The sequence below is a fragment of the Cydia strobilella genome, chromosome 1 (genome assembly GCF_947568885.1).
Source record: "Cydia strobilella chromosome 1, ilCydStro3.1, whole genome shotgun sequence".
In the NCBI taxonomy this organism is placed as follows: Eukaryota; Metazoa; Arthropoda; class Insecta; order Lepidoptera; family Tortricidae; genus Cydia; species Cydia strobilella.
Window position 1 is genome coordinate 6,962,152 of NC_086041.1, and position 60,948 is coordinate 7,023,099.

The 60,948-nt window shown below is 36.0% G+C and overlaps 1 protein-coding gene across 1 annotated transcript; it reads left to right on the forward strand.

Annotated features, from left to right (window-relative positions):
• The first annotated feature begins 16,515 nt into the window (after positions 1-16,515).
• Positions 16,516-60,675, forward strand: LOC134755844 (atrial natriuretic peptide receptor 2-like). Its single transcript, XM_063692475.1, has 9 exons — positions 16,516-16,662; positions 50,417-50,556; positions 51,624-51,768; positions 54,047-54,196; positions 56,613-56,670; positions 57,962-58,096; positions 58,838-59,012; positions 59,230-59,420; positions 59,524-60,675. The coding sequence occupies exons 2-9, from the start codon at positions 50,421-50,423 to the stop codon at positions 60,061-60,063; spliced, it is 1,530 nt and encodes a 509-aa protein (XP_063548545.1). The 5' UTR covers positions 16,516-16,662; positions 50,417-50,420; the 3' UTR covers positions 60,064-60,675.
• The last annotated feature ends 273 nt before the right edge of the window (positions 60,676-60,948 follow it).

Consider the following 60,948-nt stretch of genomic DNA (forward strand, 5'->3'; position numbering starts at 1 on the left):
TTTGAAAGTCTCCTTATATTAAGACGAAAGTGAAAGACCCGTGCGAAATCGCCTTTTCATACAAACGTAGTTCTCATTTTCCTCTCTGGATATTAACATTACGAGTATTGGATAGTAGATTGTTAACCAAGGGATGAAAGGCACTCATTTCTGCCGAGGTGTCTTGGCGCTCGAACGCAGTGAGAGCGCCAATAGTCCGAGGCAGAAATGATGCCTTTCACCCGAGTTAAACACTCTACTTTTCATTTCGAATACGAGGAAAGTAAAATGCATGTGTTTTTTCAAAAACATGACGAATAATACATTTTTATAGTATTTATTGAGGGTACTTTCAATTAAAAATTCAGGCAAAAGTATCGTTATTTATGGAATGGAGAGTCAAGTATCACAATGGAAATTGTATAACAAATCCATTTAAACTCAAATTTCAATTGCTTATCGTAAAAAAATTAAAAATATCGTACTTCGAACGTAAAATGCTCTAGTGCAGAGACGTATCATTTTCTGCGCACCTTTTAGAACAACAATGACCCTCTTTCAGAGCATGAGAAATGAAAAATATTTTGACACATTTTGTTGTATATCAACCACTGCTATGCCCCTACGTTAGACTTTTTCCGAATTTTAAACTTTTGTAAGTTAATAGGAGCATTTAAAAATGTAGTATGAAATCTATTTTTCGCTTCTAATTTCTACAATAATCAAAAAATCTAAAAAAAGTTTTACGTAGGGGCATAGTTATGGTTAATATAAGTACATCAAATTATATAAAAATCTTTTTCATAAGTAATGTCAATATCCAGAGAGGAAAATGGGGACTACGTTTGTATGAAGAAGCGGCCGTCCTCTTTCCTCTTAAGTCGTGTCTACGCCGTTAAGTAAAAACATTATAGGGCTTTATAACCAACTTCGACAGTATCTCGAAAACTTTGAGTGCTTTGCCGGGCGCTTAAAGGAAATTTGAACGCATTGCATATTCAAGTGCAGGAAAATTTTATCAATGCTGAATTTAAATTTAAAATACCTGTATAAATAAAATAGACATAGAGAAGCCTAGTCTAAATACTTGAATACTTATATTTTATTAATTGTTATAGCTTTTTGGTAAATATAACACAGAGTTGGTATACAACGTCTAGAGTAAAATTTCAAGGTTTCGAACAACAGGCCGTTATCGTCCGGCGGACTGATAGTTAGTGGGCCCCTTTAGTAGCAAAAAATTATGTAGTAGAGAATACTTAATGACAAATTATGTATCTACTACTAAAAGCAGACGCTTTTAGTAGTAGCAGACGCGCGCGACTTTCTGCGTGGGATGATGATGATTGATTAAAACTATCTCAATACTAAATTTCATCTAAATCGGTTCAGCAGAGTTACTTTCGGATTTATAATCTTAATAATAATAGGGATAGAGTTTTCACCATAAACATAGAATATATATAGGTATAAACAATATCAGTTTTTTGTATTCGCAGACAATATAAATAGTGCTCGTAATGTTACTGAGATCAACGAACACGTATTATCTCGTTTCAAAGGCGCGTATATTTTCACCCAAGCTCAAACTACAAAGAATGTTTCGCATTATTTTACTTTTCCCTTTTTTAGACGAAACTGATACCAAGAGGTAGGAATATACTGGTATTACTCGTATATTATTATCTATGTAGGTACATATTAAGGTACACTGAATATTTTGATAGAATATTTACAGTACACATGGTGCTACTTTCTCGCACTAGTGCGTAAAAGAGCACTTTTCGTGCATATGCAGAAAGATCAAAGGGCCATATGTACTGTAAAACGTTGTACGATACACGTGCGAATAGGTAATTCGCAACTCGTGTCGATTTAAAACACTCGCTGCGGTCGTGTTATAATTTATCGCCACTCGTTTCGAATTTCCTCTTTTCCGCACTTGTATCGTAAATAACTATTATATTATATGGTTTTATTTTTTTAGTGTTATAGTTTTACTAAAAACGTTATTAATTATGAGGGATCAGATGAACGAACATTTGTGGGCTAGTATTCTGTTAAATTAAAAGCTATTTAATTACATCCGCCTTACAAACCTGGCCTAGAGGGTAGTGACCCTGCCTATGAAGCCGATAACCCCGGGTTGAAATCCTGGTAACAGCATTTATTCGTGTGATGAGCATGGATATTTGTTCCTGAGTCATGGATGTTTTCTATGTATTTAAGTAAATACCTTAATACTTAAATACATAGAAAACATCGTGTTCGTTTTTGACTAACACTGTTTTGTATTATTAAATCCTTAGTAAGTATATATCTGTTAATATAATATCTACGGTGGAATTAATGACTAAAGGCTTATTGTTCGATCCTGCGGTTAATTATTGGAGCGAATTCCGGACCCCAAAACACACGACGCGGCCCGCATACTTCCAGGACCTAAGGTACTTTATCCATAAGCGATATACAGTTAATATGTTATCAGTAACTTTTGTATAAGTATTATGAATACATTAAATTTTTCCTAGTTGAACAGTGAGCATCAATAGTAGCGGATATAACAACGCGCCAAAAGTATTTGCCACCCTGGAATACTTTTCGAAGTAGTGATATATCTACTTATATCTCGACAGCTCGCTTTCAAAAGTATTACATCTGCAGTCGAATTGTTCTACATATAGACATTTTATAAGTACGAGTAGTTAAGCGGTTAGGAAATGGTTAGGTAGATACTTTTGACGCGTAGTACTATATTTTTCTGGCGGATAAAACTTTGTACAGCTTTTATCGTACTCTAACAGGCGTTGAATCGACACCGTCTGAATCAGTTCAACCAAATCGGAGTTAGTACTCAACCAATAATGAAGAAACAAATTAGAATAACTGGAATTCGAATAACCATAGATTAATGACATGGTTGCGGTTATCGAGTCATGTCGGGAGCACGAGCGTGGCCGTCACGCCAGGATCCTTCACTCTTTAATGGACGACCCGCTTAAGGCGCCCAATCTTTTACCCAGTTTGGAGAAGTTGAATCAATGTCATGATCGGTGGTCGGTAGAAAGGGTAGAGATGGGTCTTCCCTATTTGAGACGATTTTATTCGTTGTCCGGTTCTACAGTTTTGTAATTAAAAGAGCAGGGCGAATTTTTGGCAAATCTAAATATTTATAAAGCAATAGATTAGAACTTTTCAAACCGGATTGACTATTGTTTGCGCTCTCATCTTGTATAATATTCCAGACTTATTGTTAGCCATAAAATATAGATATGAATAAGGATGAAATAAAACTATGAAAACGGATTATATACTGTCACTGTCACCCGGCGACTGTAACCCGTTGACCACGAACGCTGTAAAGGGTTCGAAACGTCGGGATGTATTATAAATTCAATATACGCGATATAATCCGTTTTTATAGTTTTATTTCACGAGCAACTATTGCGGTAACCGAAGACAATATTATGAATAAGGATGCTATAGTTGCAGAGGAACATTTAAACGAGTTGCTATTCCTAAATAATTCCTAAATTCCAACTGGTTAAAAATTCTGGATTTGACCCGCAACGAAATAGGCAGGTCTTAAATATACGAGAATGGATTGATTATAAAGTTTATTCGGTTCCTGAGTTTTTATTGCATACGAAGTAACTCAAGGATTAAAAACAAAACATGAAATCAGAACAGCAGCAGCTACGGTAGGTAGCTGGAGATTAAGAGGATATGGCTTAAGTGTTGTAGGGTGCGTTGGGTATGCTGAAGCATTGCGGGCGACTTTTCATCTTTTTTTTTGTTTTTTTTTTTCGGAGTGGGCAATGCATTTACGCACCGTCCTCCCGGCCGAGGGAAGGCCATTGATGGGGGGGTGTGTGGGACTCGCCGCTCCTGTCCCCTCTCATCTATCGAGAGGGAAGGGAGAACTTGGCCCTACCCACTAAACCCACTCCGGCGTTTCACCCTCTTTGCCGTTTGCGAGAGCGCCATGCCCCTCATGAAAAACCCTGCATGAAAAACCCGTTTTATCTTATCCCAACGCACCCTATGCATGTGTGTTATTAATTGCATGAGACGTGTAAAGTCTAAAGACTAAATCGTTGTTCTACAATCAATAACTCTTTGCATAGAAGATATTTGCGATTACCGAATTACTTAATACTAATTTCAGGGCGCGTAGCCGACGTGCCAATCGTTAACGCTCCGTAGCGTATCCTAGTCATCTCTCTCTATCGTTCTTCTACACTAGTGTGACAGTGACATGTTGCGTTTCGTTCGCTACGGAGTTGCACGTGGGTCACGCACCCTGAAGTTAACTCTACGCATCTTAATCAACTACAAGTACGGTATTTGACTGTATTTGAAATAAGTAATTTTACACCATTTATGAAATAAGGCACCAAAAGATTAATAGAGAAACGTAGACAGCAGTTATTTTTAGACAAAATTTCTATTTTAAAACCTATAAAGAGTAGGTAATTTGATTGTAACGTCACACTATGCTAGTGTTTCATATAAATTCCATGGTATATAAATCGTTTTACCAGGTCCAAAAAAGAAACTGATTTGGCTAATAGTCAAATACCCTGTTATTACAGATTTGTACGCGCCGGACACCTACTTACAAACAAAACGATATAATTATAGGAAAGTTGTATTCATTCGTGTCAGCGTTCGTCATTGTTACTGTAACTAGGTACTTCACTCAAAACATTGTACATTGTAGTTAATAGTATACATACAAACATACAGGGTACATACATTGGGTTACCAAAAGGATAAAACGAAATTAATTAAGCAGTAAACGTCTGTTCGCATCGTGATTTCCCAACAATTCCCAACTCGTAAGCTGACCCTTCGTCGGCCATTCGTTTCAGAACATGTCAGACATTCAAAGCATGTCGGCTCAACAAATTAGCCTCTAGATAAAGTCTGAAGCACCTGAAACTTTTCAAACGTTTATATTCTCGTATTTTGAGTTTTTAAGGTTCCGTACCCAAAGGGTAAAAACGGCACCCTATTATTAAGGCGCCACTGTCTTTCTCTCCGTCACCAGGCTTATCTCATGAACCGTGATAGACAGTTGAAATTTTCAAAGATGATTTATTTCTGTTGCCGCTATAACAACAAATACTGAAAAATAAATTTGTACGGAACCCTCGGTGGGCGAGTCCGACTCGCACTTGTCCGGTTTTTCACAGGGCGTGTCTGATACAAGTAGGTACCTACATATACGAGTTCAAATAGCATTGGCGAACATAGGGATTGTTTGCGACTTTGCTGATTTTGTGCCAACATTATATGTATCACTAAATGTCATATACAGTTTGCTTGCCTATCAATTAATGGGTACTTTGTTATAGTAATACTTAGGTTGATTTAGGGTAGGTACTTTTTTAAATTTAAATTTATCACCGACGTGTTCACAGTATACATAAATATTAAACGCTAAAATAGTTATTTACGATACAAGTGCGGAAAAGAGGAAATTCGAAACGAGTGGCGATAAACTAAAACACGACCGCAGGGAGTGTTTAAAACCGACACGAGTTGCGAAATACCTATTCGCACGTGTATCGTACAACGTTTTACAGTACATATGGCCCTTTAAACTTTCGACATATGCACGAAAAGTGCTCTTTTACGCACTAGTGCGAGAAAGTAGCATCATATGTACTGTAATTTTTTTTTATTGTAGCCACAAAGTTGCTGAGTTACTTACAGTTATGCGAACTCCTCATTTAAGGTACGAGTACATAAAGGCGGGCTGAATAGACTAAGAAATCTAATACATTTTATGATTTAGAAATAACCGCCGCTAAAACATTGTTATAACTGTATTAAATATAGAAAACAACATAACTTATTGAATAAAGTTCAAAAGTAAACATCAAAATATTCATAGACTCTAATAAATGGTGCCATTTTTATTTGAAACCGAGCAACGTAAATGCCTCAGTTTTCAATTCTTGGAATGTTAATAATTCGATAATATTATCATAGAGTAACTTATACTAGAGCGGTACTGTCATAGTAAATTTTGTAACCCCAGTAAATTCACTGCCATCTGTCGACACACTTTACAACTAAAAATGAAGATTTATAAAAATACGATAGAATGTATTTAAATATAGATAAATGATTTTTTTTATTTGCATTAATTATTTTTATGATTTTGACCCATGTTCTTTCACTGATATGCGTTAAAATTGTTAAATAACAAACGAAACCGTCAACGCCATCTATTCGACTGTAGGCCAAAACTAGTAGCGCCCTCTGAACGAGAATCAAATTTTCTTGATTTTCGAGGCACGTTTTTTCCTTAGACTGTATCTATCTATTACGGAGTTATATCTATCTTTGATATTATACACCCACAATTTTATTCTGTGTGAAAATATTTCTTGTTTAGCTAACAAAGGCCGCCTACGTTGGGTTTAAGCTTTGCAAAGCAAAAGTCAAATTGAATTATTTATATCAGGTTTCATTTTTAGGGTTCCGTACCCAAAGGGTAAAAACGGGACCCTATTACTAAGACTCCGCTGTCCGTCTGTCTGTCTGTCACCAGGCTGTATCTCATGAACCGTGATAACAACAAATACTAAAACAGAATAATATAAATATTTAAATGGGGCTCCCATACAACAAACGTGATTTTTTTGCTGTTTTTTTTTCCGTCATGGTACGGAACCCTTCGTGCGCGAGTCCGACTCGCACTTGGCCGGTTTTTATTTAATTGCCTGTTTACATTGCAAATTCCCACGATACATATCCTGAACTGAGGACGAATTTAAGAATAATAATAAGTTTGTGGGGGCGAGTCATCGTCTGCCGAGATTAAAATTGCTTACCGTTTTATTAAACAGACTTACCACTTTTTACTTTTGATTCTGGCTGTACCTCAGGCGTAAAGGGACCCACTGATTACCAGTTCGCCGGATGATATCAGTCTGTCAGTTAGAACAAAAAGTTGACAGTTCCGAACAACTGACAGACCGATATCGTCCGGCGAACTGGTAATCAGTGGGCCCTTTTGGGTTAGGTTCTAAAAGTGGGACACTAAAAGGTAAACTAAAAGGTGTAATTTTACGTTTACTACAACTACAATAATTTGGGAATCCAAATATGAATATATGCAATAGTACTTCATACATATAACACCATGTATTGTAGATTTTTTTTAAATAGATTTTATGTATTTCATGTGATAAAGGAAAATATCACAATCACAATCAGGCAATACTGCGAGAACACTATCAACATTAGACTCTTTATCTTGAGTTCGATGACTTTAATGCTATAAAGTTTTATGTCTACTCCTTATCCTAGTAGATGGAAGTAATTTCATATTAGTCTGGTTTTTCTCTGCTACTTGGGATCTTCGTGAATCGTTTTATTAGTTTTATTTTTCACCTATTCTGTATAAATTTTCCGCAATACTCGTATTTTTAACCGACTTCAATTTCATAGAAGGAGGAGGTTCTGTATTCGGTTGTGGCTATGTTTTTTTTTTTTTTTTTTTTTTTATGTATGTTCACCGATTATTCCGAGACCCGTGGTCCGATTTGCGAAATTCTTTTTTTGTTCGAAAGGAGCTACTTCCAAGTTGGTCCCATATTAATCTGGTTCTGATCTGATGATGGGATCCCTGAGGAATTGAGGGAACTCCTCAATTTTTAAAGGCACATGTATGGTGATTTGGGTGGTTTCATAAGCAACTTGAGCATTTTCTCTCGAAAACGACTAATTTGATAAAGTGGACCTGATGATGATGATTGTTTTGAAGATAGTGATGATGATTTTTTTAATGTAGGATGTTCAGCGATTACTCCGAGACCCGTGGTCCGACTTGAACAATTCTTTTTTTGTTTGAAAGGAACTACCTCCAAGGTGGTCCCACATTAATCTGGTGCTGTTCTGATGATGGGATCCATGAGGAATTGAGGGAACTCCTCAATTTTTAAAGGCACATGTATGGTGATTTGGTCGTTTTCTTAAGCAACTTGAGCATTTTTTCTCGAAAACCACCAATTTGATTAAGTGGAGCTGATGATGATGATTGTTGTGATGATAATGATTTCAGCGATTACTCCGGCACCCATGATCCGATTTGAGTTATTCTTTTTCTGTTTGAAAGAAGTTACCTCTCCAAGGTGTTTTCGTAATATTTTTGGTTTTGATCTGATGATGGAATCCGTGAGGAATTGAGGGAACTCCTCAATTTTTAAAGGCACGTGTATGGTAATTTCGGTGTTTTCTAAAGTAACTCAAGCATTTCCTCCCCAAACCACCAATTTGATGTAGTGCAACTGTAGCCTAACCACGAGTTTGACACTAATTCATAACTTACTTTGTACACTAATATGCCAGTACGAGCGAGATGCATAAACAGTAAGTTACGCACACGATAGCGAATATATCAATGTCAAACTCGTGGTAAGGCTACTGATAACTTCCCTCGTATGTGTATTATGATTTTTGATGGTAGGTAGGTAGTGTTGGAAACAACCAAAGAGACTGAGAGGTAAAGATAGAGGGTGTTAGTGTTTGGGGGGTTTGAGGTTGGGGGTTGAGGGGAGGTGAGTTGATGGGTCGGGGACTGAGGGGTTGGGAGTTAAGGGATTGGGGGTTAGGGTTAGGAGTTAAGGGGTCTGGGGTTAGGGGTCGGGGAATGGCGGTTGAAGGATTGGTGGTTTAGGGTCGAGGGGTTCAGTGATCAGGGGTTGATGTGCTTTGAGGTTGAGTGATCGGGGGGTTTGAGGGATTGGGTCAGTGGCGGGGCGGAGAATGGATTTAGTGTCAGGAATGATTTCCCAGACGGACTCGAGGAAAATTCTGATTATTTAATAAAGTTTACGAATTTACTATTTATTAATTAATTTATTTATTTTTAATTTTTTTAATTTTTATTTTTTTGTTTATTTTGTTCAACATGATTATGTTTTTCATTCATGCGTCACGCTCTTAACTATGTCTTAAAACTAAAAATGGAAAAATAAAAGCTTTTATAAAAAAAATATAAACCGACTTCAAAAAGGATGAAATAAAATATTATCCTTTTTAGGGTTCCGTGTTTAAGTATATGCGTTACCAACTGATATGTTTGAAGTCGGTGCCAAGCCAAGTACTCCAAGTAGTAACAATACCAGTCAAAAATAATCAGCTTTATGTCTATAAATCCCATTACAACTGTACAAATATTATAAACGTGAAAGCAATTATGTCTGCCTCTTTGTTACCTTTTCATGGCTAAACAACTGAACCGCTTTAGCTGAAAATTTGCATGAAGGTTCCTTGAATTGTTTTATATTTTGAAATGTAGTTCTCTGGATAAGCGACAGAAAATAACTCAGTCCCAATCCCACACTTGCGTGCTATGACTGTTCAAGAATTAGTATGATGTGCTCTTTAAAAAAATACGACGAAAAAACGTATTAGATTTACACTAACGTGCCGACAAGCATGGTACGAACTGCGCCAAGAAGGTTCAACCGTGTGTTCTGTTCTGAGGTATACAGAAAGTTCGTTTATTGTCGTCGTGTACGCTGCGTCTTACATAGGCGAACACTCGCGAACGCGAAGCGAAGCGACGCGGCACGGCGCGGCCGGCCCAAGGCGTTCGCGTTCGCAACAAGATCGCCCACGTAGGACAATTCTATATCTATGTATCTTTATCGAATTGCACTGCAAAATTACTATGAATATATGGTTTAAAATTTGGCTTGGCACCGACTTCAAACATATCAGTTGGTAACGCATATACTTAAACACGGAACCCTAAAAAGGATAATATTTTATTTCATCCTTTTTGAAGTCGGTTTATCTTTTTTTTATAAAAGCTTTTATAAGTAGGTATTAGCCTAAGGTTTTTGTATCCTAAAATAGATGTCATATACTAAAAAAAATGACCAAGCCCTCCAGTGGCTAAGGCCGGATTCTTTTCCTTGTATAACTAACAGTAATATTAGGATTTCTTCATTGTTAAAATACTTAGGTATAGATACAATATCAATATATATGTATAATGATTTTATGATGTATCTCTGAGTGAAACCTGAAACACTTCGTTTCGAAGGAGTGGTACCTCCTAAAAGGAGACAAGTATTGCTATACTTACATACAAGGAGGTATCCCCTACAAATATTGTCCGATCTAGCTAGATGTCAATTAAATTAAATATTTAATAAAACAATTTAATTATTTAATAAAATATTTAATAGAACCACGAACCACTGACCACACAACATGTAGCATGCAGACTTTTAGTAGCATGTCTGAGAATACCAAGATGGAACCAAAAACGAAAATACCAACCGTTAAAGCCCCGCATTAAATGGTACAACATGCATAAGGCAGAAGGTGGCTCATTTATTGACCAGGTTGACGCCTACTTGAGAGACACACTTGAAGATTCAAAGGACAGTAACACTCTCTGGAACGAATTCCATACGTTTTGCTTAAACTCCGCCAAAACAACTTTAGGCGTCACCAAAGGAGTACTGAGAACTAATAAGGACCCCTCTTGGTGGGATGAGAACGTTAAATCACATCTTAAAGAAAAGAAAGCGTGTTTCAAAAAATGGCAAGAAACTAAATTGGATTCCGACCGCTTGGAATATGTGTTAATGAAAAAGAAAGCCAAAAAATGTGTCGCTGTTACAAGAGTAATGTCCAATGACCACTTTTACAAACAATTAGAGAACGCCAAAACAGACTCAGAAATATTTAAATTAGCAAAATTTCGTAATAATCAAACAAAAGACATCAAACGTAATAAATACATTAGGGACTCATCCAACAGATTGCTAACAACAGACGAAGAAATAAATAAAAGATGGCGAGAATACTACCGAACACTTTTAAATGAGGAGTTTCCACAGGAACCGCTAACACCAATACCGTGCGCTCAAGGACCAATCGAAGCAATCCTACCCCAGGAAGTTAAAGCTGCTGTAGGAAAGATGAAAAATAGGAAAGCAGCCGGACCCGACGAAATTCCTGCAGACCTATGGAAACGTTTGGGCAATACGGGAGTGGCATGGCTTACAAAATTGTTTAACGAAATCCTTATATCCACAAAAATCCCAAGCATGTGGAGATCCAGCAATCTTATACCATTCTATAAGAATAAAGGAGACGTGGCGGACTGCGGAAACTATAGGGCCATAAAACTTACCTCTCACACCCTTAAAACCTGGGAAGGTGTACTCGCCAATAGGTTAACAAAAGCAACAACTATCACTCCAAACCAGTGCGGATTCACTAGCGGTGTGGGTACCACGGATGCTATTCATTCGGTAAAGATACTCATGGATAAGTACAAGTCTCGGAAACAAGATCTACATAAATATGGTTTTCATCGACCTCGAGAAGGCTTTTGATCGGGTACCGCGGGAACTTATCTGGCATGCTGTTAGAGCGCAGCTCGTGCCAGAGTACTACATTGAGCTCCTTAAAGATTTGTACAACAATATAAACACCAAAGTGATCAGCCCAGCGGGATCAAGTGAGTCTTTTGAGGTCGGCGTAGGCGTCCATCAAGGTTCAACCATCAGCCCTTTACTATTCAACCTAGTAATGAACTACATCACCGAAGACATACAAAAACCAGCACCATGGTCACTACTTTATGCTGATGATGTAGTTCTAATAGCTGAATCGTTGGCAGAAGTACAATCAGACCTGACAGCTTGGCAGAAGTCCTTAGAACAGAGAGGATTAAGGGTCAGTAGACAAAAGACTGAATACATGTTCTGTGATTTCTCTAAAACCAATGAAAGCCGAATCTCATGCCCATCTATCGATAACAAACCTCTTAAGAGAGTGGACCAATTTAAATATCTCGGATCCATTGTAGCACCAAGAGCTTGTGTAGAGAAAGACATACAGAATAGGATCCAGACGGCCTGGCTAAAATGGAGATCAATCTCGGGTGTACTGTGCGATTCTCGTATGCCAATAAAAATCAAGGGTAACGTCTACAAAAGGGCAGTAAGACCAGCCTTGTTGTATGGTTCGGAGTGTTGGCCGATGAGGAAGACTGACGAACAAAAAATCCACACTACGCAAATGAATATGCTGCGTTGGTCCGGAGGAGTATCAAGAATGGATAAAATAAGGAACCAGTATATCCTGGGTACTTTTAAGGTTGCAAAGGTTCAAGAAAAACTAAGAGAGAACCGCATGCGCTGGTACGGACATGTAATGAGGCGGGATGATAGCCACATGACTAAAAGAGTTCTCAAAATAGAAGAAGGAAAAAGAGGGCGAGGACGACCACCAATCACCTGGATGCAAACCCTAAAAAACGATATGAAGGAAAGCAGTACAACAGAGGAGACAACCCACGATCGTGCGATGTGGCGCAGGATTACTAGGAGGGCTGACCCCAAATAAACTGGGATAATAGCCAGGACAAAGAAGAAGAAGATTTAATAAAACAATTTGCTTTGTCCCTTAGTCCTTTAGGTTTTTGGTTAAAATATATCTAATAATTTGAACAATTTAAAGTTTTGCTCCAGAAATTCCTTTTCGAATGAGGTCATCCACAGATCTAAATGGTTGGTCGTAAAACTCTTTAATGCGGTATATCCTAGCCGTTTTCCGGGCTTCTCCCGTTTTCAATCAACTCTATACGCATTGCAAAAAAGCTATATGAGTTATATTGTAGATACGTTTCAATTGGCATTGAAAGCCAATGTAATCGTAAAAAGACTGTATATGTTGCAGGGTTCTCTTTTTCTAAAAGTAAAAATATTGAAAGTGAAAAGCTTTTATTTCGAAAAGATGGATGTGGTAACGTTAAAGAATTATCCTTATTTTTATTATTATTGAGCTTGGCAAACGGATTCCTACAATTTTAATACAAGTATTCAGTAACATAAGCTGAGGCTAAGGAGTACCTATAGTCTCTTACACGTGTTGCCCGTGATGACATATCAGATAACATGATTAGTTATGAAAATAATATACATCGAAATTGGTACCTAAACTACGGTTTCATTAATACAAGGGCAATGAATACTGTGATTAACCGAATAAGTCCGACGCCGCATCAAAAATAAAAACACACAATAAAAATACATAAACAAAATAAAATGGAGTTGGAAACGTGATTCGTCGACTAAATAGGATTAGTTTTACGTAAGTACTTTATTTACATTGTAGATAGATATATCGTATACTTAACAATTGTAAAATGGATTGGCAAAGATCAGTATCTCTTTCTACTGATAATAAACCAATTGTGCAAGACCCTATTCTTGCCCCAGCCCATGGCACCAATTTAATTTTAGTAGTGTTGAAATCATTCAGATGTAACACAAAAATATGGCCTTGGACCTATGATTATATAGAAGTCTTTTTACATGAAAAATATATTAATATATTCGGCTCTGGTTTATAAACCTGTTAAGTTTTGTCGTTAAAACAAATTTAAGTACTATATAATATACATCATCTATCTCTCTGAAGTTTTTTATTATTATTATGCCCGAGAACTCGAGCTTGAGCGATTGGCCAGTTTCAGACGAGACCAACATTATTAATATCCGTCGTCTTCAAGAAAATGTACCAACGAATTTTATTTTTATTACTTAATAGCTGGTTGCATACATACATTGTAACTGAAAGGTTTAAAACAAACGACATGATTCCCGGTGGAATAAACACGATTCACTCTTAGCCCATTCGTCTACTTAAATGGTTTTATGACACTAAAACGTTTAAATTTAAGTATATTCATCTTATTTATATAGAAAAGGATCTAATACTGGTTATCACAAGATTCAGATTCAAATGGAAAAACGTAATATGGAGAGGCATTACGAATAGCCGCTGCTCTCTACTGGTTAAAGATGGCTAAATAATACAGAGCACTTATTCCCGCAACTTTACACACGGTTATCATTATTATTATGCTTAGACGATCTACATATTGTTGTATGGTTAAAACGAAGGACTCCACTGTTTGCACCCAACTCGTACTTAGTTTCTTCGGCCATCTGAGCAAAACAGATCCAGATAGTCTGTAAAAGCTCATGGCAAGAAAGTTCAGGGATCAGCGTATGGAAGATTGGGCAGACGGAATAACGTCAGAGAGTAAAGCCACATTGCAGGCTTATACACTGGGCCCATTGGTGAGCATTGATGAAGTGTCCACAGTAGTTATGTTTCTCATTCATGAGGATACGACAAAAAAGAAGATAAGATGTACCCATGGATCTCCGTTTGAACTATAACGCTATCTATAATAAACGTTTCAATAAGCGTTGGCACTAGCGTTTTAATATAAGCAAAAGTGAAATCGCCATATAAAATTGATGGTCACATCATGGACACATGCGGTACATGTGTCCATGATGTGACCATAAATTTGCAGGATACCCGTCCCCTTAAGGTTCTGTAAGCGACCGATCCGGTCGTATGCTGGTCCTATGCGATCTTGATCAGATAACCAATCATTGTTTCGCCTTCGTTTTTATGTTTAGCAATCTGTAATTTTAATTGGTCCCTGCTTCGTTTGGAACAGTAAAACGGGGGTAAGTCGTCTGTAGACCTTTGTTGGTGTTTGGCAGTCCGCCAGTGTCTGCCGTAATCGAGTTCCAGTTCGGTGACCGGGCGTTGACTTGTATTTTCAGGATCTCTGGGAAAACTGCGACAAGGAGCGGCTTTTGAACTTTAAAAAAAATTGTAAAGTTACTCGCAACGCATTCCGCTCACAACAATATAAACTATAAGCGAGATGCACGATCGAGTGATGTTAAAATGAAATGAAATGGACATCAATTTATAAGTTTACATTGACGTCGTCCAGATATTAAGTTTGTATTGATCTAGAGCACCCCTTTGCTTATTGTGCTATTTATTTACTCGTAATAGTAAAAACATTGTCAAAAATAGTCAGGTTCATTTAAAAACAATTAGTCACTCGTCTCACACTCTAATTATAGGGCACATGAGCTGAATTACACCTCCCCCATACACACTTCATACACCATACACACACGAACACGCACATGCACTAACTTAACCACAATTACACACATACTTACACTTATTAGCTGGCTTATTTTCTCTCTTTTAGTATTTGTTGTTGTTATTGTCTTTTCTTTATTTTCTTTTCGTCATTTGCTTTATATCCCTGTTTAAGAACGTATATTGCTACGTGTATACTATTATTGTTATTAAATTGAGAGCTCAAATGTACCTAGGAGGAATCACTGACTCCCGAGACACAGGCTTGGACCTAGTTCGGGAGGCAGAGACTCAACCCCACTACCTAAATGTGTTACAAACCTGTTACACATGTTTCATATTGTCAAACTTTATAATGTGAAATGTAATATCCAAGGTTTAAAGCAATAAAGATTTTATTATTATTATTTATTATTAATCGTGAAAGAACCATTAAAGGTCAACAATATAGTGTCGCTTAACTTCAAACTCGGGTAAATCCATTCGACTCTCAGCGAATATCTACCGTATTACCTTTTCTTAATACCAAAATCGCATGATCTGACAGATGGATTTACCCGAGTTTGAAGTAAAGCGACTCGTACATTCGTGAACAAGAAACGTCACGAAGTGATTTATAATAAGTATGTAAAATACACAACGGCGAAGTAAAGTCATAATTCATGTATAACATGTTTCCCGGACTCAAATACATGAAAGATTGATGGTACGAAATTCAATATTATTTTAAAAGAATCGGAATACAATGCGCACTTTGTCGTTTGTGAAAGATTTTATTGAAATCAAACACTGCTAAGTAAAGTTCAAATTGCATTTGAACAAAAAAAAACGTTAAAAACATTTTAAACAATATACTTCTCCGGTCTCAGAAATTCGGAGATTGTATTATCCAGACTTGGATTATTCTTGACTATGACAAGGACTAAAATATAACCATTTTTTTCTTCTAATGATCTGGTATAAATCATAGTACATATAAATATACCCACGTGAAACGTGATGTAGATAACAAAATGTACAAACATTTTAAATTTTGAAAAAGTAAAAAGTGCACAATTTTTGTAAAATTGCCTTTTATAAACTGAGAAACCGTCTTTAGGTGATTATCGGTAAGGCTCAGCCAGGTCTGAATTAGTCTGGCTTTATTTTGTAGGAATTTGCATAGACTACTCTAAATATACTATTTCAATCACTGAGTTCGATTTTATTGACTAGTGATGTGGAAAGAATACTTGATCCTAAAAATGGGGTCTTTATTTAACCCTTCCCTTAACGTTTGAAACTTGAAGTTACGGGGTCAGACAGGTTAATCCCAGTTAGGGTCGTTTTTTCTGCTGTTAACATAACTTTGGTGACTTTTGATCGATTAAAAAATTATGAAACATACGGAAGTTTTCAAAAATATACCTCTACACCTACATGTTGACAGAAAAACCCAATCCTTTTACACGCAACTGCGCAAAAAATCCGTGCAATACCTTTCAGAACATTATAATAACAAACAGAGCGCACCCTTAATGATCGATCAGGGTTGCCAGCCTTCCGAACTCTTTAGCCGTAGCGCCTGCTACAGTCCCGCGCCGACCGTAGACCGCTACGCGCGTAGCCCGTAGCACTTCTTCAAACTTACAACAGTTACAAAAGTATACTTACAAGTGACTGAGTTGATAAGTGAAAGTGATAACTAGTTTATACAGATCGGAAAGAAGCGTAAGTAAAGTTTGTTTTGTTACTTGTTACGTTATTGTAATATGGATATACTTACGCACGTGTTTGAAATGTTGAGAGTTTTCGTAATGTAACGTTTTTATAATTCGTTGATTACGAAGTTTATGAAGTCATGGAAGGGAAGTCTGAAACGCTAACAGAGCCTCTTTATGTTATAAGAATTGACTTTTCAGGATGATATCCTGTTATTAAGTAGTTTGGAAAGTTCTCGTAAGTATACAGGTAATATTTAGTAATTATACATAACATACAGTTCTATAAATGGTTCATATTTTTAGTGTTCCGTGCAAAACTTTGTTTTGACAAACGGAACACTTATGGGATCACTTCGGTCTTGCAAGTCAGTTAAAAGCGTTTTTCTCAGAGACCGTTTGACGTAGATACCTAAAATTTTAAATAGTTATTTTAGTTCAAATATTTAATATACCTACATACAAATTAAGTATGATATACAAATTAATATGTAAGAACATGTTTAAATATCAATTCAAATCCATTGAAATACTTTAAATACATACCTACCTAGGTGAATTCGTGTAAATTATCTTTAGTACATTTTAATAGGCGAGGAAACGATTATCTCTGGATTTTACCATATTTTTGACTTTTAAAAGTGCGTTTTAAAGAGTCCTCGGCAAGCTCGGCCGAATTTCACCTTCCCATACAAACGGAGTTTCCTTCTCATTTTAAAACTACGCGTTGGGTTGTAATGAAACTTTGCACATACAATGACATGAGGTATATCTAGGTTTGTAAATAAACAAACGAAATAGAGCAAAAACAAGTATGAAAAACTTAAATTTGCTGTATTTTTTTAACTATGGTATCTGAAGCTACATAAACTAATTACAGACATAGATATACCTTATCCTATTGTAAGTACATAGTTTCAGAGCAAACTAGCTACTCGTTTTAAAATGAAAGTGTAACTACGTTTGTATGAAGAACCGAGCTTGCCGGGGACCCTTAAGGCACACCAGCAACCATATGTGTTAGGTACATGCATAAAAAACATGGCCAATTTAATATTATACCGGCACAAAATCTTGAAATTTGATTTATTATGTGTATACTTGTATTAACACTTTTCTCCTCTCTTTCTGTGGTTTGTACATGTATCTGTTTATTTCCCACTAGCATAGCAGGTTTACAAATATTGGATGAGATCTCTGAGCCCTTCTTTGGGGTTGGAAACACGTACTATTTTTGTTTTTAGCGAAACAACGTCGTAAGCGCCCTACGCTGTGTATATACAAATTATGTTTTTCTAACTAGTGACGTGTCCTAGACTCGACAACGGGAGGCCGCACACGACACATTTAGCTTTTATTTATAGGTGCTACAGTTACGTTTTTATTGTTTTTAATAAATCGGCTTAAACGGATTACATCGCGCATAAATTATTCACTTTTACATCCTAGCGATTCGCGGCTCTCACGAGCACGAGCAAAAAAAGATTTGCTCTAACAAAATGTAAAATGTTTATAAAAAACAACAAGTAAAATGTTTTATTCTCGTATGTATGACAGTTGCGTTATTCTTATGAAAACTTACCTTTACCTACAAAATAAATAAATCTGATAAGCTGTTTTTAAATAAAACTAATTTCAAATTGGTTAAGAAATAATGGAATTATGACAACATTAAAAAACAAGACAGAAAAACTGTAACAAAACTATGCAAATCCAAGTAATACAAAATAGATTGTTATCATTACAACATTTTTGACTCGTGATTAGAACTTAATAAATTAATTTTTTGACATGGAAATGCTTTTGGAGGTTTAAAATAACGAATCATATTTGTAAGTGTTTTTTGTAATTTTTGGTTATTTTTATTACTAGTAAAATTTGACATGTAAAAGTGCCCTATTTGCTGAATAAATGTTTGATGTTGATGTTATTATTTGAAGTAAAACGCATAGCGAGGCTATTTAACTGACTTTTCCTGCGTCTCGATATTTACAATAAGTCTGAAATAAATTGGACAGAAATATTAAACTAGCGACGGTAAAAGACGGCTCGGAGCTATCCAATTTGCCGCTGTTTCCGGAATCGGTTGTTCTCTCATAAGTTGCTCATTAAACCGGAATACGGGAATTTTATTCAAAAGGTCAATGCGGAGGAAGAGCTCTAGCCCATCTGTTCGCCAAATTGTTTGAACTCAACCAAATCCGATGAATCGTGGGAGTGATATCGTATTCAGTGAGAGTTCATTTTGTAACAGCCGAAATTATATTATTTTATGTTAATGTTAGGTATGATTGCCATGTTAATACAAATAAGGTTGTATTTATTTAAGCTCGATAAATACCCTAACATGGCAAACTAATTTCTCGAATTTCATACTTCATAATTAACTGTTTAGCCGAATTTTTTTTTTAAATTTTCATTGTTCTAAGCAAAATCTATCTCAATATACTTCTTAGGTCCTATGCTAACCACCGTTTAAATATTCTCCCGTATTAAATTTAAACACTGTATGCGTTGGCTCAAACTTACCTGAACATATGAGCCATTTTTAGGCAAAAGGTTATATTCGTGACCTCTGCCATAGGGATGCAAACCCAAAAAATATTCGTGTAAGAAGGTCGATGCTTTTGAATCCGTCGGTGCAGTTCAGCAATGCGGCGGACGACGGCTTGTAACAAGGGCCTGACACTCTTTGATAGAGAAAGATAGTCTTATTGCGATTCCTATAAGAGGAAAGAGAAAATAGTGCCATGCTTTGTCCTTATCACCGACCGGGTTTTTTTTCATGGTCGGGTTATGGCAGCATAGGTAGGAGGCGATGGCGAAATACCGAAATTTATAAGTGATAGAGAAAAAGGATTATGCTGCCATACATTAACCTGTCAATACATGGATATGTCTTTCTCTTACCCCTAGGCGGTCGGTTTCATGTCTATAACTACTATACTATGTCTATGGCTTGTAAGTAAACGAAATGTCATCATAACGGACCCAGATACGGCTTGAACTGCTTCTGATACGACGGTCTTGGCAATTAGCGTGCATCTTTGTGTCTCTCTATCACTCTTCCGTGTTATTATTATTGTTTATTATTATTAGCGTGACAGTGACAGTTGCGTTTCATTCGCTACGGAGCGTTAGCGATTGGCATGTTGTCTCGGGAGCAGCAGTATCCACCGCATATTTGGCAAGTAATAATGTAGCCTATATATTTCCCACTGCTGGGCATAGGCGGCCTCTTCTCAAGCACGAAAAGGATTGGGCTATAGATAGCCCCCACGCTGGCCCAAAGCAGGTTGGGGCCTTCACATACACCTTTCAATTTATTCGCAGATTAGATTTTCTCATGGATGTAACATATTGGTACGAACCCGCGACCTCCGAATTTAAAGTCGCACGTTTTACCGCTCGGCCACTAGCGACTAACTTTTCCAGTTTTCCCTTCTAATTCCCTACTAGGCCAATTCCAACATACACTGATATCAGAATTATATCTAAATTATGTCATTTAATTATCGTCCGTCTCGCTCACGCCAATGTACGGACAAGTACGAGCGAAACGCACGATAACTAAATATAATCATTTAGATATAATTCTGACGTCAGTGTACATTCAAATTGGCCTGTAATATTATAAACGGGTAAATAGCTCTGTCTGTTTGTTACCGACTATACCATTTAGATAAAATTTTGTATGGAGATAGTTTGAGTCTCGGGAAAGGATACAGGGTATTAGTTTTTGTCACGAGAATTATCTTTATAGATATGCAGATCAAGCTGGCAGGAGCTAGTGATAAACGAGGAATTCGAGTAATCAATCCTACCTACCTATCAGCCACGGACGTCCACTGCTTGACATAGGCCTCCCCCATAGACCGCCACGCACCGGGAGCGATCTCTAGCAATAGGGAATGCAAACCGGTTTTTATTTGTACGAAATTTCGGCTAATAACCGGTTATTAACCGGTTTTTCCATACAATTAAAACCGGTTTGCATTCCCTTATCTAGCACACTGCAGCCACCGGCTCCCAGCGACGCGGGTAATCAATCAAAATGAGGCTTTCATGAGTATTCAGAGACTTTTTGGTCTATTGGGATTGTACTCTCACTGTACATCCTATAGGTACCTACTATTGAGCTACATTGAGATTATTGTGGGACTTATTTAGTCAATTTGTGTAATAACACTAATAACCTTGTTCTGCGCTTCTTCTGGTTCTTAACAGCAACGCAGTGCTAGGAGTGTAAGCAGAGCTGCCGTTCACTTTCATTAAGTGCCGTTAAGTGACTTTAATTAAACTTTAGCGTTTTCCCTTAAAATTCTGGGAGCGAGGATACTTTTTCATTTATTTTCCGTCCCCGACCGCCTATTCTGTAAAAAAGCCCCTGAATTTTGTCTTTGTGTTTAATGTTTTATTTAACGCTGTCTCAATATTGGCTATTTTGTTACGTTTTCGAGAAATTGGGTTGACGAAAGAACTGACGGCTTATTAATTGTCCGCAGCAATTGCTTTGGATCACGACTTAAAAGTCATATTTTTTTATAGCTTGACTGTTAATGAAATAAAGTTTAGCAAAAGATGTTGTAACTGTTCTGTCAGTGTTGCTTAAATTTATGAAGGAAATGTTTTTTAAGGTACCAAAAAAATTTAAGAAACTGGATTATTTAATAATAAATAACAAAACTTCCGTGAGACACAGATATATTAAACATATTAATAACGGGTCACTGACGTATTTTAAGTCGAAAACGCTCGACATGTTTCACTCCGTACCGAGAAGCGTCATCAGGAGCTTGCATCGACGATGACGGACCGGCGCAGACTGCGGGCCGCAGCCCTCCGCGCCCGATGACTCGGCGCGGGCGCCGGTGGCGGCAGGGGGGGCGAGAAACTACCCTCGTTTACGGCATTATTGTCAAATGAGTGACCCGTTAATAAATATATGTTTAATAAACTGGATTATTTCGGTAATTCCAGATAGTCTGTATCATAAAGATGTGCTTTATTTATTTAGAAGTGTATTAACGTGTTAATTTCTTTTACATATATTAAATAAAACAGAAATGTGTAAAACTGAAATTCAATATCTCTCCTTTTTCTTAAAAATCTTTGTAGCAAATATATGTACTTAACTGAAATCCACGCTGAACACATTTTTCAATTTCGCTCGCGTCAAAAACTCTGACATGATGAATATAACAAGGCATATCGCCAGGTGTCTGGGCTAATTCCTTTATTACGCATTCGGATGGCGTGCCGTCACATCATAAGGGCTGTTCTTGCCATGTTTGTGAACACCTAGTTATTCACGGTGGCTGCCATATCACGCGAGGCCGTGAAGTAGTCGACTCATTATATTCATTGAATACTTCGCCTTTGAACGACCTTGAAGATGATTGATATTGTGTAACTTTTATTTTGTTTGTGTGAGTACCATTTAATTATTTAAGCCTTCATTACCAACAGACTTTAGTTTTATGAGAACATGATAAGAATGAAAACATCAAATAACCGAAAAGCCAACACTTAAATTTTCATCAATATGACAAACACGTCCACAATTATTAGGGTAACTGTACTGAGTATATTTAACTTATTTAATGCTATCCCCACAGTTCTGATTCAGATATTTCAATATCAGTGTCATATCTTTAGAGGATATGATGGTGTAAATCAAGTGCCCAAATACATGCAAAATAAGTTTAATAAGAAAAAGGTGTAGCTAGCTAGCTAGTACAGAGATCGTATTTGAAGTGAGCGATGACAATTAAAATAGTTCGAAGTACTGTAAGCGCCTGCCGATATCGACGCGCAAAGTTCACAAAACACACATCACTTTTGGTATAGGCTCCAAAGCCTACATATCAGAATATATAAAACTCGTTGTTTTCTCCAGATTAGAAAATCATGTAGGACCAATATTTTCTATAAATAGACATCATCCCAGACCAGTTTATTTACGCCTAGGGAATGCTCAGAGCCTGTTCAACAATAATATCAAGACCAAATAAAATATTTTACAATCCAATTACGTTTCAAACATTCATATACCTAAAAATTTATAAAACCTATTCGATTTTTATCGCTTAAGTTAGGACAATATGCGACTTAAGTATAAAGGATGACTCACGCTCGAACGGACCGGGTCCAGGCCTAGGCGTCCGACACTTCAGTATTCTATAAAAATTACCACGTGATCACCGATCCGATCCGATCACCCGTCATAGAAATCGAAGTGACGGTAGCCCGGCACGGACCCGGACCGTTCAACCGCGAGTTATCCTTAAATTATGTCTCGCGCTTCACAATACTGTCCGGATATGGACAATCTTTTTATCAGTATTTATAAATATAAATCCCGATTTAGGTAAGTATAAAGTTTTTGTCACTTGTACACAGATTGCAGATAGTTCTGTACTAGCTTAATTCTGCCTGTTTTGTAAGTGCAATGTCGACTTGCTGATCCGAGTTGTTTTGAACGGAGTTGTCGCAACTTTGTCTTTATCTCCGTGGCCTCGGCTGCATAAAACTTTTAATTGGCTGTGCTGAATCCCAAGGCACTTCTAAGCGTTGAAAACACAAATTAACTATACAGGCATGTATATGTGTAAACAAGTATTTTCTAAGTAGTCTTGCTGGTAATTTTTAGCGAATTGTTTCAGAGAATGAAACGTCAATGTTTGTCTGGAACAGAACGCTTTTAAGCGATAAGACCGCCTGTTGTTACCTCTATCCAATTGTGTTAGTTTATTTATTGTAAACTATGTGAGGTGTGCAATAAAGAGTATTGTATTGAATTGTATTGTATTGATCTTGTATATAAATACTAAATAAAATAGTTTGTTCATAATTTAAAACTAATACGGGACTTAATCGCGTACAAACTTACGTTTATTTATGGCCTGACGTTTCGAACGTGACGTTATGTTCGTGGTCACAGATACAATTCCTCGCCAGTCTGCCTGTGACCACGAACGTAACGTCACGTTCGAAACGTCAGGCCATAAATAAACGTAAGTTTGTACGCGATTAAGTCCCGTATTAGTTTTAAATTATGAGTGAAAATCGTGTTCGTTTAAATCAGTATAAAATAGTTTGTTGTTCTTCACACGGGTGAGATACCTACGTTTAGATTTAAAATTATTAGAAACAAATGTGTTATGTTTCATGGACATGTTCCTGGTAAAGTTTCTTAGTTTATTCAACATAAGGATATAGCTAATAACATATAAATACACAGATTCAATATAAATACGTATGGTACAATAAATATCTTTTTTTAAATCAATTTATATAGAACTGAAACATTCGTGACTTAGTTCATGTCAATACACACTGCCATTAAATCTATCACGTAGGTCATCACGTAGGTATCAGGCAGGTAGGTAGGTAGGTAGGTAGGTAGGTAGGGTATCATTATTACACTAGATTAGTTACATCATATAAATACAAACCACTTAGCGAAATCGCTTATCGATAGTGCGTTACATCAACATTTAATAAACGTAGTCCGCGGCCGCGGGACGGTCGGTTCGTCCGGAGTGCTTGCGGCATTTGGGCCACTTAGGATTAAGGAAATCGGGGAATTGGGGGCTTTGGCCTTCGCATCTATGCCCTAGGGAGATCCTAATTGATTGAATTGAATACGCACATCTTAGTCCTTGTATTTTAGCCGGACCAGTCTATTCATTGAGGCTGTTTGGTTGATTTAGCCAGCCACGTTTTGCTTATCCTTTATAGTAGTTACGACACGCATTTTTACATAGGTACATAGTTAAATGCATTTTTTTATTAAACAGCAATTGATATACCCGTGTATTTCTTTGTTTCTTTGTGTTAACCTTGAAAATCAGTTCTGCTGCGTTCAAGTTGTGGTTAAAGAAATTTATTTTCTCAAAAAAGTTTTAGCAGAATACTATGGTATTCTTTAATAAACAAATTCAAATAAACTGTAAACCGAAAGCAGTTTATTTGGCACTAAGAACAAATTAATTAACTTTCCATGAAAATATTTTAATTTGTGTTATTTCAAGTTTTCATTTTCAAGCTAAACGTAAACGTACACAAGACCGATGTCGAACAAATTTGACAGATTTTATACCGTGGCAAGAATGGCCTGTATCATCACCAGACTTGAATCCGTTGGACTTTTCTATATGGGGTTACATGCTCAGCAGGATTGGGAGCACACAGGGAATGAATTTAAATTCATTTAAGCATCGGTTGATCAAGTACGGGACGATATAACAGATGAGGTAGTGCGTGCCGCGTGCAACTCATTCTATGGTAGAATGCGTAAAGTTATACAGGTTAAAGGAGAGCGATTTGAGCTAATGAATTAATTTTGTAAATATAGAGTATGCTTAAAATAAAATCAAGTTTAATATTGAAATTTAATATTGAAGTTTAATATTAAGTTTAATGTTTTAATTTTATTATGGCTATTTTAAACTAGGACACTTAATCTGCCCAATCTGCCGTAATCCACCTAGATCTCCTATTGAATTTATTTATTAGACTAAATGGTATTTCTTCAATAATAGGCATGTGACGAGCTGTCGCGTTTTAAAGGATATACAATTGTATTACTTAATGAGCTGTCAATCAATTATATTTATCTCAGCGCAAATAAAATATTATTAATCTTTCTTGTTCTTAGATCATCCAGTATTGGGCTACTTTAATACCATTCTATTTCACCAATTAAGTAATGTGGCCTCGTAAAAGTGGCTATAAACTTTATGTTCCTCCTTTATGCCTTGCACCACACCTCAATCACCTAGTTAATTCAGATTAACAATGAACAAGATATTTAATTACGACACATTAGTAATAAATTTAAGGTGCGAACATATGGAAATATTCCATATCGCATTTTTCCAGACAATGGAGAAAGCAGTGGAGACCACCTGAAAATTCTGAAGAATAAACGTCTGAATCCTTTTATTAGTTATTTAAAAGGCGTCTTTAAAATAATACGACTGCACAAACTTAGTGATATATCATTTACAAAGCCGATCTTTGATAATTCGTTTTAGAGAAAGTTCAAATCTTCTTTGTCTTAAGTTTAACATAAAATCACACTAACTCCTAAGGTACTCTCAGGATGGTATCTAAATAATCGTGTTTACCACAAACTGAACAAAGCTTTTCGTTTTGCAGTACGTTTCAGCTTGAAGTATTATCGCCAGCAAAAGCACTGATGAGTAAGTAACCAAGCGTTTTCATCTCGGATTAGGGCCTTCGCGGAGTTGCAAAGGCTGATTATGTTAATTTTATGAAGCCCGTATCCTAATTTATTATGTTGTTACTCACCTGCGTCAGTGATCTGGTTAACGCTTCATGGGTTTTAATCCCTCTTTTAAGTATAGGCGTTTATTTTTTTTAATTGAATACGTGACTGGAATTTAATTGCTTTAGTTACCTCGCTATATTTTCTGTTGATACTTTATCGTTATAGTCATCTATATGCCAGTTAGAGTATTATATCATTAACTGCGTCATTGATATAACGTCCAGACTTGTCATAAATGTAGTCTGGCCTTAAGTAGCCAACTGTTGAACTCTGATAAACGGTCAGCTGGTTCGTTTTCATCTCATTTGTTGGCATACTTTCTCTACAGCAGTTACTTGCCAAAATAAGCACTAAGCCTGTACCATCTTGGCAGACAGACAAATTGTGGTACGTGCGATTGCTGCAGAGCTGGGGCTAAGCGCTCGCAGCCAGTCTGTTTTGAATACCAATGCCCTATTATCCGACTTTTATATGCTTCGTTAATAATTTATTTTTTATATATCTGACTTTGAATGTAGTCTATTATTTTCTAAATTGATATCATGAAACAAACTGTAGTTTTCGAGGTTTTAAAATCATTCCATCTACATGTCACTTTTAACTCGCAGCAAAGTTTTATCGCATGAGGAATTAGTGTAAAAGTCTCTATAAAACAACGCACTAGATTGCTTAGTTTACGCAGCCGTTTCTCTACTCTGTGGTAAAGTGGCTATGGCTGAAATGTCAAGTGTTGTGATAAAACAAGAGAAGAAGTATATAAAATGATAAAAATCGATTTAAACTTTCACGATTTCTACACATTATTAAATTGTAAAACGAGACTTAGTCGCGTATTTGCGCAAAACGTTCAAGCTGATAAACAAAACCAAGTGCGGGTAGTTTGAAAAACTCGCGCGGCTAGAAGATGTTGATGTCAACTTTAGCCAGTCTTCTTCGATAATAGATAAAAGCAGGAGATAATAATAAAAAAACCGGTCTCCTAACCTAACCTAGTCACCTAAGACAATTTCCAAACAAACCAAAAAATATCCTTTCAATTTAGTAAAGGGTACTTAGTGCTTTCTGCCATGATTTATTCGTCTTAAGCAACTAGCCGTTTATTCACGAGACTCCAGATTTTAATTAAGTTGGACCCTGGTCTTGCTAGCTCTTTGTTTATGAAAATGTTAACGCTACTGCATTTAATAATGTTACTGTGCACTGCCCTATTAACCTCATGTCATGTCCTACTTTTACACTGTTTAAAAAAATATTCACTCGTATTTTATGTAGAATGTAAGCTAGACGAAATAAATTGTTATGCTTATGTATACAAGCTACTAATATACTTAGTCTGGTCAATTTTGTCAGTAACATTAAAATTTTACTTATCACTCTCGTTGCGCTTGTCATAAGAAAAAAAAAACAATATGGTTGCCTCTGCTGATAAGCTACATAACTCGTTTGATTTATTTTACAGAAATCAAAGTTATAAGTAATCGAATTGCAGCTGTACAACGTTAGTGTAAGCACAGGTTGGTCGTAAAGCAGCTAAATTAGCACTTTATTATGATTTACTCCTTTCCATTTTGTCAAAATTCTAATAAACGCCCGTTAGGCTACGGGATTACTCGTTTAATTTAGTCCTGTAATTTGGGCGGGTAATTAAATTAGAGGGAAGATATTCTTATTAATTATGACAGCATACGCACGAGTTACCTACATATAGTTAGTATGCTACATAAAAATTTAAGGATTCTAACAAATTACATTCATGATTTAAAATTATGTTGATGTTGTTGTTGTAATATTTTTGACATTATGTTGATAAATACGAGTACATGTTTATTATGGTGCATGATTATGAATGCCGATAAAAGTATTAATACAGATTCTGACATAACACAAATATGGAGTTTGTAAATTTAATATGAGTACAATCTCCAAAGACATTAGTTACATAACGTAATCCTTGTCACCATCATTGTCACAACATGTCCAAAGTTAATAGTACATTTAGTCATACTTGTTATGAACAAAATGCTGCACTTCATGATAAAAGCAAGCCGCTTTGCACAGTGATAGTAGGGACCAAACTGAGCGATTTGACCCGCAGCAGCGGCAGTTTCACCCCTTAGGAACAGAGATGGCGCCACTTCTTTAAAAAATATTTCAAAAAATTCTACAAGCTAAACCAATGAACCGATTTAAATGTTTAATATCTCAAATGAAAGCGCATTATATACATTACTTTTTAAAAAATACTCAAAAAATATATACTCAATACTTTTGATAAAAACGGGAATTTTAAGTTTGTTTTTTTACTCGATTGATAGTTTTTACTTGATTTCTCAAAAAAAATGTATGGAATATGAATAGTTTAATGCATGTATATATTACTGAATAAATAACAAGTATTTAAAAAAAACCCGACACCGATATCTCTCATACTTCTCGAAATATGAAAGTTTGAATGTGAGTGTAAATTTCTTCAAGATATATTCCAAATAATTCTACAAGCTAACTATTCGACCGATTTTAATGTTTAATATCTCAAATAAAAGCTCATTATATATACTACTTATAAAAAAATATTTAAATAACATATACTGAATACTTTTGTCAAAAAATGGCATCTTAAGTTTTTTTTTCTTACTCGATTGATAGTTTTTAATTGATTTCATAAAAAAAAATTATGGAATATGAATAGTTTAATAAATATATATATAGTACTGAGTATATAAAAGTATTACAAAAAACCCGACACCCGTACCTTTCATTCTTCACGAAATATTTAAGTTCAATTATGCACGTTCTTACAAATAAATTATTTAAAAGAAATCTTCAACTGCAGTAAGTGCACTGATTTTAATATGAAATGTGTCATATGAAAAGAAATCACCCAATTTATTTTAATAAAAAAAAAATAAATAAATAAAAACTGAATAAAGTTTTTTCCTGGTGCTGAATTACAAAAAAATATAACAAATCTAAAATTAGGAATTATTTTTATTTAAAGTGACTACATTTGTAAACAAAAAACTTAAATGTCCTCTTCGGGTTCACCGGTAGATGTAGAACTGAAAAAAAGTCGTTTTGAGAAGTACTCGTACCATTTCAATACTACAAAATCACCGATCATACATGAACTGGTTGCTGTAGATTACTGTTGGAAAATTTATGTGCCTGTAGATTAACTGTTGAATTATTTTTGTGCCTAGTTGATTACCATTAAACCTATAATTTTGTGCCAGACCTATAATCAGTGGTCAGCATGCAAAATAACTGGATTGAAAATTACATTAACTTACTTTTGATTTGTACAGCCACCTTTGCATGATTTACACTGGGCTGTGCATGGTAAGCTGACGCGACGACACTCACAACGCATAGTTTCGCAGCCAGATTTGCAGCCACAATGGTCCAAGAGGTTTAATTGCGACCAAATCGCTGTAACTGCCGACCATTCCGGAGTCCAACTCTCTTTTTCCTCAGTCCATCCCCAAGAAGATGGACATGGTATGGAAACTTCTGGTTTCATAGCGTTTCCCCATATATGGCCCGCTTGGTAAGCGGCTCGAAGTTCATGTTTATAGAGAGCAGCTGATGTAGGTGGCAGGCTTGACACAAGCTTGTTTTTTTGAAGCAAACAAATATTTGTGAACTTCATTTACGTTTATGTGTTCCATTTGGCCAAACAATAACACAAATCTAGGGTTACTTTATACTAAAATTAAAATATGTAGTTACACACCTGACAACCGACAAAATCAAAAACTTGAGTTGACATACTCCTATTTTCCCGTCTTTTTATAGTGGCCAGAGAAAGGCAGCTTGATCTGAACGAATTCCTTCAGTACGAAAACCAAATTTGTCCACCTTCGTTGTCAGTCAATGGAGGGCGTCGTTCAGGGAACAAATCTGATTTGGCCGAGAAATTAGAACCTGCCAACCCTGCCACCTACATCAGCTGCTCTCTATAAACATGCACTTCGAGCAGCTTACCAAGAGGGCCATATATGGGGAAACGCTCTGAATCCAGAAGTTTCCATACCATGTACATCTTTTTGGGGATGGACTGAGGAAAAAGAGAGTTGGACTCCGGAATGGTCGGCATTTACAGCGATTTGGTCTCAATTAAGCCTCTTGGACCATTGTGGCTGCAAATCTGGCTGCGAAACTATGCATTGTGGGTGTCGTCGCGTCAGCTGGCCATGCACAGCCCAGTGTAAATCATGCAAGTGTGGCTGTACAAATCAAAAGTAAGTTAATGTAATTTTCAATCCAGGGTTATTTTGCATGCTGACCACTAATTATAGGTCTGGCACAAAATTATAGGTTTAATGGTTATCAACTAGGCACAAAAATAATTCAACAGTAATTTACAGCAACCAGTTCATGTATGATCAGTGATTTTGTAGTATTGGAATGGTACGAGTACTTAACAAAACGACTTTTCTTTTTCAGTTTTACATCTACCGGTGAACCATATAATTTAACATCACCTAATAATAATTATTTGCCCGTTTATTTTTGTATTTAACACACTGACAATTATCTGATTCAATTCGGCTTATATGTATAAAAACTACTAAATTGACCTACTTTTATATTAGTAGTAGTAGTAGTAGTAGTAAACTCTTTATTGTACAAATACAGGGTTACTTTTTAGTCAGTTAACAAACTTCGTATAAATGATCGCTAAAGTAAATGAAATATACGTTTTGTTTTATTTTTATCCCTTCTCAAATAAAAAAAAAGAAAAGTGCACCCAAATGATTCCACAGAAACAGTAGAAAACTTGGTCACCCTACTTACTGACGGCAGTGGCGGAGGCGAGGAGTGAGCGGGGCACCCGCTCGCGGCCAGCGGCAGCGCTTGCACATGGGGTAGAGTGGCGGGCGGGCGGGGAGCTGTGCGGTGTAAGCAGAGTTCAAAGATGGCCGCTTTTGTTCTTCGCCGCGCAGGCGGAGCGTCCCCCCCCCCACTCCTTGATGGGTTAAATTTGGTCCCGGCGGTTTTAAATTGATTCCAAATTACTGGCTCACATCGAAACGCCGTGCTGCGTCATTTGTGCTGGCCCTCGGGTTGTTAGCGAAATTAGCCTACTTAACACCTTTTCAATTTCCACAGCTAAACGTAGTGCTCCACGACCTTAAGCATGCGCAAGCACTGCAAACTGTCCAAAATCCAGTAGGCTCTGACTCGCCGACAAAATTGTACGCAGACTTGGGAGACGCGCATTAGGCAAACCGGTATTTCTTAACACGGGCAGAATCTCTGCCTCGTACAACCTAGGAGCCGCTCTCAGATTGTTATCGGCCCTGGCGTACACTCACCATTTCATAAAACTCGCGGTTTGAGTACATCGTTTCGCGGCTCGCGGCTCAGCGGCGACTGGGCGAGCGAGGAGAAAATGAACCGACGATCCGTCCGGCACACAGCGCGGCGCGAGACTGAGCGCCTGAGCGGCGGCGGTAAGGCGGCGCGCGCGCTCCCCGCCTCCCCCGCCGCGCGCACCCCCGTCGCACACCCTCACTCATGCGCCGCGCATGAACTCAAATTGACCCCAAAACCAGCTGTGTGTAGGGTGTGCATAATTTGTAAAAAAATTAGGAATAAAAATAATAAATCGTAAAAATAAAAAGTACATGTTTTTTTATTGAAATGGGTTCTATTAACGATACTGAATTCAGGGTTTTTTTTTGTTAACTGACTAAAAAGTAACCCTGTATACACATTAAAAATTACATGGTACAAATAATAAGATGTACAAAGGCGAACTTATCCCTTTGAGGGATCTCTTCCAGTTAACCTTTGAGTAGATGAGAGGAGAAAGTGAAAAGAGGGTGACAAATGTAGCAAAATGTACAACAAGGTACCAGAAAGATAAAGGATATAAATACATACAAAATTAATAGGATAAACATATAATATATTACACAAAAAGGAATGGGGAAAATACACTAAAAATTGGAAAGAAGTAGAAAAATATAAAGCAACATACAATACAAATATAGGCACATAAGTCAATCAGATAACCACAGCTTCTTTAACCTCTCCTTGAACGACGCAAGCGATTGCGCCTGTCTGAGCGAAACTGGCAGCTCATTCCACAGCTTCACTGAAAGCACTGCGAAGGACTTGTTGTATCCACGAGATTTGTGAGAGGGGATGGCAAGTGATAAATTCGCGCTAGAACGGAGACGGTGGCCACTGCCTTCAGCCAGAAATTGAAATTTTTGAGAGAGGTATACAGGAGAAGAAGGTGTAAAAAGAACATTGAAGAGAAGAGAAAGAGTGTGAAGATCTCTGCGGCGGCGGATTGGAAGCCAATTGAGATTATGACGGTAGTAAGATACATGATCGTACTTCCGTAGGCCGAAAATGAATCTTATACAGACATTCTGTAAGCGCTCTAACTTGTCCAAGAGTTCTTCTGTCATGTCATATTATACACATAGATTTAAGATTAGATCCTAAGTATGCATGTAATATTGCTATGCCCCCACGGGGTCCATGTGGAACTACCAAGAATTTGTAATACCTAAAAAACCATGGTTGCAATAAATAAATATGAAATATGAACCCGAAGAGGACATTTAAGTTTTTTGTTTACAAATGTAGTTACTTTAAATAAAAATAATTTTAGATTTGTTATATTTTTTTGTAATTCACCACCAGGAAAAAACTTTATTCAGTTTTTATTTATAATTTTTTTATTTATTAAAATAAATTGGGTGATTTATTTTCATATGACACATTTCATATTAAAATCAGTGCACTTACTGCGGTTGAAGATTTCTTTTAAAGGATTTATTTGTAAGAACGTGCATAATTGAACTTAAATATTTCGTGAAGAATGAAAGGTATGGGTGTCGGGTTTTTTTGTAATACTTTTATATACTCAGTTCTATATATATGTTTATTAAACTATTCATGTTCCATAATATTTTTTTTAAGAAATCAAGTAAAAACTATCAATCGAGTAAGAAAAAAAACTTAAGATGCCGTTTTTTGCCAAAAGGGTTCAGTATATGTTTTATGAGTATTTTTTTATAAGTAATGTATGTAATGAGCTTTTATTTGAGATATTAAACATTGAAATCGGTCAAATAGTTAAGCTTGTAGAATTTTTTGAAATATATTTTGAAGAAATTTACACTCACATTCAAACTTTTATATTTCGTGAAGTATGAGAGGTATCGGTGTCGGGTGTTTTTTATAATACTTGTTATTTATTCAGTAATAGATACATGCATTAAGCTATTCATGTTCCATACATTTTTTTTGAGAAACCAAGTAAAAACTATCAATCGAGTAAAAAAAAAAAACTTAAGATGCCGTTTTTTGTCGAAAGTAATCAGTATATATTTTTTGAGTATTTTTTTTAAAGTAATTTATATAATGAGCTTTCATTTGAGATATTAAACATTTAAATCGGTTCAGTGGTTTAGCTTGGAGCATTTTTTGAAATATTTTTTAAAGAAGTGGCGCCATCTCTGTTCCTAAGGGGTGAAACTTGCGCTGCTGCGGGTCAAATCACTCAGTTTGGTCCCTACTAGCACTGTGCAAAGCGGCTTGCTTTTATCATGAAGTGCAGCATCCGGGCAAAAAATGGCCATAACAAGTATGACTAATTGTGCAACGAGGGGGTGTAAGCGAGATTTTGTAAACGAGCTATAAAATGCAAGACAGCCGCAAGCTTTAAAGACTCGAGTTTACAATATCCTTACCCCTGGGTTACAATGTTTTTCATCACACTTGAAAAAAAAAACTAAATTTTAAGCGAAAGCGAAAGCGAAAAGAAATTCCAAACATTCGTCCGCCATATTGTAATTTCTGACAGGGTAGGCATCGAAGGCACAGACCTTCGGAATTCGGCCACGATTGAAAATTGTGTAAAAATATTGTAAACGGCTATTAAATTAATCAAATTAAATATTAAAAATATTTCAGTATTTTAAAAGTAAAACTCCCTTTTACCTTGACTTTAAACAAAGTATTTTACTTATAACCTACTGGTTCGTATGAATTAGTGACATAATTAAAAAGGAAAGCTATACTCCCTAGCTTTTTTTCACAATCCGTAACTCCCGCGGGAACAATATCGGCCTTTACCCTTCAGTACATCTGATCTTTATTAAGCAAGTGTGATGAAAACAAATAAACATACAGTGATCAAAGAGAATATTATACTATAGGATAGAGCGGTACTGTCATAGTAAATTTTGTAGTCACAATAAATTTACTGCCATCTATCGACACACGATTAAAACTAAGAATAAAAATATCGAACAATGTATATGTATATGGATAAATGTTTTTTTTATTTGTATTTATAATTTATATATATTATAATAACAAACGGTTCGAATTGGTGCGAGAATCAAATTTTCTTGATTTCCGAGGCACGTTTTTTACTTAGATTATATTCATTTAAAACTTTCGCGGTTTAAACACATATTAAATCACATTTAGAAACGGGTCTATCGCGAATTTATTTTGTTACCTTTATTTACCGCCGTTTCGACACAGGTTTCACTGGTCGTGGTCGCGGCTAACTGCTAATAAAGGTAACAAAATAAATTCGCGATAGACCCGTTTCTAAATGTGATTTAATAGATTATATTCATTTTATACGGAGTTATATAGGTCTTTGCTGTGATATACAATGTAGACAGTCTGCGGACGTCAAGTTTTTGGGTGTGGTAGGTTATGTGATATTATCTTGTCACTTCGGACGAACCCGCGTCATGCAGACGTAAGCACGACAAACACAATACAACACCGCTTTTTGGCCCACCTAATTCAATCATTCTTTTAGAAGTGATAAAGGAATATTCTGCACAATCATATTATGCAACAGTCGCATAACTAGGCTTCTTAAAATTCGAGCGTAGAAGTTACATAATATCAGACCTGAAAAGTTTAAGACCTAGTTATGTAAGTTTTTCTCGGAATTAAATGAAGAGAATTTCATAACCATTAAGGGGTCATCCATTAATTACATCACACGTTTAGGGGGGGGAGGGGGTCAAGACAATGAGACATGTTGTGACAGGGGGAGGGGGAGTCACAAACTTTGTGACGTCACTTTAACTTATTTAAATTATTTTATTCGCTGTAATTTACTTTCCTAATCAGTTTTGGGTTATACAATTACTAATATTTCTTTTGACAAAAATATTTTGCTAGACTGATATTGACCGGGATATAGACCGTGATTACCTTTAAATAATATCGAAATATCGGGAGCTCACAAATAATACAAAAGGTAATCACGGTCTATATCCCGGTCAATATAAGTCTAGTGAAACTAACCGTGAATCATTCAAAACTCTAAAAATATTTTGATAAAATATCAATAATTACTTAATTCGATTTGCCGATTTCGTTGACAAAATGTGACGTCACACCAGGGAGGGAGGGGTGTGCCAAATGTGACCAAGTGTGACAAAGAGGGGGGAGGGGTGAAAAAACCTAGAAATTCGTGTGACGTAATTAATGGGTGAACCCTAATAGGCCAAGTTACTAAATATATATTTTTTAAATAGCATTTTTTTTTAAATTTATTTAAATCATTTGAAACTAAAACACATAGCCCTAAAAACCAGACAAATTATTAAAATTAAATTTTCCACATTTGATCGAAACAATAAATCAATAGGAGTTGAATTATTAATAAATGTGATTTTCTCAACATTCATGTTAAGATATACTACTAACACACAACATTGTGTTAGTTACTAATGTGTCAGGTAAAGCTCTTGTCCGCACCTGTAATTGAATATCTCTTGCAAGTTGAAATGAAGCGCGCAAAGATAACACGCTTATATGGCACTACAAAACGGGTTGTCAGATATTTTTGCGCTCTTCGATGTAAATGATATAAGATTTTTTACCACACCTCTCTTGATTGTTCAAAAACTGATAAGAAAGTTGCATTTTATTCACATGTAAGGCAAAGTAATCAAATGCAAATTTTGAGTTGTGTTTCTTATGTTTGCTGGTAGAATTGACTTTTAAATGATGATTTTGAAAGATAAATATTTAATGACATTCATTTTAAATCGATTTGCTTTTATTTTGATTGATATTTTACAATGAGCATTTTCCTTGTGTTGGTGTGGTGAAAAATTTCATGTTTCACTCGGTGGCAAAATTTGTTTAACCCTCGTGCCTTGAAACCCTCGCAACGCTCAAGATTCCATTTTTCGACCTACTCTCGCTACGCTCGTGGTTCAATTTTGGAATCTTTCGCTTAACAACAACTTTGCCCCCTTGTAAAACAAATAACTATTAATATCTTAAGTTTTAATCGTCTTTGAAAAAATACCGAGAACACAATTTATTTCGGCACGTTTCACTCATTAACGTAATTTTTTCGCACTGGCGTCGTCGCCATAACTTCCAGCAAAAAGTCTTTAACTTAAAAGAGAATTAATATTGTTTTACAAAGAGAAGAAACTCCATAAGATTTAATTTTGACGTTTGACATTCGGGATTTGAAGAAGCGAAGGGGAATATTCAAACGGCACCACTTTTCAGCCCGGCAACATCGGGTTTCTAGGAGCCGAGGAACCCCACTACAAGGATCAGAAGCCTGCGGTGCGCTATTTTTGCAAACGAACATCTCATTGGAGCCTGTTCTATATATCATTTATATTTCTCTAAACGTTACGTGAACGTGCAATTGTTTCCCGCACCAAATATGCAAATATTTTTTTGGCCTGATAATTCAGTGCCTTTTGGTTGTCTGCCTTTTTACCTTGTATTACCGTGAAAATAAAGATAAATAAAGATAAATAAAGATAAAAAAGTTAAACCATGGGATATGTATGCAATTTCCTAAGCCGAAAACGTTCACGTAATAACTGAACCGTAACATCCCTTAATAACGGAGTTGAAATGCAAAATGGATGGAATTGATGCCCTAACTTCGTTGCGACAAAGGCAAGTGAATAATAAAGGCACATAGTATCCAAGCAAATATGGTTTCTTCATCATTGTTGTATGGCGTCACGTTAGCGAGTTTTCAGTTCTATACATTTTGTTGGCGGTTTAATTGCTGCATAACATGGTATCGCCGTAATCGAATTGGATTTCGTCTGTCCGTCTGTCTGTCTGTCTGTTTAATATTCAACTCGTTATGGTTCAAGTGGGGGTAAAATCTACCCTATCACGCATAATAATCGAATGTTCATTAGAAACTCATTCAATTATATGACTTGTTTTTGCGTAGTAAAGTATGTCTTTTAACCCGTTTTGATATTGTGAGTATATTTTTGGGTCAGAGACAACACATTATCCTTATCGAGCTAAGAGGCATTTTTTGTCATCGGAACGCGACTTTAACTGAAAAGTTGAAAATTGGCATTCAGTTTTATTCTCTCATCCCTGGATACGACTTGAGCCGGGTTAAATTTAATCACACCCCTACTTCCGCGCGTTGACACACACAGATGTTGTGTTAAAATCGGCTTTACATTTACAATTCGAAGTCTTACTTTTGCATTGTCATTTAAATGTGTATCGTATTATCTAGAAAATAAAGTACTTTAAATAATACATTGTCTACTTTTTGAATTTTGTTTGGTATTCTTCAATACATATTTTCATTAGTAGTAGCCCAATTGTAGGTAGGTACTACCCTGATTTCGCGGAATTGATATCTTGTTTGCGAAATATCATATTTATTGGAGATCTTTTAGGCTGGGATCGGAGAATTTACAAGTTATTCTACGAAAATATCAAGTATTTATATTTTGTTTGCTCATTTTTCTGAAAAGCTTTTTCATGTATTCATTATTAAATTTGTTAAAAACCCAATTATTTATTTTTATAAGAGTTAAATGAGTTCTGAATTTTGATTTGTAGTACTGTACTGTGTTTAGAAAGCCTGAATATGCCTTCTGCCCCACGACATCTTGTCATCAAAATAATAGGTATATCATCATATGGCTAACATATTCAACAATATGGATGCCACTCAAGCTTCAATACTTAGAAAGCCAACGGCTTAAGAAAATGCTAAATTAAACATATAAGTACACATTAAAAGTAGGTACCTTTGGTAGGACAGGTTCTAAAACGTACCCGAGAGATACCTTCTTTTACTGAAATTAATTTAAGCTGGCCGAAACTGTCCATTTGAATAATTAATTGCTTTCTCGAAGGCAACTCGGAACGGGCAGTTTAGGAACCTTCCGAAGAGGGTCATTTCTTAATCATAAAGTATTACCTAAGGCAACTGATCCTTATTATGTATGTACATAAACATTGACTTACCTTTTAAAACCTTTACTGCACTATAAATTCACGGAAACGCGAAGTTCGTGGGTTTTAGGGTGAGCACAAGAAAAAAAAAAAAACCGGCCGAGTGCGAGTCGGACTCGCCCGCCGAGGGTTCCGTACTTTTAAGTATAGCGGCAACAGAAATACATCATGTGTGAAAATTTCAACTGTGTAGCTATCACGGTTCATGAGATACAGCCTGGTGACAGACAGACGGACATACGGACAGACAGACGGACAGTGCTTAGTAATAGGGTCCCGTTTTTACCCTTTGGGTACGGAACCCTAAAAAAGAACAAACCCGAGAGTATATACTCATAAATTTTATCAGAACTTTCGTAGGCCTCAGAGTAATGGCAACAAGTAAATATAAAGGTAGATACAATAATTTGATGGCTTTGACGCTTTATGAAAGTTGTAATTTATCTTCATCTGCAACGGTTTAATTGTGATTTTGGTTTTGTGATTTAAGCAAACATGATATGATTTTTATTTACGACATTTTTTTAAATTAACTTATATACGTGGACATGATTGTATTCTAATAAAGTTTTTGTTATGGTAAAGCAGTAGGTCTAAGTAATACTATTTACCTATTATCCTGTGGATGATACTTATTTTCTGAAAAAGGAACAAAAATATAAAAGAATTGTAAAATTAGTTATGCAACGCGTACACCGAAATTCGAAAACTATCCATCTGAGTCTCTGGCTTGATTCGAATTTTGAGATACATCTAAAATTTGTTAAGGATACGACATGGATCGGGTATGTCAGTGTCAAAAGTAACGTTTTTGTTTGAAGAAACGTCACTTTTAACACTGACATATACGATTCATATCGTATCTTTAGCAAATTTTTGACGTATCTTAAAGTTCGAATTAGGCCGTCTGTCATTTGAATAATGCAAGAGCAATAGATATTAATTTTGTTCGAATGTGCGGTGATCCATGTTTTTCGTGTTGGGAATATGTGGAGCTTCCCCAATAATGGCTTCGTGCGCACAATATCGCCTACTAAGGTAAGGTAAGGTAATAAATACATTCGTACGGAGGTTCTACTACGAAGGAAAAGGAACAACTAAAAGGAAGAAATAAATTAACCAGGATTTTCCGTGACGCCATTATATTTAATATATAACTTTATTACAATATTATACATCATTACATAATAATGTAATGATGTATAATATTTTCCTATAATTATTTCCTAACCTATATATTTGGTGCCAAGTGGGCTCGAAGAACATAAGTAGAATATATGTATATTATTAGTAAATACAGTATATTGTTACATCATTACATAGTAAAGATACTACATGTAACGCTGTAAGGCATTATTGTCTACAAAATTTTCAGTCAGTTTCAAGAAGAAGTTTCTTTGACCAAAAAAAATGCACATCTATTACGTTTTTCCCGACCTGCCATAATATTATATTATTAGTATTATAAGTTTAATCTCATTTTAATAATATGTACTTCTATGGATATAATTATAATCCGAAATAAAAGCGTTTAATTTTTTTTTTTAAATTTAATTATCCTAATTCACGCTTGATATATGGCGAGATTTTCGGCAGAATGTGCTAAACTTTCAAACCTATAATACTACAAAAACTACCAATGTTTATTGGTGACCGTACCGTAAAATTACTACTTGCTATTTTCTGTTACATAAACGTGCATTATAAATTAATAAATAAATATTCAGGTATCAACCCATTACATTAAAATTACAATAATTAGTACATGCCAACTATATTAAAATAAACTATCCTAACTAAAATTAAAGCTATAATTAGTAAAAAAAAAAAATACTAATTCAATAGTTGCAACGGAAGCCTTGCTCATACTTCAGTAGCAGGTTGCGTAAACTACGTTAACATGCAAGCATTGTTAACGTGCAATTATATTACTTATTTCAATATTAACTGTTTATTATAGTTTTGAACAAGTGTACCATAAAATAAAATTAAAAAACCTGGTAACTAAGCAAAACAAATGTCTTTTCTGAGCAAAAAGAAAATCGAATTTTATCTCTATCTAGCCAAAACTACATAATAAATAATAGTGCTACCGTACAGAAAGGACACTTTTTTTCTTCTTTTATACTACGTCGGTGGCAAACAAGCATACGGCCCGCCTGATATTAAGCAGTCTCCGTAGCCTATGTACGCCTGCAACTCCAGAGGAGGAGGAGAGGAGAAACTTCCTACAAAACCGAAGTTTGACAGCGATTCAGGGATGAATCACGCTGTCCCTTTCTAATGTATGGTGCTATCCCTTACGGCTATTTAGGGTTGTCAAAATTCAAGTCATTATCTTATCTGTGGTCGTGCACGCAAAGGGACGTCAAGTTGTGTCAACCCTAATAATTGCTCGGAGCAATGCTGAGGCGAGAAAGCCTGAAAGCCCGCACTGCCAAACACTCAAGTTTGTGTCAGTTAATGTCAGTCCCTTACGTCAGTGGCAGGAGCAACACAGCCGTGTCAAACGGAAACAAGATGATGTAATTCTCTAACGCAAGGCGGTTTACGTGTTGTGTTCCAAATTAATTTTGTTTACAGATAGAAGTAGGGCGTGTCAATTTGTAGTAAAACCACGCTAATCATTAACGAAGAAAATGCCACAAAAATGACGGCTGAGGATTTTCGCTACGAGCAGGCTACGAGCTACGGCGTAGTACTACGAGTACGAGTAGCTAAGTATAACTCTAATAGTCATTTTACTTTTATCAGTACATACGATACCATTTTGAAAACAAAAATACAATATAAGGAAATATAAGGAAGGAAAAGGGTTGATGTTGATACAATTCCGGGCGTGCGGCAGACGAAAGGAATTTCATCCTTGATTGAACCCGGCGCGCAAAGGAACGCTGCGAGTTGATAACGCCGCCGGCTTAGCTATCTAGTTCCTAAAAGATTTGTGCCTTGACTGTGACCTACTTTCTAGTAGGCAGGGGGAAATAAGGAATTAAAAATACGAGTATTCCGAATTTAAGGCCATACCACAGCGCAGGCGTAATGGCTCACGGCGTAGGTAGTCTTGTTCGGGTTTTATACCTATTGATATAGTTTATGTAAAGTAACTGATAAGAAATTAGAACCTGAATCTCAATTTAACACGTCTTTCAGAATTTTTCAAGTTCGTGCTGACATTCACACTTAAATTCATATTAGATTCAAAGCAGTAATAATAAAAACAAACAAACTATGTGAAGGTACAGCGAGCTGCAAAATGGCATGGACACATCATGAATGGAATTCGTTCATAAAGTGGGTATACACTTTTGCAGCTACGTATACATTGGTCTATTAAACTTGTTAAAATAACCATATGCTAATATTGACTAAAGGTTGAAAAGGTCGCATGGTTAACTAACCTATTTACGAAAGAAATAAAAAATTAAAGCCAATTTGAAGCCGTCACTTCTTGTTTTTATCAATATTCTAGACATTTATGGCACCTCTTCGCAAGTATGGACCTACTTATATTTTATCTTTGAGGTATTATGAAATAAAATGCGGACCAAAGTGCCTATCAGACGAGGAATTCTAGTAAACCTCTGTGTGATTCTGAAGGCACACAAAACCTTACACTTTGTATTCGTATGAATGCCTTAAATTCGAAAGAAATGTTTACTGGTAATTTATATTTTCTATCTCTCTTTAGCTTTATTCAATACTTAATTAATCAATTAAGGTATTTGCCCAGTACGATTTCAAAAATCAGTCGAGATAATTAGCATCAGAGCGAAAGTTCAATGAATTATATCTTTGGAGATGACTGCACTTTAAAATGATTTTACTTGATATTAATCACTGGTCTGTTGAGATATGTACAACTGTAAAGTAGAGGTAACAAAGAAATTGCCTTATAGGTATCCAGATACCGTCGTAATAAACCCAGAGGCCCTTTTCGGAAAACATAAATATACAGCCAGCCTGATGGTAAGAGGCAGCTATGGACTAATGATGATAACACTTAGTACGGAATCTTAACTTGAAGTTTAATTGAAAAGCGGTATGAATATGTCTATTATTATGATAAAAAAAAAATTGTTTATTATATATACCACTAAAACGGTACGGAATCTAAAGTTGAAGTGTTATTGAAAAATGGTATGAATAAGTCTAGTCTATTATTATGATAAATAAAAATATTGTCTATTACATAATATGTAGATTTATACAAAGAAGATACGGGGTCAAGTTAAATAAAACCATTTAGCTATTTTTTATCATAAAAAATACATATTTTTTATGATAAAAAATAGCTAAATGCGTGCATCAGATAGGTATGTAATAGTTATTTGTTTTATAAGGGAGCAAAGTTGTTGTTAAACTTCTCGTGCTGATATTGATACCCGAACAAGCGAAATATTACAAAATTGAACCACGAGTATAGCGAATGGTTCGAATAGTGGAATCTTGGGAAATTAACCCTCGTTAGGCAAAATTTGCTACCGAGTAAAACACATTTTCCTTCCCGAGGAAAAAAACTAACTGTATAATATTAGAAATCAAATCTATGAATGGTACTTATTAAATATTTATTATTCAAATTCAACACTTAAAAGTCGATTCAGCCAGCCAGCATGAGGAAACAGCCCAAATTTTGCACCATAATACTTTTTCAAAACAGACTCTTACAAATAGCAACTTGCTCATCAGTTTTTGAAGACTAAAGAGACCCTTTACAAGCTGATGTGGTTAAAATATACTCTCCGTTAAATATCCTGAAATATGATTAAATAGTATATTATAGAAAAATATGTTATGTTAGAAAGTATGTTTGTCGCGCACTTCTTATATTTCGTATATTTGATTTCTAAGAAGGACAAATTCGCCTTTCTTCGAGGAATCCAATAAATCAAAAATATTCATACCGTAGTGTTACATAGAGCCAATTTATATTTTACCCATTGCAGAGTTTGCTGGAGCATGCTAGGTGCTCGCTACGGGAGGAAAAATGTAAATCTAAGTATGCATAAGAACCACGGCTGCTGCACGTAATGTCCGCGAATAACGCGCACGGAGAGACTACGGATATCCGTATATATACGTAGGTATATATATACCTATACCTACCTACATTTTCGTCCAAGCTGAAACTGAGACCTTCGCTAACGCTTGGTCAATTAAAGTACCAGGTTGTTGGTGATGTAGCTGATCGGGCCGCTGATAATGAATAAAATGCGTAAAACTTCTTCTGTACTGTACTGTATAATTATTACACAATATTTAGACAATTGCACAGGAAAACTCCCAGAATATTTACAAACAAAAGCTATTTACACAAAAAAATACAAAAGTTACGTTAACACATTCACTGCCCCCAACGCACATGTGCGTTCACCGTCATACAAGTTTGTCCCTAGGCCAAGCCCCCTGGCAGTGAATGCGTTAAGTAACGCTTATTGACAGCAAGGAAATGAAACAAAATCTATACAATAAAAACAAAAGAAGTGCGCTGGAAGCGGCATCTGTAGGTACCAGGCTGCTGCCAACACGCGCGCAGCACAGAGGTTGGTAGTTCCATCGCCTACAGGTGGAATAAGAGCTGTAAGTTACAATCAGCAAAGTTATAAGCTTACCTTGCAAACAAATATAAATGCAGATGATGCAATTAACGTTTTCTATCTCGTTTAACGGTATCTATAAAATTAACATTGGCGAGTTTGTCAACTCGATTATTTCTATTTCAGTGCATGCAATCTATGGTTTACAAAATTAAGACAGCGATTTTACATTACAATTTTGTTCTATAACATTAAACATATATATTCGATAAACACACAATTATTATAATAACACTGCTCACAAAACTTATTTCATCCCCATGTCTTTGAGGTAAGCTATAATTGTTCACTGACAAGGTAAAGAATTCAGCATTTCTATGAAGAGGTGAAAAGCATCTATTCCCATAGGAGACGTTTCTACCTACTCTTATGCAAAATATAGCAGCCCAAGAGCTCAACGGCGTTATGGGCCCGAACCGCAAGCGGATTTGCATTTCCTGGCTTATGGAAATTCTAAGCCGCATTTTACCGAGTAGTGAAAATGATTTTATTGCGATAAATGGAAGTTTAAGAAAAGTTGTGGTTTTTTTGAACTACTAGTCTTTGTACTTGTTTCCATGAAAGCGAAGGGGCTTAGGTTAATTTTCTTTTACCCAACTCGAAAATATGTAGCAATTTTATATTAACGTAGATTTTAACAGCCTATGTAGGAATGTAAGTTTCAAGGCATAACCGATCTAATCGCACTTAAACCATAACCGATCTAGTGCGAGATTTTAACTTGAAATAATAATCGTACACAACTTGTCTCGTACAAAGATATTGCTAATCAAAGCTCGCATAAGGTTGAACAACTAATCTCGTAACAAGATATTGCTAATCAAAGCTCGCATAAGGTTGAACAACTAATCTCGTAACAAGATATTGCTAATCAAAGCTCGCATAAGGTTGAACAACTAATCTCGTAACAAGATATTGCTAATGAAATCTCGGAAAAGATCAATAAAAGGTCAATTAAATCGCTATATTGCGATAACAATTCTTTGAACATGAACAAAAAGGTTACTACTCCAAAGCGGTTGGGTCGATCGGTATATCACCCATAGGTACCTACAATTCCAACTATGTAATTACAACGAACACTTCCCTTAGTCCTGCTTCGGGAACCTCGCATAGTTTACACAAAAAAATTAATTAAACTGTCGTCAAACAGAGTCGATTTTTCGACAGTTTGTGATCGAAACCTCGCTTTTGAGAGGGCTTGTATCTCTTCCTCTGTCGAACAAAATAGAATAAAGTATCTATTATTTACTCCATCAGCTCCATCTAAATCGTTCTCCGAGTTTCTATTGATGTTGATGTTACATTGCACAAAACAACGTCTTTTGTGCCGAAAATAACAACTTGGGAAAACTGTTTACATTTATTTTGAGTGGGCTTTGTCTATAGCCTTTGCAATAGGGTATTTGACAATTTTTTATTAATGGTATCAGTCGATCAGGTTTGTTTTGAGGATCAAATGTCTGTAGGTCCCATCCATTGCCTTAAAGCAATACAAAAGTCACAAATTATGGTCAGTCTGGCACCCGCACTTTACTGACAAAAAGCTTCTGACTAAATGGCAATACATCGTGACGTCACCATGTAACGTCGCTATTGCTTAAGGGGCCCACTGACTATCAGTCCGCCGGACGATATCGGCCTTTCAGTTGTTCGGAACTGTTAAATTTTTGTTCTAACTGACAGGCCGATATCGTCCGACGGACCGATAGTCAGTGGGCCCCTTTAGAAGCCGTTTCTATTTATGGAAAACAAGGAAACTGCGATTTTGTCAGTGAAATATTGCGTGTATGAATATTGTTGCCGTACAATATTTTTTTTAATAAAATGTAAGGAATCTAATGGTATGTACCATTATTTCTTCCTATTTGGAAGTAAAAAATAAAAAAAAATTAAACTGAAGTCTTGTATTTTTTATTATTATTCCCATATAATTTTTTGTTTCTAAATTATTGTTACAAATTGCTCATTTTCTATTTATTTAACTAGATTTAGTTATAAGATTCAACATGTGTGAACTACCATATTGTAAAATTTATTGTTCTGCATCATTTTGCTTACACATTTTCAGTTTAGGTACTATTATTAAACGTGTGTGCAAAATATCTACTTCTCTGACCGTAAATTTGTATAAATTTAAATGCCAACTTGTAGAAATGTCTGTGTAGGTGTTTATTGTTTGTCTAGACGACGTGATTATTGCGAGGCATACTTATTTATTCTGAAACATTTTTGCCAGTGGCTTCTAAATAAAAGAAGCTTAAATAACTTTGAGATTTTTGTTTTGGTCACAGATCTCTTAAAGAAATATTTGTTTGTGGAAGGGTCAAGTGTTTGCAGATTTCATTGGTTGTTATTGGGATACATTTCGGCCCTAGCTCATGTTTATTAAACGGAAGAGGTCTAGATTTGGAAGGATTGAATTAATAAAAACAAATAGATAAAATGTACTTATACATACTGGTATAATGTATTTTTTTACCTTTACATTATTTCCAATGAGCCACTTCAAAAACGATACGGTTTTTCATATTTATTACAATAAAATTATTAACTTTATGATTGTTGCAATAAGTATCTATTTAAACAGAGGCTTTACACTATACATTTTAATACCCTATAAAAACAAATTCAGTGAACAGAAAACTACACCGTTCTTATGAAACCTTTAACCATGCCAAGAGTACTGTGCCATAAATTCGGGTCAAACATTTCAAAACTAAACACATAGTAGGTACGTAAAATATGATGAAGGTAAACTCGTGTTTTGTTACATAAATTAAGGGCATAAAACACAAAAGCCTTTGATCGTGGCAAAGGGGTGACATGCTTATTAAATTAAGGGGCACAATATGACTGTGACAAGCATTGCTGAAAGGGAAAAGTTTAAAAGGATTATTAGAAATAACCACTCATACAATAGTTCTCAATGATAAAAATTAATGTGGTATGTTTACGTGTAAGTTTTATTTTTACACACAACTTCTGATTGACATTTAACTTGTCTATAAAGGGGAAATATAAATAACTAGCGACCCGCCCCGGCTTCGCACGGGTTACACAAAACCTTTACAAATTATACACTAAAACCTTCCTCATGAATTACTTTATTTATAGGTGAAAATCGCATCAAAATCCGTTGCGTAGTTTTAAAGATCTAAGCATACATAGGGACAGACAGAGAGCGGAAAGCGACTTTGTTTTATACTATGTGGTAGTGATCTGTTGGCACACGCGATGTCTATTTAAAGGGTTTTCTTAAAAGATTAGAATTAATCATAACGCAACATTTGTGTTTCGTGTAGTAATTAAAATACATTCACAATCAAAGACAGTACACGATATAACCCGGCCACGCATGATATGGTAAATCTTTTAAATGAATGTACCTATACATTTCAAGCAGCACTCTTTTTAATAATTTGTGGTTATCAAACTAAATATAAAAATTACAAACACATTATAACATTAGGTTGTCTGTGACTTTCAGCAGCATTATATTCCACAGTACCTATTTTTTTTGTTCACGGTCTTCTGACAGTCTCTACTAAATTCTCTTGTTAAAAACATTTCATTATTTTTAGTTAGATAAGCCAAATAAAATGACACCTCATTAAAATGTCTTTTCACAATAGCTAACATTTTTCTAATGGTATTCAGAATGAGATAGTTCTGAGGTGTTTTAACTTTGATGAATTCGACTTTTTGACAAAAAATTGCCTCCCATACAAAAACGAATTTCTGTGCTTGGAGTAGAAAGGCTGCCTAACTACCTCAAGTAGAAAAGAGTTTCAAAAAGCAGGCTTGTAGCAAGATGCGAGTGAAGATTATCAAAAAACCCTCGACAAAATTTTTAAGATAAATATGTTGGAATATATTAGGCGAAAACACACACGCTCATACATTGTAATATGCTTGTATTTTTATTATATAGTACTATAAATACAGATTATTAAAATAAAATAACTGCTTGAATATGCCCATTCGGTAAAAATATATACCAGATCATGCATGGCCGGATAATATCGTGTACAGTCTTTATGCTGTGTGATTAAACAGCACACAAAAGTTTTATTTTTTCAGGTAAACGGAGTTAAGCTTTAAAATCTCGGGCGACTCTTAACAACTTGACTAAACGTATCCCAAATCAATTTTCTGTACTGAGAAAGGAATATTTTTATATATTTCACAAGAGGTCGTAACTCTCTCAGTTTATGATTCCTCTGGCGATCGTTTAAACCATATACAATCTATACATGAATACTGCTATGAAGTATATGATCACAATACCCAAAAAGGCAGCTGTAGAAATTTTCTGCTTTAATTTTCTGAATTGCTCAAATGGCTAGTATCTGCTATAGATTTACGATACGGGAGAGGTTAACCGTCTCGTCAATCATATAAAGGTTATATTCAAGATAAGCGCCTCTCCGGAAGTGTGAAGAGGTGGGCCACTTCCCGATATCAGATTACATAGGCAATGCGCACGCCATGTAGTTGGTGCTGAGACTGATGCTGAGGTGCTGATTAGCGATTATCGTGATGTTTTATATACATACTTGTATTGCTAGACTTATATTGACCGGGATATAGACCGTGATTACCTTTTGTATTTTTCGACAGAACGCCACTATATACCAAGATTGGTAAGAGAAGCCGTTGAAATTCACAAATACAAAAATTTCAATCGTGAAGATGGGTTTAAACTGTCAAATGTGTGGAATCCTGTGATTTGTTTGTGTAAAAAACCAGTGATATCCGAATCAAACACGCGTAGTAACACCGTGAGTGTAGTGTGTTTGGACAGACCAACGATTGTGAACGCGACCGGACCAACAAGTGTGAATGCGACCGTTGGTAACGTTGAAAGTGAACGCAGCCGACGCGCAAGAATGAGGGTAGACAGAGCGCTGTCTACACAACTTTGACACCCACCCGCTATCTTCAGTCACCCGTGAACATGATGCATGTAACTGCGTCGAAATATCGGGAGCTCAAAAATAATACAAAAGGTAATCACGGTCTATATCCCGGTCAATATAAGTCTAGTGAAACTAACCGTGAATCATTCAAAACTTTAATACTTGTATTGATCGATGAATGAGTTTGATTTGCGATATGAGGAGTTAAATCATCAGTGACATACAGAGATATAAATGGTGCTAGTTCCCAATCGTATCAGATTACCTCTGTGCTTCGCTCCCTCCATGCACAGCTGCTGGTTATTTAATGATTAAAATAGTGCGTTAATATAACTACATAACGATTTGTAATATTAGGTACCTGAGAGGCCACTATTTACTATAGATTTACAAGAGAGGTTAAATCATCACTTATATTATATACCGATACCTTAAATGGTGCTTTTGAAGACGAGCGCCTCTCCGGAAGCGCTGTGATGTGACCCACTTACCAACAGTATCAGATTACTTTTGTGCTTCGCTCGCTCCGAGCAGTTAGTGCTGATTACGGGGATGATTTTTAAATGGATAAATGTAGTTGAATTTATCCATTATATACGTAATAGGAAATCATAGTGGAATACACATCATAATTTCCTCCGTCACTGCTGAGCTAATTTGGTACCTATCCTACATCACAGCCCGTAGGTTACTTTTTTAATCTTCGTAGCTAGAAATAGGCTATGAAAAAGGTATGATTAGCGCGGAGCAAATAAGTTTAAAAATAAAATAGAATTAGTTTAGAGTTAGTTTTAATAAGGATTTACGATGTTGTGGAATTACTATGATAAAAAAAATGTGCAATAACAGAATAACACCAACAATGCCCGTTGAGAATAAAATTATCTAAGCTTGATTTTTGGGTTCCGTACCCAAAGGGTAAAAACGGGACCCAATTACTAAGACTACGCTGTCCGTCTGTCTATCACCAGGCTGTATATCTCATGAACCGTAATAGCTAGACAGTTGAAATTTTCACAGATGATGTACTGGATGATGTAGTGGACGAGTTCGACTCGCACTTGTCCGGTTTTTTTAAATAGAAGTTACAAAAACTGTAAACTTCTGTGGACTTCTGTTTCGTAAACAGAAGACTTGTTTGAAAGCTTTACCGTTGCGGTTAATTAAGCTCTATTTTTAATTTGAAAGTTTATAATAGTGTTAGTGACGGTAGTGAGCTTTTGAACTTCCTTTTTCAAACTTTTCTGTAACTCTAGCACAAGTTCTGTCTTAAGAGTGGACAAGACTTGAAAATTGTGATTCACAACAAGACTGTGTTTCATGTGTTTCATTTCAAGCTATATTAAAGACCATCCCATACCTGACTAAGTACAAGTATAATAGCGAATTTTCCGAAATGTAGTAGGAACTAAATTTGTTAGATGATTTTGTTGTGTTTGATCTTTGAAGTATGCTTTTTTATAAATATACTGAATTAGAACGTGTTTGGTTATAAATTATGGCACATAACCAAATTGTTATTGGTGTGTTATTCACATTTCATTTGACGTATAAATATTTTAGTAGGTATATATATATCGACACAAAACAAGTAGTATTTATTTGTGTCGCCACGTATTTAGGACTTAATCGCGTATGATTATTAAGCTTGAAAATTACCTGTAATACCTGTTTTATTGTCCATAGGGCGATGTCGCTGGTGCCGCCCGGCGGCGCGGACTCGCCGAGCCCGCGCCGCGCCGTCAGCCCTCTGCTGGAGTCGCGGCGCCCGCACTGCACGCTCGCCTGCGACTACTGCGCGGCCGTGCTGGAGGACAAGTTCAAACGTAAATATGTACAATGTTGTAGTACATATTGTCCTTAGGGCGATGTCGCTGGTAGTGCTCAGGGCGCCGGCAGCGTAACTTTTACAACTTTCGGGCGCCTCGGGCTTTTGGGGCACAGTCAGTCCCAAATTAGGTGGAATCGTGACGCCTGTATTGCACGCTCGCAACTTATATGCGGGATATTAAAGGACAAGTTCAAAAGTACTTGCCCTTGACTACTGCAGTAAGTATACTGTGAGCTGCAAGTTGTTTGTTAACTAATTTAAACCTATAATATTTACATATATATATCTACTAATACTGAAATACGGCATTGAAGCAGTCTATCCAACTTCAAGTATTCCAATCAACCTGAACACTCGTAACGTATGAGTCGGCACGCCGACCTCACTTTCAACCAGCTAACCATTTGTGTCAACCGCATCTAGAACACTCCCCGCTGGCTCGGCTCCATTCAGCTAAACTAAGTTGCATTTATCAAACGAAACATTTATACAATGCGGGAAATGTAATGCTCTTGAAAGTAAAGTTAGTAATGCGCTCAACGAATACACAATTGCAAAAGTTTTGTGCTTGCACGAACAAACAGAGCGCCCTAACGTGTATTTCTACTAATGTAGTATAACACTTAACTAACTAACTAACTTAAAATACTACGTAACAAAGTCTAGTGGGGAATTTTGGCTAAAAGTGTTAAAACGCGAAATTTTATTAGAACGAGTGTGATGTAAACATCAGTGCATCAAAAAGAATCTTACAAATAAATAATTATGTGCGTACCTTATCAATTATAACTTTCTGAATAGGTACTTAGCTAGGAATTGTTTTCAAGTCTCAACTCACGCCCTTAAATCCATACATGTTTTTGTCAGTGCACAGACAATGATTTCACGTTTACGTTCCACTCGTGCTATTAAATTCTGACGTCACTAAGATATCAGGACTTATTTATTTAATCGGGAAATTATTTATTTTTTCTTTATCCCCAATTATTCCGCAGCGATAAGTCTGCGTCATTTCAGATTGATTTTTATTGCCAGCTAATTCAATTAAATTTTCTCCACCAGGTTGTGCAGAGATGCGTAATCGGGGCACGTCACCGCTGTCCGTATCTCCGCGCCAGTCTCTAACGGGGGAACCACCCTGGACGGTTCCGGAAGATGATAGGCCAGACTTCTTAGCGCTCAAGGAAAATATTCACAGAATCAACAAGTAAGTGTTTTCGCGAAATCAAGTAGCTATTAAATAAAATAAGTGCGAGTAACAATTTATCGCTTATGTCTGAAAGCTATTAGCTACTTAAGGAAGTATTCTGGAGAATAGTTTGCTATGAAGTTCTAAAAAGGATCTAAATTGGTTTGGTTATTGATACATTCATGTGGGAAAATAATTCAAGTAAGTAGGGTAAAAGTGGGATAAATGACTAAGGGCGAATATAGATGCCTCAGTTTGCACGTAGCGACCTGTGCGTGTAGGCAGTCAAATCATTGTTTTTAAAAATAAAATTTGATGATGATAAAAATTGTAAATAACAATTTGTAATAGTTACTTTACACAATATAGCTAGTAAATTAAATTGAAACATTCCTCATATTTATATAAATTAAAACACTCACTAAGTGGATGTAGGTAATGGTCTGAACTTGCATCGCTGAACCGTAGAAAACCTTCACGCAATGACAAGTTTTAAACTAGTTGACCTTAAGATTTTGAACTGTGGATGATTTAATACTATGGACTATCTTAATCTGGCAACTAAGTAGGTACTGATTTGTTTAGCTGTTTGTTTATTGCACCTCTGCTGTGGTAGTTTTAGATTTTCATATAAATAAATGTACCTACCATTTTTTACAAAACTAAATAAATTTCTTCCTTTGTACCTATATGAAATTTATTTCGGTTTGTAATTTATATAAATAAATAAAAATAAAATAAATAAATAAATCATTTATTCTAGCGAAATAAACCCTATTTTACATTTACTTATTCTGCCAAACTGCAAGACAGTTTGTTGGCAGAGGGGACTCCCTTAAAACAGATGGGTAGTCTTAGCTAATTACATACTAGTAAGTACATAGCCTACATAGGTACCTACATCTTAGTGTTTACGGTAGTAACTTCAATTTCACAAATAATTCTTCATAGTCACTTTTTTTACAGCGAGTTTTAGTTTTTTTTATCGACTAATAATTTCATAAAGCGTATTTGTAATGATTTAATCCTGTATAGATAAGTTTTAAATGTCCTACCATAGCATGTCAGGCCATAAGAAAACAGAGAGTCTGCCAGCGCATAGTATTAAGGTAAACATCGTGGCCCTGTCCAGTACATATTTTAACTGATGTAGTTTTACTAGTACAGTTCTTAATTTGTCACATAATTTATTGATATGATTTTTTCAAGAGAAATTGTAATTTATTAATAAGCCCAGATACTTGTACTCTGACACAATCTCGATACTCGCACACTCACAATTCTGTAGCGCGCTGTGCAGGCACTCATACGTGTGGCCAATTATGCGCGGCGGCCGACTTGCTTGTCTACTGTACGGGGATCGCACGTGCATACATTTGGTTTTATTTATGTTGATAACAATGCCATTGTCGTAATCATAGTAGTGTTTCTATTTGAAATAACACAAATTTTTGTAGAAAATAATTCAATTTGCTTTAGTGTGTACCAATTTTTTTAGTTAACATCATCACTAGTTGGGATGATAACCTTCAAATCACACATAAATATTTCTATTTATTATATCCATAGTACAAACCTATAATCCAATGCAAACAGATGAGATTCGTAAAAAAAGGCATTAGCCTTAGCATTAGCACAAGCAAGATTGCGTTAGTCCACAAGAGCTAAGGTGTGTGTTCCAGTATGCAGGACACGGTGCCTTCATAAATCCCTCCTATTCATTCCAGCGCTTGGAATTGCCTCGTGTGTGCTTTCACAGAACAGGCTTGTTATCATTCCAGTTAGTTACAAAGAAAATGATATTTCCAAGAAATTTCAACTCGACTAATTTCACAGACAAAACGAAACGCAATTACTTATTCTAGTTACTTTGGAGTGGGCTTACTTTGATCAATGTCAAAATTTAAGTTTAAATTTTATATTAAAGGAAAAAATGGAAAAGTTACGCTTCCGGCATCTACATGTTAAAAAAATTGATTTAATAGTTTGTTTTATAAAGGGGCTTAATTGTTGTCCTCGCGCTACTATGGATACTCGAGCAAGCGAGACTCTTAAGATAAAACTTTGCTTCAGAGTAAAACTCAAAAATTATCACAACGCGAGCAGACTTTTATTTTAAATTATATATCAGGAACATTTTATGACTGGTTTACTTAACTTTTTCCTTTCTGTCTGTCTCCAAGTCGAGCAAAGCAAACAAAGGCACAGTCTTACCATCTTTTCCCGAAGCTATTCAAAGCATTGTCGACGCCCATCTTATTTCTACAATTCTACATTTACTGTACTGTTTGTTTAGGGACTGCGAGACGTCCACGCGGCTGGACATGTTGTTGACGCAAGTGGAGCAATACGCCAACAACCTCGAGGCCCTGGTGGAGGAACGCACGTCGGACTATCTTGAGGAGAAGAGAAAGTGCGAGGAGCTTCTCTATCAGCTCTTACCGAAGTAAGTAAATAAAATATTTAGGAAATCATAGCTTAACATCATATTAAGTACAGAAATAGTGTATAATTGTTTATACCTACCATCGTATTTTCTCGGAAACGTTCGTATTTGTCATGCTACTTCAGTCAACCTCAGCATCGAGATTGACTGAAATAGCAAGACACGTTCGCACGTATCCGAAAAATACGATGGAAAATTTATGCACTACATCTGTATAGAGATTAAAGTTAAGGTGCCGTAGGTTTAGAGATCGGAGTTTTTAAAAAAAAATTACCGCTTTTTAGGTCACATTACGGTTGCCAATAATTTAATTAGTCATTTTGAGGATTTTCTCTAGTGACTTCATTCATTCGAATCCAGATTTTTTGACTTTCGCTCGATAGAAAAAAAAATCACGAACATAGGTCTAAAACGCAGTTTAAAAATTCATAACAATTTATGAACAACAGCTAGAAATATGGAAATTGCTTCTAAAAATGCGCAATTTTATTTTTGAGGGAACTCATTGATTACTTTTTTTGTTAAAACTTACAACAAATTAAAATTCAAAAACGATATCCGCGGTCCCGAGCACGCACATCCATCTCGCTCACACTTACGCTCAGTGAGAGTGAGAGAAGTACACAAACCCACGGGGCCTTAATCCTAAGATTGAACATTTTAACCTTTAGTCGTGAGGAATTATTGGCTAGATAAAAAAAAAACGTTTTTCCTCTAGTACCAGCATAAACCAGGTACCTATTTATAGCTCATGAATATCACGCTCAATCAGATATTCGACCGTTTTAAGATTGTGTTCCTGATAGCAGTTTATTAATATAAAAGCAGCTTAGCAAAGGCTGAGCACCCACCTACACGAATATAGCCGCCTACACTCTTTAACAAGTAGGGATTTATGCGCCATTATATTTAAAATTGTCATCATCATCTTCTTTGCGTTATCCCGGCTTTTTGCCACGGCTCATGGGAGCCGCATGGGAGCCACAGGGTCTGCTTGACAATAAATCCCAATAATTGGCGTAGGCATTAGATTTACGAAAGCAACTGCCATCTGACCCTCCAACTCAGAGACTAAACTAGGCCCTTATTGGGATTAGTCCGGTTTCCTGACGATGTTTTCCTTCACCGAAAAGCGACTAATTAATATGAAATGATATTTCGTACGTATTAAATTCCGAAAAACTCATTGGTACGAGCCGGGGTTTGTATCCGCAACCTCCGGATTGAAAGCCGTACGCTCTTACCGCTAGGCCACCAGGGCTTATTATATTTAAAATTGTATTGTTTTTTATTTGCATATTTTTATGTCATTTCTATTCAGAATCACGAGCTCTTTCTATCCTAGAAAAAAAGTGTCCCAAGATTTTTATTTCCATTTCGTTACCATTTACCATGGCGTAATGGAATGGAAAGATCTAAATTGGAAATGTTGAGATACTTTTTTTCTCCATTTAGGATCGAAATAGCTCGTCATTCTGAGTAGAAATAACACAAAAAAATCCCACATTAGGAAAAAAACTGTAGTGTACACAGCTTTAAGTAAAACTGCCCCTAATATAAAATATTATTAACGCTTAGCTGTCGCCACGATGGTGACGATTGTCGCGGCTTTGTAACTCGAATGTCGAGGTCGTGGATTTGAACTTTATCTTATATTGATTAATTTCTAGAACTTTGGTACGATAGATTATTTGATATTTACCAGCTCTTCGATAAAGGAAAGAATTGAGAAGAAAATATTATTTCCGATACATTCTCAAATTGGTAGGTCAGATGGCACACATTCGTAAAAAAATATTGTCTCTGCTCTAAGCGGACTTATGGCTGAGAGGGTTATTACTACAACCTACAACCTATTTCACATTAAGTACAACTACAATAATGGTATTTTGTGCAACGGGTTCGTAAATTGTAAAGGCAGAAGAGTAACACAAGAGTAGATAAATCGGTTTGTTTTGCCTAGAAGTTAGCCTTTTAAACATGCAACAGCTGTATATAGTATGAATATTCACAATATGACTCTTAACCTTTCGAGCCCCGGACCCATATTCTAGTAAATATGGCTACCCAGGGAGCCGACGGGTCTCAAAAGGTTAAGCAGTTGTATAATAATCCTATAGACAAGTATAATTCAGCGCTGTCACTACTGTCAGTCATTTAATTGACAAATTGAAGTACTGGAGCAGAAGAACGATTTAGTCACACACATACAGTTGAAATGCCCTCGAATACATTACGTAGATTTGCGTGTTAGTTTCACAACGTACTACGGTCCTACATAAATATATAATATGACACAGCTAATTGGGTCGAATCAATTTTCAACCAATGATAAAGAGCAGAGGGCGCGTCTGGTAGGGCCGTATAACACCCTATAATGCAGTGTTTATAATGTAAACACATGTGTCACTTGCAGGTCAGTCGCCTCGCAGCTTATTATGGGTCAGCCGGTCATGGCCGAGACCTATGACCAGGTAATATATACAATTATACATCTATATTATATTCGTTTTAATAATTCTATTGTTCTTTTTCTTCTCCTTCTTATTTTTAAAAGTGTGTGGGATAACGTGAAATTGATGGATCAATACCTACATTTTCTCGCTAATGATGAGTATACTGAGAGTTTTTCAACTGATTGACGTAAAAGGGATGATAATGGTTTTTGAAAGTACTTGTGTACCTATGTATGATACATTACGCACAGGGATTGTCATACCAAATTAAAATTTGTCTCGATTTTGTGAGTGACTGGCCATAATATTATGTAATCAGTTTTAAGTAAAAACGGGACTCCGCTCTTTGTCGGTCCGTCTGTCACCGTGATAGCTAGACAGTTAAAATTTTCACAGATGATGTACTTCTGTTGCCGCTATAACAACAAATACTAAAAACAAAATAAAATAATATATGTGGGGCTCCCATACAACAAACGTGATTTTTTTGCCGTTTTTTGTGTAATGGTACGGAACCCTTCGTGCGCGAGTCCGACTCGCTTTGGCCGGTTTTTTTAACTCCCGACGCAAAAAGAGGGGTGTTATGTGTTTGACGCCAATGCCTGTCTGTGGCATCGGAGCCCTCCAACGGATGAACCGATTTCGATGCGATTTTTTTACGTGAAAGCGAGTTTCCTTGCGGTGGTTCTTAGCTATTATGTTAGTTAGATAGAAATCGATCCCGCAGTTTGAAGAGTATCAGCTCTTTTCCAAAATGATGTAAGGCATTTTTGGCATAAAATGCATGTTTTTTTGTTGCCATATAATAGCGTAAGCGATTTATTTTATTTTATTTAATAGTAAAGTATTAAATTACCTCTCTCCCTTAGTGTTTCAAACAGTTATTTTTTACTCTGTGGTTGATATGTTGCTGTTATATGTTGGTATACTTTGGTTTGTGTCTTATACAAGTGTCTTGTGTAGTATGTATGTATGTTTATGTATGTCTATTTGTATTTTCTTATATGCTCCTATGTATGTTTATTTACTTTAATTGTGTTGTGTGTATGAAAGTAGGCTTCATTACGTTTTTGCAACACCCTACTCTTTTTGATTAATTGTTTTGTTTCCGCTACCCAAATATTGTCTGGAAGAGATCGCTTTTTAGCGATAAGACCGCCTGTTGTATGCCTCTATCATTAATTATTTGTTTTTCTTTAAGCTGTATCTTTTACTGAGGTGTGCTAATAAAGAGTATTATATTATATCTATCTATCTATTTATATGCAAAAGTACACAACTGCCTACTTAATGAGACATAATATTTCAGGTGACGATATACTTTAGCGACATCATCGGCTTCACGAAACTGTCCGCAGAATCCACGCCCCTGGAGGTCGTCGACCTTCTCAACGATTTGTACACGATGTTCGACTCCATTATTGAAAACTTTGACGTCTATAAGGTTAGTGACAAGCTGATATAAATGGCAATATTGAGCTTAACACCTAGACGATGATAACATTTAAAGACATTAAAATTCTACCACGGATGAGATTATAAGAATTGGTAAAATTTACAGATCTAACAATACCCTCCTGACAATTTCCCCTAATTTCTTAAAGACGAACGACAAATAACGAGAAGTTTTACTTTTACAAAAATACCATTTTATCGGCATCTAGACAGTACACGATAAAATCCGGTCATACATGATCTGGTACATCTTTTTTGCACATATTCAAGCAGTTCTTTTATTTTAATAATCTGTAATTATAGTATAATTAATATTAATACAATCATATAACAAGTCCATGGGCTTGTGTGAGTTTTGGCGAATATATTCCATCATACCTTAAATTTGTTGTCCAGTGTTTTTTGATAATCTTCACTGTCAAAAAATAAGTTTGAGTTGGTCTCACGAGTTCAATTTATCTTTCAAGTGGTATTCGACATTCGACGTATATTTAGGTACGTTTACCTACCTAAAACCCGATTTCAGTGCGACACCTAAACAGTCGAGCGCAGTTTATTAAAAGAAGCATTAATCATGGAAACGGCATAAATATTTTCAAATTGGTACAACCTCCGCCAATTTTTTTTTTACTCTACTATATACTGCACTAGCGGGGTTTGAACCCACGATTTATGACCACCACACACACATGAAAGGTTAATATCTAGGTTTTTTCATTTGTTTAACCAGGTAGAGACCATTGGTGACGCATATATGGTGGTGTCAGGTCTGCCCATGCGCAACGGTAACCGGCACGCGGCGGAGATCGCGCGCATGTCGCTTGCGCTGCTGAATGGAGTGGCGTGCAAGACTGTGCCCCACCGGCCTGGGGAGCGGCTGCTATTGAGGATTGGAATGCATACAGGTTTGACGATTCTTATCATTGGCGAATAAATCACGGGTGACGAACACATAGCGGTATCGGACCTGCCTATGCGCGCGAGTCGCAAAATATGTGGTTGTGTATTTTTTGTAGTTTGTTTTCGGTTTTCTAAATCAATACATTACTTAGAAAAATAACAAGATTTTCAAATCATGAACACAAAACTAACGACGAATATACAAATAGAATGTTTTTACAGGACCATGTGTGGCTGGCGTGGTGGGACTGAAGATGCCGCGCTACTGCCTTTTCGGGGACACCGTGAACACCGCCTCGAGGATGGAGTCTCACGGCGAGGCGCTTAAGATACACGTCAGTCCCAAGACCAAAGAAGTTCTAGACTTGTACGATTGCTTCGACTTGGAGTGCAGAGGAGAAATCACGATGAAGGTATTATATTAGTTCTTTATAAACTTCATCAACATGTTAGTATATTAAAGGTTTCAATATATAGCTAGCACGTTTTACAATCATGACGTATACACTGTTACAGGGTAAAGGAAAAATGACGACTTACTGGTTGCTCGGCGATAAAAAATCCGAAAATCCTCAAATTCATAGTTATGATGATTTAAACGGGAGTGAAAATACTGCAAACAACCCTAGCATAACATTCCAAGGACCTGACAGCCCTGCAGCCCACTCGGTCAAACATCGTCAACAGAGTCCTGAATATAAAAGTAATGATCAAAAAACTCAAGATTCTCATAAACAAACACCTCTCGAATTACTATATGAACGAGACCGTATTAAGCATGAAATTGCAACATTTGTAGCAAAAGATCTGATCAACAACATTGATATAGCCGTGAAGGAGTTCAGAAAATCTCAAAGCGCAAATTTTGCAGCAATGATGGCTGTCCAAAGTAAAACAGTTTGTAATGGAAACGACAGAGGCCTAATCACACCCACTTATGACAAGGAACTTGTCATTAGCAAAGGTAAGGTGCGAGATGTCGTCAACCGATTCAACAAGAGTGTAGGCAACGATACTAAGATCGGTAAACCGAAATCGATTAAAGCTGAAGACTGAATTGCATGAAATAAAGCAACGCCTAATTCCCTTGCCCGGTCCAAAACCGTTTTTTTTAATAAGGAAAGTTTAAAACTAGTATTAAGAGTTTAGACAATGATTCTATTTAAACGTTACCAGAGTATTTTGTGCCAAGCACATTCCATAGTCTAGTCATTGTTGAATAAGCAATAGCCTCCGGTGAGATTAGAAAAATACATTAGTTAAACGGTTGCTCTTTTGTTATCTTTCATAATATATCTTTATTTATAATGAATACCACATTACATTTTAAACGGCATGCGGCCAGAATCATTCCGAATTTTAGAAAAAAAATAAAAAAAATAAATGTTAGTAGTTTTAGAAAACACACGGTATTTAACTATAACTTGTAATGAAATTTAGGTTAAGGAATCAATCGCAAAAACGATTTATCAGAAAGATGTAGTGAGAAAAAATATGTGTGAATAAGAAAACATTAGAACTGTATTATACACTTAGACCCTATAGTGTTTTTACTGACCTTTTATACCTCTGTATCTTCCTTAACCCCGACTAATACTGTCTAGGAGAGTTAGTGGTTGGAGAAATGAAGTATTTTATATTTCACTGAAGATTCTGGATATAGAATCTTGTGTAACATTTTGAGGATAGAGACTAATTTTGTCATTCAATGCTACAATTGGGGTGTATTTTTGAAATGTAATTTTTGCGGCATTTTACTGGTCAGTTCTTTTCTTTAGATTATGAGAAAAATAACTATGATATAAGGAACACCTTCGAAATAAAATTTGAATAATAAGTAAAGCACCGGTTTTAAGTAGAGTTAAGAAGAAATAATATATTAATAAATCTGACCAGGAATATGACGCCCGTAGCATTATAAACAAATGCATTAAGGATACG

Coding starts and splice junctions, on each gene's coding strand:
- LOC134755844 (XM_063692475.1), top strand. CDS start 50,421: ATGTCGCTGGTGCCGCCCGGCGGCGCGGACTCGCCGAGCCCGCGCCGC. Junction 51,769..54,046: donor AATATTCACAGAATCAACAA/GTAAGTGTTTTC, acceptor CTGTTTGTTTAG/GGACTGCGAGACGTCCACGC. Junction 54,197..56,612: donor CTCTATCAGCTCTTACCGAA/GTAAGTAAATAA, acceptor TGTCACTTGCAG/GTCAGTCGCCTCGCAGCTTA.